Source organism: Eptesicus fuscus, chromosome 19, assembly GCF_027574615.1.
Source record: "Eptesicus fuscus isolate TK198812 chromosome 19, DD_ASM_mEF_20220401, whole genome shotgun sequence".
Lineage (NCBI taxonomy): Eukaryota > Metazoa > Chordata > Mammalia > Chiroptera > Vespertilionidae > Eptesicus > Eptesicus fuscus.
In genome coordinates this window covers 1,315,521-1,381,750 of record NC_072491.1, presented here as the reverse complement: position 1 = coordinate 1,381,750, position 66,230 = coordinate 1,315,521, and the positions used below count along the sequence as shown (strand labels likewise).

Below are 66,230 nucleotides of genomic sequence, written 5' to 3'. Positions count from 1 at the left end.
CTGCTCACTGGCCTCGGTGTCCCTACCTGTGAAATGGGCGGAGAGGAGCTGCCCCGCTGGTGTGGTGACAGGCTGGCTGGTGGTGAAAGGGGCGTCTGGCGAGCAGATAGGAGAGCCTGGTGGGAAACTGTGCCTCAGTTTACCCCTCCGTCAGTGAGCGTGTGGAGTCCTTTTCTGGGGATGTTAGGAGGCCTGGACGCATGGGAGGGGCTCTGCGGATGGATGGGGGCTGCAGCCTCCCCCGCCCCCGACCTCCCCGCTCCCCGCCCCCCCCCCCCCCCCCCCCGCTGTGGGTGGGGCTGTTCCCACGCGGCCCGCAGGGCAGGGAGGGAAGCCATCTGGAGGCCTTGCTCACCCCTCCCCCGGCCTCCTGGCAGGAAGTGACCGGAAGGGCTGTCCCCAGGGGCCTCAGGCCTGTGAGGACAGAGGACAGCCAGCGGCGGGGGGTCCCTGGGTGGAGTGTTGGGGGCAGGGAATGAGGACAGAGTGGGCAGAGCTGGGCGCTCCGGCCCACGTGGCTGGAGCATAGATTGACCTGCTCAGACAGTGTGTCCATCTGCCCGTCCACCCGTCAGCTACCCTGTCCACACACGAGCCCCAGGTGAGGTCCAGCGGGGGCCTGGCCACGGAGTCACAGTCTCTGGCCGCGGACGAGGCCCTGCAGCCTGAGCCCCGGGCAGTGAGTGATGTTAGGGGAGCGGGGTGTGTGTGTGTGTGTGTGTGTGTGTGTGTGTGTGTGTGTGTCTGCCCATGGATGGGTTCAGTCCGCCCTGCCTCACACCCCCTCCCCCATCACCCTGCGGGTCAGGGCCTGGGCCTCCACCTCGGCGGTGCCCAGCTGCCCCGATGCCCACGAACCGCCCTGAGTGTGGCCGCTGGGCCTGCGGACGTTCCCACAGACACTGCCAGCTGGGCCTGCGGCCTAGGAAGGACGCTGACCCCGTGGGCCCTGTGTCCTGCGTCCTTGGCTGCCTCATGCCCGCCCAGGCCTCTGCCCTTCCGACGGACCCGCTGGGCTTGGGGGCCAGACAGCGCTGCCCGGCGGCACGGGGAGGCCAAGGAGCAGCCCCCGCCGCCCCCCCCCCCCCCCCACTTCCTCGGAAGCCTCTGGCTCAGGGGCCTGGTGGGCAGAGCCCTCCCTGAGAGCTGCTGGGGTTTCGGGGCCAGGCCAGTCTCCCCACCCCCAGGAGGAAGTGAGCGTGAGAACCAGGGCTTGGGGCAGAGCTGGGCTCCCAGAGCGAGCTGCCGGGAGGCGTGTCCCTCGGCCGGGCCTGGGCCCGGTTTGTGTTCGGGGAGAGCGGTGGGCCCAGGGCAGGCGACCGCGGGCGTGTCCTGGGTGGGTCGCTGGCCATTCCCAAGCATAGACGGTGTGTCAGTCACGACCCCGCCTCACAGCTGCCCTCGGGGTGTGGGGGTCCCATTTGCAGGGGACTGGCCACCTCCCAAGGCAGAGCCAGGTGGGCCGCAGGTCTGAGCGGAGCCGGCCTCGCCCCGCTGCCCGGTCGGTGAGGAGGTACCAGGTGGACCAGGGCAGGCAAGAGAGGGAGGGGGCATTTTTTTTTGTGTGTTTTTTTTTCCCAAATATATATTTTTTTCAATTTTTTTAATTAAGGTATTATATGTGCCAAATATATTTGTATTGATTTCAGAGAGGAAGGAAGAGGGAGAGAGAGACAGAAACATCCATGACGAGAGAGAATCATTGATCAGCTGCCTCCTGCACGCCCCACACTGGGGATCGAATCCAAAACCCGGCGTGTGCCCTGACCGTGACCTCCTGGTTTACTGGTTGACGCTCAAGCACTGAGCCACGCCAGCCGGGTGGGGCAGTTCTTTGGCCACAAACGAGATGCCCTCAGTCCCCGAGGGTGGCAGGCAGGCAGGCCTGAGCGACTCAAGTGCCCATCAGCCAGCGAGCAGGCAGCGGAAGGCGGTCCCTCACACCGGGGAGCGCTACGCGGCCACGAAAAGGAGCATCGCCCGCACGCTGCCACCGGCGGACGGCCGGGAAGGCACGGTGCTGCGTGGCGGGAGCAGCCACGAGAGGCCACGTCACGTGTGGTTACACGGATGTGAAGTGTCCAGAAGAGCGGGTCCTCAGGGGCGGGAAGTGGCTGCGTGGTTGACGGATTGGAGGAGGGGGAGGGGAGCGGACTGCTGACGGATACGGGGTTTCCTTTTCAGGGTGCTGGAATGTTCTGGAATTAGATGGTGGTGCCAGTGACAAAACCCTGAATATACTAAAAACACACCGAAGCGTACACTTTAAAATAGTTAAAATGGCGAGTGTCACGTGCTGGGAATTTTAACTCCATTTGCAGGCGTGAGGAGCCCTCCCCGGCCCGCACAATCTGGCTCGAGCAGGCTCTGGGTTAAAGTCTGCAAAATAGGATTACCGCCCTGCCCGGGGCTCCCGACGCGGGGACCTTCTTAGAGCGCGGAGGGCGCGGCTGGCGCCGCCTTCTGCCCCAGCAGGTGCCTCATCGCAGGTGAGTGCTGCCCAGTGAATGAGGGGGAGGCTCAGGGCCTGGCCTCGCCTCCCCCCTCCTGTGTGGCCGTTTCCCTCTTTGCGGGGATCTGTCCTTGGTTCCTCCCCTACGGGTGGGGTGGCGGGGTGAGGGCTGCACGGCGGGGCTGGGCCTGGCTCCGAGCCTCAGGTCCTTGCCCCTGAGGGGCTCACGGAGTCGCCGAGGGGTCAGAGGGGGTGATGTGGGCACATGCTTGGCCACCACTGAAGTGAGACCCCGCCTGTCCCGGCCCCACACCCTTCTTCCAAGGAGGTGGGCCAGAGAGCAAAGGGCAGCCAGGAGGGTCCCCCTGCGGGTCCTGGGCCTCTGGGGGTGCTGCGGGCCCCTGTGCTGTGTGTGCCTCAGCGGCCTCCTTGGCACTGGCTCTTTGGGGGCACTGGGCGGGGGGGGGGGCTGCATCTCGCTGCCAGGCCAACCCAGAAATAGCCGTGCCCTTCCGCGCCCGCCGGGCAGCCTGGCGGAGGCGCTGGCCGGCGGTCCCCGCAGGGCGGCGGGCGGTTATTTTGGACGTGGCCTCCGCGGCCAGGTCAGAGCGCTTTCCCGCGCCTCCCGCAGGCTCCTCTGACGTGCGTCCACCGGGCCCTCGGCCAGCGGCCCTGGCCCCCGCCACGTCCTGCTCCCCCTCCCTGCTGTCTGCCCCCCGCCGCCTCGTGCTCCAGGCGGGGCGGGGGGCGGGATTTCGGGGAATAGAGCAGGTGAGGGCCGTCTGGAGCCCCGACATCTGGGGGTGTTCCTGGGCCCTCCAGGGCTGTCTGAAGGAGGAAAACGCAGAGAGAGTGGCCCCCGGGCGGGGCCGCAATCCTGGCCCCGCCCCCAGCTGTGTGGCCTGTGGCAAGTCACGACCACGTAGCCCCAGCCTCAAAAACGGGGCGACTGTGCCTTCCCGGACTGTGTTGGAGATGGATGTGGGGTCCTCGCGCCCCCCTTCACAGGACAGGACACGGGCCCGCGGAAGGGACGTTCGTGGGCCGCACGAGGCCGCGTGGGCCGGGCGGGGGCTGAGCGTGGACTCAGAGCCGTGGGCTGAGCGTGGACTCAGAGCCGTGGGCTGAGCGTGGACTCAGAGCCGTGGGCGCGCGTGCTCCCGCCGGGCCGCAGGCGCCGCTCCTGCGATGGGCCGAGCGCGCCGGACTCCGGCTCCCCAGCCACGGGGCGCCCACCAGGTCCCGGGCGCCCTGCGGACAGGGCACCAAGTCGGAGGACCGGCCAGCTTGCTCCTCTCCCGAGTGGGCACAGGGTGGCTGGGTGGGCACGGGGATCGGCTGCCTGTCTGGGGTGCTGGGTGAGGTCCCACCCTGCTGCCCGGGTCGGGGTGGCAGGAGGGGCTGCAAGGCCTGCGTGCTGGCTGCAAGCAAACAGCCCTTCTCCCGCTCAGGGCCCTGTCCCTGCGCCGTCCCGGGGTCCCAAGGAGCCACCGCCCTCTCGGTAGAGAGGGGCTGGGTCCAAGGCCTGGGTCCATGCAGGCGGGAGCATCGAGTCCAGTCAATTCCCGGGCCTCGCCGCAGAGCGGGCTTCACTGGGGACCACCCCTCGCGTGTGCGCCCAGCCCCCGCCCTGCAGACCATGCACCGTCCGTGGGCACCCGAGGGCTGGCACCCGAGGGCTGGCACCTGAGGGCTGGGCACCTGAGGGCTGGCACCTGTGGGCTGGGCACCTGAGGGTGCAGTTCCTGTTTTCTCGCCTTGTGGGCAAGGACTGGGTGGGCAGCCTCCGCCCGGCCAGCGAGAGGGACTGTCAGGCCACAGGGACCTCTGGGGGGCCGGCACCCCCCAGGCGCTGAAGCCCAGCCTGGGGCCCGGTGTGTGCCCGGGGGCCCCTTTGCCTGAGGAGGGTCCTGTCTGAGCCTCACGGGGGAGGGGAGGGGATGCCTGGGGAGCCAGAGAGGCCCTGAGCTTTCGGGGGGCCAGGATGGGGGCCTCCTGGGGCCTCCTCATTCTTGGACGGCTGAGTAGAGGGGGGCCGGGGCCGGGGGAGGGGCCTTCGAGTGCCTCTGAGGAGCCAGTAGCTCCAAGTGGGTCCCGAAACTCCACGTCCCGCTGGCACGCCACGCCCGTTCCGGGCACGGCCTTCGGGGCCTTGGAGAAGGGGTGCGGGTGCCAGGAGCCGGTGCCAGCCGCCGAGGCCCAGGAGGAGAGCCGGGACTGTGGGCACAGGGTCAACGCCAAACCGGGGCGGCCTCCGGGAGCTCAGTTCCTCCGTCTAGAATCCTGGGGACACGGCACTCCCGCTCCGACGCCCGTATTCCAGAATGAGGGGTGACAGCCCGGCCTGGGACTGGGGGCTCCGCAGCAGGGCTGCTGGGGACGGGGCACTGGGGGCCCACAGAACAGTGCCCCCCGCCGCCCGGGGTCAGCCCGGGGTGTGCGAGTGCAGATGCGGGCTGTGGGTGGTGAGTCTAGGACCCCGCGGGGACCACGGACCCGTGCAGCCACTCCAGGCTGGGCTGGGCCAGGAGGGGCCGCGACCGGCCCAGGGACGTGGGAGGCTCTGCCGGACGGCCCAACCCTCTGGGCACCCCGCAGGGCCCCGGGCCTCAGGAAGGTGGGCAGCCCGTCTCAGAGGCCAACATCGGGGGCTGGGCGGGGCCCATCCTGTCCAGTCCGACGTCCGGCCCGGTGGTGGCTCCTGGGTGCAGGAGGGCACGGACCCAGGGCATGGGGGGTGCGGCCTGGTGGCGCCAGGCTGTGGTGGGCGTCTCCGTGTACGCATGTTGGGCCGTGTCCACGTGGGCTCCCGGGTGCGCTGGGAGGTGGCTGTGAGCACTGGGGGTCCTGTCGAGCTGCTGACGCGGCCGCCGTCATGGACTGTCCTGTCCGCTGAGGACGGTGACCCTCAGGGTTTGTCTCCACCTGGGGGTGCTCACAGGGGGCTGGACGTGGCCCCGCCCTCAGGGGCTCCCACGGGTGGGAGGCCTGGGTGCACGAGGTGCGCCCTCCTCCCGCTATTGCCCCCCATCGCTCCCCTGGGTGCAGGCACAAGCAGGGACTTCTTGGTGGCCCTCCTCTGCCCCCCCCCAATGTCACTTCAGGGGGCTGGACTGGCCTGGGATCCCCCACACCCCATCCAGGGTCAGGGGAGAGGGCCTCACCCTCCCTGATGTCACCGTGACCTGGCGGCATCCTGGGGGGAGGGGCCGCTGACCTTGGCCTGGAGCAGGAACAGCGCCTCCCCCACGGAGGGGTTCCCACTTCCTCAGAGCCCAGCCCAGGCCCGGGCGGGATGGGCGAAGTCCCCCCGGCTGACCTCACCCCTCCTTCCTCCGGGAGGAAGTGGCCGCTACAGGATGGGTCGAATGCCTTTGGGCTCCGGGCGCTTGGGAAACGGGGCTGCTACCTGGACCCAGAGACCCTTCGGCCCCAGGGGCAGGCGGGGCGGGGCGGGGGCTTAGGTTGAAGGAGGCTGTTTCTGGGTGGGCAGGTGGGTGTGCTGGCGTGAGCAAGGAGAGGACCCAGGACCCCCTTCCCAGCCCACAGCAGGTGGGCAGACAGGACAGAGCCCTGGAAGCACTTAGACTGCCCCCTCCCCGCCTGGCCCCTCCCTCTCCCCCTCCCCTCCCCCTCCTCCCTACCCCCAGCTGCAAGCCTGGGCCTTGGTGCCTGGACTCCCCTCCCTCCTGGCTCCGTGCCGGCACCTCCTGCCCCTCCTGCCCCTCCAGCTCTGGCTCCTGCAGTTACAGGGCCCTGGGGACTGCCCTGCCCCCTGAGGGCCCCAGAGCCCAGCCCCGTGGGGGAGGGGGCTCTCCTCCCTCCTCCTGGGACCGGGGTGCTCCCTGCGACCTCAGACCTGTGTCCCAGCCCCCGTGTCCAGCTGATGGCCGCCCTCGGGGGCGGGAGCCACAGGCTGGGCCACGGGAACCTCCCCGGGCTGCCCCTGCCAGCGCCCCAGCCTCCCTGCAGATTCGGGGCGGGCGGGGGTCTGGGCCTTGACGCGGGAGGGCGGGCAGTTGGGCAGGGATAAAGCCAGGCTGGGGGCGCGGCCACGGAGGGACTCCAGGACCTGGGACTCGGGTGAGTGGCCGAGGGCTTCCGGCAGGCTCGGGGGGCCCTGGGTGTGGAAGGGGGGTGGCCGGAGGCCCGGCTGTCGCCACCCCGGGGCGGACCTCGCGAGCAGCAGGGCCGGGACCCAGGCCTTCCTGCTGTGGTGCAGGGGGCTGGGAGCCTGGGTGGGTCCCTCAGGCAGACGGGGTGAAGGGTCACCTGGGGAGGGAGCCGCCTCCTCGCAGACCTCAGGCTGGCCACGTGGCGGGTACCCTCTGGTTCCAGGCCCGACACTGCCACGTGCCCCAGCCTCCCCGCGGTGGTCCCGGCCTCGTGGGACAGGAGGGGGGTCACAGGGCAGTGGGGACCGGCCTGGTAGTGTGGCCCTGGGGCCCGTGTCCTCCTTGCTGAATGCGGGCGGTCGCGGTGAAGGGACGGCGGGTCACGGATCGCCACGTCGGGAGTGGAATCAGGGCTTGTGAACGAGGCTCCAGGACAGCGGCCTGCGCGGGGCTGGCCCAGGTCACCCCGTTATCCTGCGTCCTCGGCGGTGCCGGGGGGCGGTGGTCCACGCTGGCATGGCCACTAGTCCGGGTGGAGTCGGCCACACCCTCTCCTGCCCCAGCATAAACCTTTGACCCATTCAGCACCCTGTGGGGCCATGTTACCTCCCCCCCCCATACAGAACCAATCACGGAGCCTCAGGGACACAGACACCGCCCCCCCCCCCCCCCCCTCCCCCCGCCCATAAATGAAGGAGCTTCTAATCCGTTTGACCCAACAACCTTCAGGCTCCACCAAAAAGCAGGTCCCGCGCTCAGGGGGCTGTGAGCCGCAGCTCAGATGGGCACTAGCTGTCAGCGGGCTCACTCCCCCCGAGGGTCCCCCAGTATCCAAGCCAGAGGCCAGCGCCTGCTCCTGCCGGGGTTCTGGCCGTGGGTGGGGGGAGCCTGGACCCCCTCCCTCCTGCCCAGCAGTGCTGGTGGCTGACGCACGTGAGGGTGGCTGCGGCGTGCAGGCGTGTGGCGGGCCGGTCAACACCACGGCCCTCGGGCACCACGGAAGCCCTGAGGGGCTGTGGGTCGGCTGCAAACTCCGGGAGCGTCTTCTCCACCTGGAGATCCCGGCGGGTAGAACGGGTGCCAGGCCCCGTGGAAACGGAAGCCGGCTTCTTACCGCTCGGCCTCCAGGCCGCAGCGCGGTGCCGGGACCGGCGGGGAGCTGCCTCCACCTCGGGAGGTGGCCGTCCTCACTGTCAGTGTCTCCGTGCGTAGAGGAGGCCACGGGCCCCAGCGCTGGCCCCGGGTCAGAGCAGGCGGGCAAGCCCCGATGGTGCCGTTCTGGGCCTCAGGAGCAGCCTGTCTCTCCCCTGGCCACCTCCTCCAGGAAGCCTCTCCTGATTGCCTGATCCTCCGACTCGGCCTCTGCAGCGCCTGCCTGCTGAGCTGATTCTGCTGGGAAGCCCCCTCCTGCGGGTCCCTCTCCGGGCAGGGAGCTCTGGGGAGGCACTGGAGGGAGGGGCTGATAACTTGGGGAGCTGCCCGAAGGCGGAAGGCGCTGCCAAGGAGTAGCCAGTGAGCTGGGGGGTGCGCGCGGGGGATTAGACGGCGTAGGTGACCTTTGAGGTTCCTCTGGACCTTGGGGCTGAGATCCCGTGATGGGCTTGGACATCTCCCAGACCTGGACCTCTGCCCGGGACGCTGGGTCATTTGTCCACAACAAGTGGGGGGCCCTCCCGGTGCCAGCTCTGCGCGGTGGGGGCGGGGGGGGGTTAAGCTGACAGCCTCTAGGTCCGGCCTTCCCTGGGGCAGGGACTCTGCACTCTGAAGGGCAGTGGCGGGAGGAGAGGGGACGGACGGGCGTGGGAGGGAAGGAGGCAGCAGCCAGTGGTCAGGGAGGTGGGATGGGCCCTGGGTGCCGCAGTGGGAGGGCTCTGGGAAGGTTTCCTGGGGGGCGGGGGGTGGGGGGGGGTGAGGGCTCGGGCGGCCCAGGTCTCCCCTTCAGGCCCCCTAGCAGCGTGCGGACTGGGCTGGCTCTGGGAGGGTGCCAGGAACGGCTCCTGCCCGATAAAAATAGATTTCTCTGAAGGGCTTGGGGCCCTGCCAGGAGAGCAGGTGCCCCCCAGGCTGGCCAGGGTGGGTGCCCCTGCGAGGGGGGATAGGGCTGTGGGGGCCCAGGTTTGCAGCCCGCGCAGCAGGGTGGGTTCCGAGTCCTGGGTGCAGGATCCCTGAGCTCGAGGGGTCGGTCACCCGGACGAGGGAGGAAGAGGCTGGGTGGGGGGAGCCGTTTGCCCGGAGGCCCTGCCGCCCAGAGGCCACGGCCGGCCCGGATGAGCCAACCCCAGCCCCGCTGCGGTCCTGCTTCCGGCCGTGCGACCGGGCAAGTGCCTCCGCTCCCTGAGCTGCTGTTCTAGCCACAATGTGGCCACAGCCCCGGTCATGGCGTGGGGCGACTGGCACCGCGTCTGGGGACCCTCAGTGAGCAGCGCCGTGGGAGCCTGGTGGGACGCCGGGTGTCCAGCGCTGTCTCAGGGGGTGGCCGCTGGAGGCCGGGCGAGGAGCACTGAGGGTGCGGGCCAGGGGCCCCTGGGAGTTGACTGCTGATTGAGGGGCCAGGCGGGCTGTCTGGGCGCTGGGCTCGGAGCAGGCTTCCCAGCGAGGCCCGGCCTCCTGGGACCCCCTCCCTTTCTGAGGGCCTCTGGGCTGGCAGGGCAGGTAGGGCGCGGACCATCACCTCAGTCCGCTCTTGGGGCTCCTGGTCCCAGGAGCACTTGCGTGTGGGAGCCACGCCAGGACCCCGGGGACGGTTTCGCCTGGGAAAATCCTGGAGGGCCTCCGGGGGAGGGGCGTCTCCACTGAGCCCTGGAGAAGGAGCTGATGTGCTGACCGCACCCAGCTCGCGCCTTCCTGGGGGGGCCCTGTGCGTGGCTCCCCGCACCTCCCTTCCTCCGCTGGGGGCAGGGAGGAGAGCCAGTCCCCACCACTCCACGCAGAGGCTCAGAGGGACAGCCGTGTGGAGCACACAGTAGGTGCGCAGGGCGGCGGGGTCCTCAGCCTGAGCAGGAGCCTGAGCAGGTGGACCTCAGGGCCAGGCAGGCGGTGCCTCGTCCTGGGGGGTCAGCCTGGTGACCCCCTGGGGCCAGGGGCGGCCTCCTTTGCATGTTCCACGTTGGCCTGTGCAGCCCGGCGGGCGTGGCTCCGGGGTTGGGCATCGACCTAGGGGCCAGGAGGCCACGGCTGGATTCCCCGTCCGGGCACAGGCCCGGGGGGCGGGCTCCAGCCCCGGGGCGGGGTCTGCGGGAGGCAGCCGGGCCATGGTGCTCTCATCATGGGTGTTTCTCTCTCTCCCTTCCTCTCTGCCATCAATCAAAACATATTTAAAACAACAACAAACAGGAAAACGCTGGCCTGTGCCGAGGGCCCCCAGGAGCCTGCGCCCCGCCACGCTTACCGCCCCCCCATTCCCTCGGGCCCCGGGGTGGGACTCCGCTCTGGCTCTGCGCGGGGAGCCCCGGGGTCGCAGGGCGCGGGCGGAGGAGAGGAGCGGCGGGGGCCCCGCCCCGCGGCCGGCGGCCCTCCCTCTGCCCTTGCGCTTCCCCTTCCTCCGCGCGCTTCCTCCGCTCGGCCTCCGCCGCCCCTTTGTTTGCCGGCGCGGCGCGCGGTTATATTTAGGCGGCAGGTGCGGGAGCCACAACACGCCAGGTCGCCCGCCGGTCACGGCCGCCCCGCCCACGTGACGCCCGGGCGCTATAAATAGCCGGGCCGCGCGGGCCGGGGGAGTCTCCGGGGAGCCCGCGCCCGGCGTTCTCTGTGTCGGCGCCCGGCCTGGCCCCCTGGTCCGGTCCGGCCCGTGCGGATGGAGGCGGCGGCGGGACGCCTGCGCGCTCGGGTGAGCGGGGCCGCGCGGGGCCTGGCGGGGGGCGTGCCGGGAGGACCCCAGCCCCGCCCCGGGGAGGTGGCCGCACCCCTCGGAACCAGCCTCCACGCGCCCCGCCCAGGGAGCGCGCACCGCGGGGCCGGGCAGCCCCCACGCGAGCCCCCCGGGCCCAGCCCTGCCCACGGCCCAGCCCTGCCCACGGCCCTCTCCTGTTCTCGCCTTTCCTCCCCGGGACGCCCTGTGCCCTGGTCCTCAGCCTCCCCGGTATCCTAGGGCTCTGGGTCCGGAGGGGCTGGCCTCTCTGCTGCTCCGGGGTGCTCACTCCTCCTCGGCTGAGACCAGGGAGGACGGAGCCCCGGCCCTCGGGCCCCCCCTCCGTGAACTGGGCTGAGAGTTGCGCTTGTCGCCTAGACTTGAGCTTGAGAAAACGGCTGGGAACTTCTGGTCCTCTGTCCCTCCCCGGCCTGTCCGCTCTGCAGGCGGGACGCCGATGGGCCTCCCCAACAGGTCTCCAGAGACCGTCCTTCTAGATGGGGGGGGGGGGGGGCATCTCAGGAGGGCCTGGGGGCGGTGGCTGGTGGACTTGGTCTGCCCGGGGGGGTCCTGCTGTGACCTCAGGGGGAGGTGTGGTTGGAGGGAGGCCCCCCCTGGGGGTGGCCACAGGCCTTTTGAGCCCTGGGGCATCTCTGTTGGCTCCCACGTGGGGCTGGGAGCCCCAGACCCTGCAGAGACAAATGGGGGGTGTGGCGAGAACCCAAGCTGGGTGGTGGCCTTGGTCCAACCTCTGCCCAGACCCCGTGGCCCTGGCCAGTCTAACCTCTGACCCCACTGACAAGTGGCAACTTGAGGCTCAAGTGGGCAGAAATGTGGGCGGCTCTAGGCCCCTCCACGCCCAGCGGCCCTTGGCCCTGAGGACTTGCCCGGGGTCCTGGGCAGCAGAGCCGGGCCAGCCGCCGTCACCCACAGGCCCTCCCGGTGCCCGGCCGCGGTGGGCAGGAGGTGGCGGTCGGCCCCTCAGAGAAAGGCCTGGAGGCCTGTGGCTTCCCTGGGCCCGTCTCCATTCTGGTAAACACACATGCACTCGCGCACACACATGCACATGCACACAGACACACGCAGGCACACGGGACCTCCGCTGCCCCAGGAGGCACAGGTGTTTGTTCGCTGGTGTTCGGGCATCCACAGCTGTCTCTTCCCGGCTCTGGGATGCAGGCGGGACGGCCGAGCCAGGATTCCTCTCTCTGCCTCTCTCCCCCTCCTGGGGCACCGCACCCCTGCTTAGCCCTCCTGGGGTCCCCACGGGGGGGCAGCGTGCGGTGAGGTGTGGCATCCGGCCTGAGCCCAGGAGCCCAGCAGAGCGGGCCCAGAACATCCCGGGTCTCAGGCTGTGGGCCCTCCCTGCACCCGGCCGAGGCTCCAGGGGCCCTGCCTGCCGAGCGGGCAGCCGGAGAAGGGGGTGCAGGGGCGAGGGCAGAGGTAAGAGGTGGTGAGTTGGGGCACGGAGACCAATGAGCTGGGCGAGCGGCTAGGAGTGCGGGCATGGCCCCCGGGTCACAGCTGGAGGGACCTTAGGGCCATCCTGTTTGGCCTCTCATTGTGCAGGTGGGGAAACCGAGGCAGGGACATGCCCAAGGCCCTTGGCTCGCATGTGGGGTGTGAGTGGGGCTGCTGCTGTGGGTGGGGCCCGGGCCTGGGAAAGACCGGGGTGCAGGGCCCGATGGTGCCTGCCGTCCGTCAGCGTTCCTCCGGCTCCTGGCCGCCTGCGCTGTCACCACCTGGGCATGTGCCCGAGGGCGGCCCCGGCTCTCTGAGCTCCCAGAGGGCAGAGCCCGCTTGTTTACCCTGTGCCCGGCCAGCCCTGTGGGCACAGCAGCTGGGGCGGAGACGTTTACGTGGTTGGTGCCGAGCGGGGCCTCCTTCCCCTCCCTCAAGGGGCCCCAGTGCTCCTCAGCCTGAGCACCTTTCCCTGAGGACCGGCCACCCAGAATCCTCTGGCTCAGGAGTGCCACAGCGGGCAGGGCCTGTCCTGGGGTGTGGGAGGGACCCTGAACCCTCCCTCCCTTCCCCCCTCCCTCCTTCCCCCCCTCCCTCCCTCCTCCGTCCAGGGGGCTTCCTGACAGGGGCTGTCCTTCCTGTGCTCTCACCTGGGGAAACAGGCCTGGAGAAGCCTCGCCGGGATGCGGGGGGGGGAGGGTGGAGCGGGCTGACACCCCCTCAGGAGGCAGGGGGCCCCGTGACCTCTGTTCTCATTTCCTCCTTCCCTCTGTCCCCAGATGTCGCCTGCTGACCGGCCTGGGATCCATGGCGAGGACCGGGAGGGGCAGCTCTGAGCACTGCCGTGCCCAGCACCGCGGCGCCCGCTGCTGAGGGGGCCCCGCGCCTCTGGCCCCCACCATTGCCCTCGCCCGCCGATGGCCTCCGCCTGGCCCAGGGCCCCCTGAGCCGCCCGCGCCCTGCCAGGACTCGCCGTGCCCCCATGGGGTAACGTGACAGAGGGCTGAGCATCGGAGCCGCCGCCCCCCGCCCCAAGCAGGCCCTGTTGGTTCCGTTCACGTTTGGCTTCCTCTGGTCCTTGGGCTCGGCCCGCCTTTGAGGGAAGGACATTGGCCACCTGTCCACCGATGCCGGGACCACGTCCCCAGCCACGGGCACCGCGCTGGACACGGACACCGCAGCCAGACTGACTCGGGCTTTTTACCGTTTTCTTGGCTGAGTTTCGGTGGATGTTTTTCTCTCTGCCCTTTTGCAATGACCCGTCTCTGAGAGGCAGGAGCCGGGACGGCCGCCTTCCTTCGGGTGGGGGCCGGGTCTTCTTTTTCTTTTTTAAAGAGTTGCGTTTTGTATTCTAAGTATCCAGCGTCCTGCCCCCTCCCGAGTATTTGCACAATATTTGTGCGGGGTGCGGGGGGCAGGTTTTTTAAAGCATTTCCTCTCTCTTGGACAAGCACAGGGATCCGTTCTCGGGTGTTGGGGGGCTGGGGCCCCTCCCGTCCGTGTCCCACACCGTCATGGCCCGCATGAACCGGCCGGCCCCCGTGGAGGTGAGCTACAAGAACATGCGGTTCCTCATCACGCACAACCCCACCAACGCCACCCTCAGCACCTTCATCGAGGTGAGTGGCCGGCGGGCAAGGCGCCGGCGAGCCTGGCCACGCTGCCCTCAGCCTCCCGGGAGCGATCTGTCGCTGTCAGCCCAGTGGGGGCAAAGCTGTCACCCTGGTTACAGGAGCCCCAAGCGGGGACTCCCCGGAAGCTCGGGGTGGGCTGCCGGCGGATCCGCTGGCTCCTGGGGCCGGCGTGTGGGCAGGTGGACTCCAGCTGCCTGGACCGAGGGAGCAGCCCTGTGCCCTTTGCTGGCCTTTGGCCTCTGTAGAGGCTGAGCTGGAAGGAGGGGGGAGGCCCCAGGTGAGCAGCGGCGCTGACACAGCCTCGAGTCAGACAGGTGGGGGAGCGACGTGGAGGCCAGCGCCACGGCCCGCGCAGGCCGCAGGAAGCCCAGGCTCTGGGGAGGCCTCGGGTGAGGCGGCTGGGCTGGGCCTTCCGGCTCTGCTGTCTGTGTGGGGAGGCTGGGCAGGCGGCGGGTGTTGGAACCCCAGCAGACGTGGCCACGTGTGGCTGCAGAGCCTCCGTCCCTCACGGCCTCCCTGCGAGAAGCCTGGTGTGGGGCCGAGCTCCCTGCTGCGTGCAGGGCCCGGGCTGCGCGGCCTCTTCCCTCTGCAGCGGGCGCTGGTCCTCCTTGCACAGGGACCTGGGCCTGCAGGGAGCGTGAGCATCGAGTGGGGAGGCAGTGGGCGCCCTGGACATGGGCCGGGGGCCCCTCAGAGGGCTGTCCCCTCACAGCGGAGGCCCTTGTGATAATAGGACCCGGGAGGAGACTGGGCACAGCCCTCAGCCTGTGGTCGGGGTCACACTCCACATGTGACCAGGGTCAGGGTTCAGAGTGTGACCAGAGTCAGCACTCAGAGTGTGACCAGGGTCAGGGCTCCGCATCAGGGCTCAGAGTGTGACCAGGGTGAGGGCCAGGCTTGTGACCAGGGTCAGGGTTCAGAGTGTGACCAGAGTCAGCACTCAGAGTGTGACCAGAGTCAGCACTCAGTGTGTGACCAGGGTCAGGGCTCAGAGTGTGACCAGAGTCAGCACTCAGAGTGTGACCAGAGTCAGCACTCAGTGTGTGACCAGGGTCAGGGCTCCGCGTCAGGGCTCAGAGTGTGACCAGGATCAGGGCTCAGAGTGTGACCAGTGTGAGGGCCAGGCCTGTGACCAGGGTCAGGGTTCAGAGTGTGACCGGGATCTGGGCTCAGGGCTCAGTGTGAGGCCAGAGTCAAGGGTCAGTCTGTAATGAGGGTCAAGGGTCAGTGTGAGACTAGGGGTCCAGGCTTTGGCCTGGGTTGGTGGCAGCACCCCCTGCTGCAGGCACAGGGACCCAGGCGCCCCATGGCCTCCGAGCTTCTGAATGCCCAGCCGTGCGGGGTCCTGTCCTCGCTGTGCCCAGTGTCCCTGTCGCATGATGAGCCGGTCCAGCAGCTGATGCCTCACCGTCCCCAAAATAGCTGCTGGGAGCAGGTGGGGCAGAGCTGCCCCCTGCGGCCGGTGGAGGGGATACCCCCCACCCCGGTATAAATATCCGCCGGCTGGGTGTGACCTGCCTTGACCTTTCCCGGGCTTCCCCGCTGGGGTGCAGGCCCAGCTCCTTCGGCCGCCCTCTCAGCCCGCACCCGCTGTGCCCGCTGTGCCCGCCTCGGGTGCCCTGCTCCTGGAGGTCTGCCCCTCCCAGACTCACGGCCCCAGTGTGGGGTCTGGGTGTGCCCCTCGACGGGCCCATTCATGCCCCTGGCCGGGAGGGCTGCCCAGCGAGGGGTCATGCGGGGCCCACGCGTGGCTGGGGGTGTCCCGTCCCTGGTCTTCCTGGGCCCTGCGCCCGATAGGAGGAAGCGACAGGCGGGAGGCTGCGCACGGTGAGCCTGGGCGGGACGCCTCCTGCTGGCGGCCAGGTGCAGTGGCCCGGGGCATCAGGAGAAACTTGCCCCCAGCAAGTCACGAAGCCCAAAAGGCCACCCCTGGGGTGCGCGTGGCACGTGGGCCTTTCTGTCTCGCTGAGCGTGGTGAGGAGGAACTGGGGGGGCAGGCACGGCCCTCCCCCGGGGCTCTGGCCTCTGATGGTGGTGGGGGGTTCCACCCCTGAGCCCTGCAGCCCCGCCCAGCCCTGCCTCCTCCCCTCCCCGCCCCCAGGACCTGAAGAAGTACGGGGCCACCACCGTGGTGCGCGTGTGCGAGGTGACCTACGACAAGGCCCTGCTGGAGAAGGACGGCATCACCGTGGTGGTGAGCTCGCGTGGTGCTGCGGGCGGTGGGCGGGGCTCCCTGTCCAGGGGCGGGGCTCTCGGTCTGGGGGCGGGGCTCCCTGTCCAGGGGCGGGGCTCTCGATCCAGGGGGCGGGGCTCCCTGTCCAGGGGGCGGAGCTCTCGGTCTGGGGGCGGGGCTCCCTGTCCAGGGGGCGGGGCTCTCGGTCTGGGGGCGGGGCTCCCTGTCCAGGGGCGGGGCTCTCGGTCTGGCAGGACAGTGCTGTGAGGCGGGCACCCGGGTCTCCCTGCGTGCCACCTGCCACCCCGTGTGGTTGTGCCCGGGCCACGCGTGTGTTAGGGCACATCTCGGGGAGGCCCAGGCCTCGGGCTGTGTGACCTCAAATGAGTCACCTCCTCTCTGCACCCTCTTCCTCCGCCCCCGCCCCGGCCTCCTCTGCGCTCACCACCTGCGTGCGGGCCTGTCGCTGGGCAGCGGGAGCAGCAGGGAGGCGGGGCGGGCGCACCTGGCGGGGCCCTGGGGAGCCCCCTGGGGAGGCCGTGGGGAGGGAGCCTTGGCCTGTTTCCTTGGTCCCTGGCCCTGGGGACCCGCGTCCCTGCAGAGGATGGTGGCTGTGCCAGGGCTGCCCTGACGTGGCTGGAGGCACCAAGGGTGCCCAGCAGGCCCCGCCCCGCCCAGCTCTGCTCGGGCCCCGCCCCCTCCGCGCCAGGGGACCCTCAGTGGTGCTGGCCATGCGAGAACCGTCTTGGGCGGTGGTCACTTGGGAACCTCTGCTCGGTGTTGGGGGGCAGAAGGATCTGGAGCTTCGGGGTCCCAGAGGCCGGGCTGAGTCCCGCCTCTGCCCCTTCCCAGTGTGCGGCCCCGGGTCCCCCCCATACAGTGTGGGCGCCTGGCAGGATGGAGGCAAGGCGTGCCCGGGCCTCCTGGGACAGGGCGCCATGACTCGGGTTAGACCCCAGGCAGCCAGGCAGGCGGCTTTCACCCGGCGTTGCCAGGTCTGGGGACGGGGGACAGGCTGGCCGGGGCCCGGGCCCCCCTGGGCAGGGTCCTCAGGCTCCTCCCAATGCAGGACTGGCCCTTTGACGACGGGGCACCCCCGCCCGGCAAGGTGGTGGAGGACTGGCTGAGCCTGCTGAAGGCCAAGTTCTGCGACGACCCTGGCAGCTGCGTGGCCGTGCACTGCGTGGCCGGCCTGGGACGGTGAGCGGCGGCAGGAGGGGGCTCGCGTGGACGTGGGGGTCTCGTGGTCTGACTCGCTCTCGGGTGTGGGTGCTGAGCCCACATCACAGATGACCTTTCCAGAGGGTTCCCAAGTCTGACCCCACTCCCTCCTGCTGTGGCGGCAGCTTCGTCCCTGGGCCTGAGCTGCCAGCCCCACCCCTCCCCAGACACAGAGAATCTCTGCAGAGGGAAGACGGGCCGAGCAAGGTGGAGAGCTGAGTGTCAAGCTCTTGTCCTCAGCCCCACACAGAGAGGTTGCCTGGCCCTCCCGAGGTCACACAGCAGGGCTGGGAGGAAATAGGGTTTGGGCCCAGGTGGTCGCCCTGAGCTTCGAGCCCGGGCAGCCGTCAGCGGAGGGCAGCGGTGAGCCTGCGTCGGCAGCAGGTGGCCTGTGGGGGCGGGGAGCAGAGGCCTGGGTGACCGGCCTGTCTGCCCCCAGGGCCCCGGTCCTCGTGGCACTGGCGCTCATCGAGAGCGGGATGAAGTACGAAGATGCCATCCAGTTCATCCGGCAGTGAGTGCGGCTGCTGGGTGGGGTGGTTGGTGACAGCTCAGGGGTCCAGGTTTAAGGGGCTCCCCAGCCTCATATTGTGGTTCCAGTACACCCTCCTGGCAGGGAGGGCCCAGGGCCACGTCCCTTCTCCCTCCTCCTCCCCCTCCCTTCTCCCCCTCTCCCCTCCCCCTGGGGCAGGAGTCTGGTGAGGGGAGGGGGAGGGGAGGGCCTGGCTGCTCCCCACTCTGGGGCTGTGGCCCTCAGCCCCTGTGAGTCCGGACAGGCTGGGCTGAGCTGCAGTAACGAGCAGGCCCCGGCCCCGGCCCCTGGGAACCACACAGTGTCCCCGCTCATGGGACCTTCTGGCTGCCAGTCGCTGGGTCACAGGGAAAAGCATGGCGGAGCCTCGCCTGGCACATGCGTGTCTCTTCCACTCACATGTCATTGGCCAGAGCCAGTCCACGGCCATGTGTGGGGTCCTGCGCGGTGGGGACGGGGGACCTCCAGAGGCGCGGGGGGGCACAGCCCTTGGCGCCTGCCACACCCTGTCACTTGGGGTCCCTCCCTCCCGCCCGATAGCAGATTTGAGCTCTGTCCACACTTCACCCCTGGGTCCTAGGTGCCCGTGGCCTGGAGGTGGGCTGCTGCCTGGGTAGACATGGGGGCCGTGGGAGTGGGGGGGCCGTGGAGGCAGTGCGGTCCGGGGCCGGCGGGAGGAGGCGGTGGCCAGATGAGGTAAGGCAGTGGGGGTGGCAGCAGGTGACAGAGGGTGATCTGGGCGGTGGCCCTGGACTCCCGGGCCTGGCGCTGCCTGGGACAGGGCAGGGGGCCGAGCGGGTCCCACCTGATCCCCACCCCGGCCGTCTCCCCAGGAAGCGGCGTGGCGCCATCAACAGCAAGCAGCTCACCTACCTGGAGAAGTACCGGCCCAAGCAGCGGCTGCGGTTCCGGGAGCCGCACGCGCCCAGGACCAAATGCTGCGTCATGTAGCCAGGCCTCGGCGCCCGGCCGGGGGCCCCCCGCCCTGCCCCCCTCTTTCTGGGCCTCCGTCTCCACACCCCCGGCGGGGCCAGCCTGGTCCTGGGACCCCACGTGGTGACCTGTCCCCCACCCCCGAGGGCATCGCCCTCACGGTGGGCTGAGACGGTCAGCCACCTGGACCTCGTGTGGGCCGCCCCGGGGGCCCCCGCGCCTCCATCCGGCCTTTCTCCCCATGTCCACCTGGGCGCGCCTGCCTGCCGGGTCCGCCCGCCCGCGCCTGCCTGCTGTCTGTCTCTGTCTGTCTCCCCGTGTCCACCTGCCCGGCCGCCACTTTCCCATCCATCCCCCCGTCTCCCGTCTCCCTGCTCTGCGTCCCTCTGTGCCGTGTCTCTGTCTCCGTGTCCCGTGTCTGTCTCTGAGGCTGGTCCAGGGCCCTGTCCCTGGCCTTCCTGCCATCACCCTCCCTGCGCCCCCGCCCCGCCCCTCCCCCTTCTGTGGGGGCAGGTGTACCTTTAACCACTGGGCTGACCCCGCCTCCACAGCCCCTTGTCCTGAGCTGTTCTCGGCCCCTGGATTCGTGGGTCTGAGGGCGGTCAGCTGCTCTGGACACTTGAAGGCAATAAAACAGGACCCTGTGCTGTGTGTGTGTGTGTGTGTGTGTGTGTGTGTGTGCAGAGTGGGGGCAGGGCCGCCAGTGGTGGGCTGCCCCAGGGAGGCCAGTGCCCAGGCTGCACTGGGGCGCCCTCTGGTGGCCATGATGGGTCCCTGCGCTCCCTAGCTTTCGGCCAGAGGCTCATGGTTGCCATGGCGATGTTTTGGGGGCTGGAGTTTAGAAGGCGGGGCCAGGGCCTGGTGTCCAGTGAGTGACTGCCCGGCCCTGCCCACCATTAGCCTTAGAGGACCAGAGGGTGCGGGTGATGGTGGCCGGTGGCAGGTGGAGGGGCCCCAGGGCAGGGGGTGACCGGGCACCGTGGGGGAGCGGGTCTGAGTGTGCCTGCTCAGCACTCCTGCGGGTGGGTCTTGCAGACGTGGGGCCAGTCCTCCCTGGCTGGGGACGAGGGGCCTGGAGGTCACGGACACAGCGGGGGGAGGGGGGGAGGGCTGGGCTGGCGGGCTGGGGGTGGTCTGCCCCAGGGACCCTGCTCCCCGGGGACTGCCACTCACCTTCAGACACCCCCAGAGGTCTTTGCTGACCTTCTCTCCCCGTCGCTGGGACCTGCTGGCTGGTGTAGGAGCCCGGGGCCCGGCGTCCAGGCTGCCTCCCACCTGCATGCACCTCCCGGGCCTCCCCTCGGGGCCCGCCTGGCCTGGGCCTCCCTCCGCCGCACCTGCACCGGCTCTGCACCCGGCACCCATTCCCAGCTCCCAGGTCCTCACTTCTTCCCCTGGGAGGCGGTGGGCCCAGGAAGGTGGGCCCTGGGAGAGACACAGGCCCCCGGGGACAGGGGCCCCCTACCTGGGCCCATTCTGCTTGTACTCGAAGGGGGGGCCCTGGGGCTGCACCTGCTGGGGGCCCTGGGTGGGTGGCCGACAGGGCTCAGGCCTGGCCTCTCCACCCCTGGCTTGCTGTGTGCGGCCTGGGCCAGCTCCCCGTGCCCGGCTGTGCAGAGCCCGCCAGCCTGCTAGGCGGGAACAGGGCTCCTCCCCACTGCCAGACTCAGCCTCTCTAGCCTCAGTTTCCCCGAGGGGCTTGTCCAATCACCAGTGGCTCCAGGGACCCCATCGGGGGCAGGCCCACCAGCTCCCGCCAGGGGCCCCGGCTTCCTGGAGGGACAGTGACGAGGCAGCGAGGAGGCCTGCCTGCCCCGCCCAGAGGCCAGCAGAGGGCGGCTGAAGGGCCAGACCAGGGAACCCCTAGAGGGAGATGGCACCCCCACCCAGACCACACCCACCAGGCTGGACCCCCCTCCCCAGCCCCTCGGTCCCGCAGGAGTGCCCCCGCAGCCCCACCAGGGCCGGAGAGGGCGGCGGGCAAGGCAGGCGGTGAAAGGTCAGAGCCGCCGCCCGGCCCTCCTCGGGGCTCCACGCGGAGACGGACGGACGGTGAGACGGCGGAAGGGTTCCCTCCGGCCCCCAAACGCGTCTGAGGACACCGTCGATGCGTGGCTCCGGGAAGGTGGCTGTGCTTTTTCCGTTTAAGGGTCATTTTTATTTTTCAGTGACAGTTGACGTACAACATGGTATTAGTTCTGGTTGTGCGTCCCAGGGACCAGGCGTCCGTAACTTACTGCCGTCATCCCGGGGACCCCCCCCCCCCCCACCTGAGCCACAGGCACCGGAACGTTCCTGCCTGGGCTCCTGCGAGGGGAGGAGGGGAGGGATGAAGAAGCACCGATGGATGGTTACAGACTAGCCCTGGGAAGAAGCCACCGTATTTAACCCGCCATCCGACTCGGGGGGCCTGCCCTGGGCCAGCCCCGCGTGGCCACACCCCTGCCCCGAGTGCCTCCCCTCCGCCTCAGCGACGGGGAGAGAAGGTCGGTGGGGGTGGGGGTGGCAGGCGAGGAGTTTGTCTAGTGCAGTGGTCGGCAAACTCATTAGTCAACAGAGCCAAATGTCAACAGCACAACGATTGAAATTTCTTTTGAGAGCCCAATTTTTTAAACGTAAACTTCTTCTAACGCCACTTCTTCAAAATAGACTCGCCCAGGCCGTGGTGTTTTGTGGAAGAGCCACACTCTAGGGGCCAAAGAGCCGCATGTGGCTCGCGAGACGCAGTTTGCCGACCACTGGCCTAGGACATGGTGGGGGCGCCCCGCCATAGGAGGAGCTGAGGAGGGTGGGAGGTGCTCCCGGTGGAAGGTGAGGAGGGGCAGAGCGGGAAAGCCCAGGCCCCGAGGTCAGGTGGGTCTCCAGGGAGTCGGGGCCCTGTCGGGAAGGGACCCCCTCTGGACTCAGCCTCTGAGTGGGGAGCCGGGCCCCACCGGGCAGGTCCGCCTCTGGGCCCAGGCTGCTCGGCTGCCGCCCCGGGGCCAGTCTGCCTGGCACCCTCATCTCAGGATGGGGTTGAGGGTAGAGGGGGCCATCGGCCCAGGGACCCCTTCCTCATCGCCATCCCCGCCTTGGTGACTACGGGGTCCAAGCTGGAGGCCCTCTGAGGACTGTGCGGCCGGAGCCCAGGGCCCCTGGTGGCCGTGGTGTGGGCTGGCGGGGAGGGGCTGTCCTTTGCAGGGCCCCACACAGACTTCAGCTTGTCCATGGAGGACCCGGCCTGCCCTGCCCACACCGCAGGCCTGGCCTGTCCCCTGGCCCTGTCCCCTGGTCCTGTCAGCGTCTCCCGGGCTGGCTTGGGTCCCCTGGGGGCCAGGGAGGGTGGGCAGGGAGCTGACAGGCGGGACGCGTCTTTGTTGAATCTAGATCTTTCTTTCAAATGAAAAAATGTACGCTACCACTCTGTGCTGGCGGGGCGGGGCTGACCAGTGGTGGCATGGGGAGGGGTGGGGAGGGGGGTGGCGGCGGTCACTGCCGTCTGGCTGCTAACTCTCGGAGGAAGCGGCACTGGCTGGTGGCGAATCCTCGGATGCCGGGCTCCCGCTCCTTTTTGAGATTTTCGAAAGCTCGGGAGAGGAGGGCGCAGTCAGAGGTGACCCCAGCCCTGTGCAGGGGGAGGGGCCCTGCTCCCTGGGTGGGGGGCAGGATGGGCCCAGGCCCCACCTCCTCTGCCTTCCAGGCCTGCGGGGCTTCCGTCCCCAACCCCACCCACTTCTGGCCCCATAGTCGCCCACGGGAGCCTCGGATGGAGTGGGCGAGGCCCCGTCCCAGGGGCGGCAGGGGGCTGCTTACTGCACAGCAGCAGCTTCAGTTCCGCGTCGCTCACCAGCTGGGACACGGCCCGGGTGTGGTAGCAGGTGGTGTAACCTGTGCGGACAGAGGAGGGCATGCTGGCGGGGAAGGGCTCCCAGGTGGGCGGGGCTCCCTGTCTCCCGTGGGGGGCTCAGACCCACTCCTGCCCTTCCAAGGCCCCACCCCCTTTTCCTGCTAGTGGGCCCTGGCGTCCAGGGGCCGTGGTGTGGCCAGTGCTGGGGGGGAGGGCCAGGGTGCTCAGGCGGGGCAGGCCTGCGGGTCCCCAAGCGCGGGCGCCGGGCACCTAGGAAGAGCGCTGCCCAGGTCCGCATGCGGTGGCTGCAGCTGTGCAGGTAGCTGAGGGCCTGTGACAGGTGGATGCTCAGCTCCTCCTGGCTCTGGGTCATCTGGCCCAGGACAGCGAGCCTGTCACTCGTGGGGACCAGCTCTCTGCCCCGCCTCCCTACCCTCGCCCCGCCCCCGGCCCCGCCCCAGACCCCCCAATCCCCACCCCGGCCCCTCAACCCCGCTCTGCCCCCGGCCCCGCGCCGTCCCCCTCATTCCCGCCCCGGCCCCGCCCCAGGCCCCCAATCTCCACCCCGGCCCAACCGCTGGCCCCTCAACCCTGGCCCAGACCCCCAAGCCCCGCCCCAGACCCCAAGACCCGCCCTCTCATTCCCGCCCTGGCTCCCAATCCCCGCCCCAGACCTCAAGCCCCGCCCTCTCATTCCCGCCCTGGCCCCGCCCCCGCCCCAGACCCCAAGCCCCGCCCTCTCATTCCCGCCCTGGCCCCGCCCCCGCCCCAAGCCCCGCCCCGCCCTCACCAGGCGGGACCAGAGGAAGTGGCGCGCGCTGAGGCCGCGCTCCCAGGCCAGCGCGCAGAAGAGGGTGTGCGGCAGCCGCCAGCGCAGCAGCGCCGCGCAGCGGTAGAAGGCGAACCGGGCCCGCTGCAGGGACGGCAGGGAGCGCTCAGCCGCCCCGGGGTCTGGCCAGAGGGCCGGGCTGAGGCGGGGTCTGAGGGGGCCGCAGGGTGCGCTGTCCCTCCTGGGCTCCCGGCTCCTTCCCACGGCCCGCCGGGGTGCCCCCTCCTCCCAGCCGCACCCAGCCGGGCCCCTGGGGAAACCAAGGCAGGAGCCACCCTGCTGCCCCAGCGGACCCACCGCTCCGCAGACCCCGCCCCGCTGGGTCCCCAGCCCCGCAGGGCCAAGGCCCACCCACAGGCACTGACCGTGGCGACGGCGGGGCAGCGGTCCCGCAGGTGCAGGAGCAGCGGCACGAGGCCCTGGTGCACCTGGGTCCGCAGGCTGCTGGGCTCCCTGCCCGCCATCACTGCCACCAGGTCCCCGAACAGCGCGATGGCCGCCGCCCGGACCGCGTCCCGCTCCTGCCGGCCAGCGGCGCAGCGTCACGGCCAAACCTGCCTGGGGCCCCGCCAGCACCCGGCCTGGGGCTCCCCCCCGCCCCCATGGTGGCTTGGGGCTCCGCTCCCCAGCAGGACCCGTCACCCGGCTGGCTGGGGCTCCCAGGGCAGGGCAGAGCCTCCCCCCAGACGGGGCCCGGGCGCTCCGGGCACGCGAAGTCATTGCTGTCTCTCGGCCACATCCTGACCGCCCACGTGCCACGCGGCCTACGGGCGGGCGCACCTGCTAAGCCCAGGGAAGGGGACGCGGTCCTCGGACGGGGCGACCTCGGGAGGGGGCGGCGGGGTGGAGGCGGGCCCTGGCTCTGGCGCCCCCTGGCGGCCACCGGGGAGCTCCGTCTCCCCGCCCTGGAGGAAGGGGGCCCCGGAGGAGCGTGCGTGGGGGTGTCCCGCCCGCACACTCACGTCGTCAAAGAAGGAGCGGGCGTTGAGGGCGAGCGGGAGGCTGTGGGCGCCGGCGCCGTGCGCCCCCAGGCGGTGCAGCGCGTCGGCCACGGTGCCCATGACGCGCACCACCACCGGCTCGCTGCTCCGGAAGAAGCCCTTGAGGAAGAGCGGCAGCTGGCCGCGCAGCAGGCTTCCCTGCGGGGCGGGAGGAGGCGGGGTGCCACTGACTGCCTGTGCCCCACCCCTGCCCGGCCCGTCCGACCCAGAACAAACTCGGGTTCTCCTTGCGATGTCCCTCCCCAGACCCCAAGCCCGACCCATCTGGGCGCCTGCGCTGCCCTGCACCCCTCGGGGTGGAGGAGACAAAGATGGGGTCGTCAGGCTCCCACCGCCCTGCCGAGGCCACCCCGCCCGCCCGTTCTACAGACGAGGGAGCGGAGGCCGGAGGGGGACGCCACGGGCCCTAACTACCCGCGGAAAGGGCCTCGCCTACACCTGGTGCCCGGGCGCCCCCCCCCCCCCCTTACCTTCTCGGGGTGAAAGAGGATGTTCCCCAGGCCCTGCAGGCTCAGCACCCGGACGGCGGGGCTGGGGTCCCTGATGCTCTGGGCCAGCACCATCAGGGCGTCCCGTGCGGGGAGCACCTCCAGCAGGGCGGGGCTGTAGAGGAACTGGGGGGCCCCAAGGGCAGGCAGCTGGGGCCTGGCCCCCTTGCCCCTCCAGGGGTGGGCTCTAGGACCAGGGGTCGGTAGGGGTTTTTGGGGTGGCGGTTGGCCAGCACCCTCTGGGTATCCTGGTTAACAAGTATTTGAAACTGGCCTCCAGGCGGGTTCGACCTTTCAGTGTGCGGCTGGAGAAACTGAGGCTCAGCGGGGAAAAGGGCTTTGCCCGAGGCCTCAGGAGTAAGGCCGGGCCAACATCCCTCGCTGCCTGGCTCCTGGGGCCCCGGGACAGAGCCCCCCAGAGGGTGACCCGTGCGTTCCTGCCCGCGGGGCGGGGTGGGGGGCGGCACCAGGCTCGGATCTGGGGTTCCCCCTCCCGATGTCCTTATAGAAATGACACGCCCCACTGTGCACTGGGCCCAGCTCACAGCGGCAACGCCGCCACCCCGGGCCTGTCTGCTCCTACCTACCCCCTCCCAGCGTCACAGTCGAGGGGGGAACTGGGTCCCAGAGGGAGGACAGGCAGAATTCCCGGCCAGGGGTCCCCGACCTCCACGCAGCGACCTCAGCCCTGCAGGGCGCCTGGGAGGGGGCACCCAGCCAGGAGCCCAGAGTGGGAAGGAGGGTGTGAGGGGTCTGTCTGGGTGGGTCTGCCCCTCATCGGGGGCTGGTCCTGGTGTGGGTCCTGACGGGGCGCCGAGGCAGCTGGAGGCGGGGTTCAGGCCTGGCTGAGGGCCCCTGCCCGCCCGCCTACCTCATTGAGGATGAGGATGGCCACCTTCCTGGCCCGCTCCTCCTGGCTCTGCAGGCTGGGCAGCAGCTGGCTGGCCACGGCCTTGATCTGCCGGCAGGGGCTCTGCACCATGGCCCTGGGGGCGGGGCGGGGCCTGGGTCATGGGAAAGCCCCCTGCCCCCCTTCCCGCCACCACCCAACCCAGCCTGGGCCAGGCGGCTGGAGGTGCCACTGAGTGTGGGTGGGCACCATCGCAGAGTGGGCTTCCGGTCCCTCTGCAGCCACTGGGTGCCACGCCCGGGCTGGGCATCGGGGAGAGGGAGGAGCAGGCACGGCCCTGTCCCCTTAAGGGCCTCGGGCTGGGGTGGGGCCTGGGGGAGACGCCTGCACCTCTAGGGTCACAGGGCACAGAGGGTGTGCGTCTTCCATGCCCGGGGGCTGTGTGTGCACCTGCGTGAGCCACGGGCTGTTCTCATAGGCCCCGCCCCCACCTGGCCAGGAGGCCCACGCCCTGCGGGTAGGTGTCCAGGTTGGTGAAGAGGTCCCAGGCGTCCTGCAGCTCCAGGCGGGCGAAGTCCTGGCAGTGCCCCGTGGTGAACAGCAAGCTCTTCAGTGCCTCCAGCGACATGCTGGGGGGGGGGGGGTGTCACGGGGCCAGTCCTGTCCCTGGGGAGGGTGCCTGGCCTCCCAGCTTATTCCCGCCCTTGTTAACAGAAATGGTCCGTTTTCTGAGTCACGGGTTGGAGGGGTTCCAGCTGAGCCTCGAGGGATGGTGCCCTTTAAATGTGGGGCTAAGAGGCCGGCCAGTGTGGCTCAGTGGTTGAGCGTGTACCTATGACCCAGGAGGTCAGGATTCAATTCCTGGTCGGGGCACATGCCCGGGTTGCGGGCGCGATCCCCAGTGTGGGGAGTGCAGAAGGCAGCGAATCAATGATTCTCATTGATGTTTCTATCTCCCTCTCCCTCTCTCCATCTCTCCCTTCCTCTCTGAAATAAATAAAAAACATATTTAAAAATAAATAAGTGTGTGGCTAAGGGTCCAGAGCGGGCACAGGGGGGAGGGGGAGAGACCCCAGGGGTGTGGGGCATCAGGGAAGCCCAGAGAAGGGTCCGTCTGCAGCTCCCGACATCCTCTGCCCACGGGAAGCCAGGCTCCACGGACACGTGCCCGCGTGTGGCAGAGAGAACGCCAGCGTGAAGCACGGTGACCGAGTGCCGGCCAGCGACCCCGTGTCACTCCTGCACGGGCTCGGGGGACCCTGTGCGGCCACACCCCCTACAAAGGAGCAAGTGGTCCCGATGACCGCCGTCCTGGTCACACGGCCTGGCCAGGGGTGGCAGAAGTGGCGTCGAACCAGCCCCCTGGCTCCGCGCGTGCCCTGCGAGGCCGTGGCCATGGGCCCCGGGGAGGGGGCAGGTGCGGTGCAGCGCCCAAGAAGCAGGGCGCCCGTTCTGTGCCCGTCCCCGCCCAGGCCGTCCGCGCCTGTCCCATGTGCCTGGGCGTGTGAGGCGCCCGGGACCGGCCCGTCTCTCCTGCCACGCACATTCTGAGCAGATTGGCAAAACCAAGTGCCAGAGGCCGACACGCCGCTGCCCGGGGTCCCGGTGGCACCAACCCCAATGCCAGGCGCTTGGCGTCTTGTCCGAGCCACGCCACTACCGCGCGGCGGCTTCCAGGCCTCTGGTCTCAGCCAGGGAGGGGGCGGCTCCCGCAGAAGGGGACCTCTGGTGTGAACTCTCGCTTGGAAGCTTCTGGTTTCGCGATCTCTGTCCCCGCGGCCAGCAGGGCTCCGGGGTGACGGCGTGGTCTGCTGTGGGCTAGGCGAGTCCACGCCTGGCCCCAGGGTGGGGGCAGCGGCGGCCCCGGGCTGTGCAGGCAGCTTCCTCCTCCCCCCCTCCCCGCGCTCAGAAGGAGGACGTTTATTAGCTTATTAGGGAAGATTCATGCGTTTTGCGCGGCGATCTGACTAAAAAAGGAACTTGACGCATTGGATTCAGAAGCAGTGCGCCGAGCAGCGGCTTCCCCGGTGCCGCGCCTCCGGGAGGGAGAGCCGTTAAAGTGACGGACGGCGGGAGCGCGTGTAACGCAAACAAACGGGAGAGCGGCCGCGGTTTGCAGACGTGCGGATGGGGTTTCTCCAGCGCCGCCCGTGCCGAGGGGAGCCGGGCCCAGCCGCACGGCGGCCGCCCTCCCACGCCGCCCGTCCACGCTGCCCGCAGGGGCGGAGGCAACGCTGTCCCGGGCCCCCTGACCCGGGTGAGGGGACCCAGGAGGCGGCTGCCGGGCTGCGGGCTGCGGCTCAGGACGCCTGGCACTCGGTGGGGCTCAGGGGAAGCCTCTGACCCTCTGAGCCCGTTTCTTCGTCTGTAAAACGGGGACACGTTCATCTTAGAGAATCCCTGCAAGGACCACACTCGGGGGAGACGTGGCAAATCCGGCCCGTGGAGTCCCGTGCACCAGCGGGGCGCCCTGCTGGGGAGCACCCTCGGGTGACAAGTCAGGGGACACGCCACGGCTGCGCCGGCCCAGGCGGGTTTGGAGGGTTGAACTGCGTCCCCCCCAAATGATGCCAGAGCCTGACCCCAGGCCCCGGGAGGGCGGCCTCACTTAGAAACGGGGGCTTTGCAGCCGGGCGCGAGGTGGGGTGAGGTCATTAGGAGGGCCCAGCCCATCAGGAAGAGGGGATGGAGGCAGACACGGGGAGATGCCCAGGGCGAGGGACGGGGAGGGAGCCCCCAGGGCGGGGCCAGGCAGGAGGAGCTCCCCCAGGTTTCACGGGGAGCAGCCCTGTGGCACTCGCCGACGCGCCCTGGGACTGTGAGCGGATGAGTGCCCGTAGCTGCAAGCTGCCCGGCGGAGCCACCTGCAGCCTCAGGGGGCGGGCCCTGCGGCCCTTACCTCAGGGGGCTGGACACGGCGGCCGCCCGGCCGGGGCGCGGCGGCGGCTCCCAGGGCAGGCGCACTTCCAGGACGTAGTGCACCTGCGTGAGGAGGGCCAGCAGCAGCTGCGGGTAGGCCTCCCGCACCGTCTTCCTGAACTCCTGCGCCAGCTGCAGGCTGTGGAGCGTGTTGGTGGCCTGTCGGGCGGCAGCGGGCGCTCACTGGAGCCCGGGCCAGGGCTGCCGACGGACCGTCCATCACACCCGTGGCCACCCCGCCGCCCCTCCCTGCTCACGGGGCCGAGCCCCTCCGGTGCCCTCCCACGGGCCTGGCTCTGCCACTCCCCTGCTGCCTCCTGCACTTGGGGGGAGCGGGCATTCGGTCCAGAATGTTCTCAGGGGGCACTGAGCGGCCATAGCAAGGGCAGGACAGGGACACGGGCTTGCTGGGATGCAGGGAGGGCCATCTGCTGACCCCACGCCGACCCCTTCTCCAGGCCGGCTGGGCAGGGCTGGGCTGGGTGCCCGTCCCCGGGCCTGGCACCCCGAGGGCTCCCAGACACCGCTGGTATCTCCCTGAGTGGCCACAGGATGTCGCCTCAGCCCGTAGCGGTGGGTGACGGCCGGGGGGCGGGGCAGACTCACAGCCAGCAAGCGCAGGTGGGCCTTGTCCGCGGGCGGGAGGCCGCCGTGGCTGGGCCCGCCGGGCAGGGGCCTCTCCTGCAGCCAGGCCAGCAGGGTGGCCAGCACCAGGCGGCTCCCACGCTGCTCGGCCCCCAGGGCCCTCCACAGCTGGAAGGCGTGGCTGTGGGCAGAGGGGCACCGTGAGGGCTCAGCCGGCCGGTGCGCGCCGTGCCCGAGGCCTCAGGTGCCTGGAGAGGCGTGGCCGGGGGGACGTGGGAGATGCCCCGGGCCCCTGTTCCTGAGTCTCCCCACTTTCAGGGTCTCTCCTCCAGCCCTGTCACCCCAGCTGCAGACTCTGACTCTGCCACCTTCCATGGCTCCCACGTCCTGGCAGGGCACGTCCGGCTGGCGCTCAGAGCCACCGCCCTATGACCCCTGCCCTCTGGCCTCCAGCCCCTGCCTGTCCTCCCTCCTCTCCTGACTCTGGGCCTCCACGGATGCTATCATTCCTTGTGCGTGGAGCACCCCTCCGCACTGGCCTACTTCCACGGCCGTTAGGCCTCGCCAGCAGTCGCCTCCGCCTGGAAGCCTGCCTGGCTTCCTCCTCCCAGGCCTGGGCTTGCTGGGGTCCAGCTCCCCCGGGGCCCAACCTGAGTCACGTGCGGGGCGTGACGGGCTGGCAGAGCTTTGCAGTGTCCTTGGGCCCATTCTGCAGATGGGGAGACAGAGGACAAGAGAGGAAGGATGTGCTCTGACCAGGCCTCTCCTTGGAACTGGGAAGCTGGGCTGGAGGCCAGGCCTGATGGTCCTATGACCTTTCCGCCAGGTCCAAGGTCACGGTTCTGTGAGATCTGGGGGAGTCCGGGGGCGTTGGGGCTCCCGAGATGTAGGCGAGACTCTGACGGCCCTGTTTTCTGGGCGAGGTGGTCTTGGGGCCGGAGTGGGAGGGGCTGGAGGGCAGGAGGGACTCTGGAATGGTGGGTGAGGGTGGGAGGGCCACAGCGGGCGGGCTGCGTGAGCTCCTACCCACAGACCCCAGGAAGGCCACCCCTGAGCCCTGGGAGGCACCCTGTCCCCCCCGACCCTGGGCTTGGTGGGCACAACAGCTCAGGGGACTCTGGGAGGTCCCCAGTGTGGTCACTGCCCCGCTGGACAGGTGGGGCCTTTGGAGTGGAGGCCCCGAGCCGGCCGTGACCTCGGGCCGGCCACGTCCTCTCTTTGGGGCCAAAACCTGCCGCCAGGGGGTTAAGTGAGGAGCCAGGTGCCCGGGTCCGGGTTTCTATTCTGCTCCCGGTGGGCGCCCGTCACTCAGGCAGCCTGTGTGTGCGGAGGGGGTCACGCAGGTGACCTCCCGGAGGACTTGGCGGCGGCAGACCCGGGAAATGTCCCTGACGGCGTGGGAGTGACCCGGGCTCTGACATGGCGGGAGACCAGGGTCTGTGAGGCGTGGGGGTGGGGAGGGGACGTGGGGAGGGGGCACCTGGCGCCGCTGATGGTGAGGGGGGCCCGGTGGTGAGGGGGGCAGTCGGGAGGCTTCAGACACAACAGGGAAACATTTAAGGGCCTGAAGGAGAAAAGAGAACCCAGAACTCTGGAGGTCACGTGACCTGCCGCCAAACCAGAAACGGCCTGAGCGGCCGGGTCTGTCCGGACAGAGAGGGTGCCGTTGAACGCGAAGCCTGGGAGAGGCTCCGCAGCGTCGCACGCGGACCGGAGGCGTTAACAGACCGTCTGGCTGCGCGGGAGCCAGAGACAAAATCAGCTCGGAGGGAGGGGGCTCTCCCGACACCTCCAGGCGCAGGAAAAGCTGCAGACGCCCCGCGGCGGGCAAACGCGCTCCGGCGAGCGCTTAAAGGAGCGTCCCCGCGGCCTGTGAGTGCGAAAGGCACACCAGCCTCTGGAAAGACAGGAAGGGAGCCGGCCGCGTGCAGGAGAGGGACGGAGGGAACGACAGAACATTCAGGAAATAAAACCCAGCCTCGCGCCTTTAAGATGCCTGATTGCCCAGCGGGCGGCTCAGTGGTTGAGCTTTGACCTCGGAACCAGGAGGCTGCGTGCTGGATCCCCAGTTGGGGGCGTGCGGGAGGCAGCCGATTGAAGTTTCTATCTCTCTATCCCTCTCCCTTCCTCTCTCCCTAAAATCAATAAAAACATATTTAAAAACAAAAAACAAAAACAAGACAAGATGCCCAAGAGTGATAAGACTCGAGTGACAATGCACTCAGGGGCCTGGAGGAAGAGCAGTGAAGACGGTCAGGAGTGGACGTGAGTGTGAGGAGGGAGTCGGAAGGACCAGAGGGAAGTGCCGGGAGGAGAGACGGTGAGGAGAGAGCAGCTACGAATCCCGACTCTCCGAAGACACAAAACAGCAACGGAACAAACGAGTGTTTAAAACGATAACCAAGAGGACTTTTCAGAAACAACAGCGACAGAAAGACTTAACCTACAGAACCGAGGCCCTGGGAGGACGAACCGCCGCCTCGGAGACGTGTCTTAGTGCGACGATTACGTGTCACAGATAAAGGGGCAAACAGGCCATCGTCGTCAGACTTCAAAGACAAAGCAGGGCTGCCGCTGAGCAGCACGGACAGACACGGGGTAAAGGAAGGCGCCAACCTAGGGTTTTATATCCAGACCGGCGTCCTCCCCGCGGACAGCTTCCCACACGAGGAACCTGGCGGGTCCGACCCAGGCGCCCTCCTGGAGGGACCTGTCAGGAGTGAGTTTCACCAGCGAGGAGTGACCCGCCGACGCCAGCCAAGGGACTGGATGAGGGTGCGGCCACCACCGCCAGTGTGGGCCAGACCCAGGCGGGGGAGGGAGCGAGCGGGTGTCTGTGGCCAGGAACCACGCCTCGAGGCCCCGTGGCAGGAGCGTGGTGGGTGGGAGTGAGAGCTGAGATGCGAGGGAGGAAGAGGCCCCTGGCGGGCAGGTAGGAGGAGGGGGGGTCCTTGGAGGAGCAGAAGGAAGGAGGCTCTGGTGTGGCTGGGGGGTTGCCAGGACCTTGCTCTCCACAGTGACGCGGGGGCGGGGGTGGGGGTGGCGGTCGAGGCCGGGCAGGGTGTGTTAGGTGGAGCACGGATCGAACGAAAGGCGAGCAGGGCCTCCCCGGGGCCCGCCCCAGGAGGTGCACGATCCAGGCGCAGGTCAGTGGACTCTCCCTGGCCTGGGACGGGGTGGGCAAGAGGGCAGAGCTGGGGGTGGAGGCCCTGCCCCCTGGCTGGGGGAGGCCGGAGGGTGGGGCGGGGGGTCGTGAGGGAAGGGGGCCGGGCACCTGTCCAGGGTTATGGAGAAGTCCAGGAAGGCGGCCACCAGCTCGGGGGTGTGGTTCCGGGCCAGCAGGGTGATGGCCTGCAGAGCATCGTCCTTGGCTTGGGGGATGCGGACAGAGCAGAGCTGCAGGTGGATGGCCTGGCCCAGGTTGGCAACCTGCGCAGGAGGGAGTGTGGGGGAGGGGGCCGGTCTGAGGGGGGCCAGGCCTGTCCTGGGGAGCCTACAGGGGCGGGAGCCCTGCCCTGGTGAGCGTGCAACTCTCCTGAGCGGCCGTGAGCTTGAGCCCGCGGGGGAGACAGGCCTGTCCGGGGTGGTCTGAGGGAGGAGGCAGGGCCCTGCCCAGGACACGGGTCAGGGGGGGAGTCCCCCTGAGAGGGAGGAGCCCCACACCTCTCGCAGGTAGTGAGGCCTCTGACTCCGCCTGAGGTGGCCCAGGCCTCGGAGGAGCCAGACTCACCCACCTCGTCACCTCCTGGTCGCCGCCGCTGCGGCCTGGCGGTTCCTGTGCCTGCAATGCCCTCCCGCTCCCGCTGCTGGGGGTCTCCCTCTCCCGTTCATGCCCAGACCCAGGGTCACCCGCCCGAGGCTTTGTCTGCAGGACCTGGCATTCGTCACCCTCTGTCTGGGGCGCCGCCCGCCAGGCACACTTCCTGGCTTTGCATGGCCCGTGCCGTCCTGGCTCATCTGCCCGGGCCGCTCACCGGGGCGCCGAGACGCCGGAGGGTCCTGGCTGTGCCCCCTCTTCCCCAGCCCCACCTACTGCGCACTCAGCGCCTGCCTGCCGCTTGCCCTGCGCACACCACCGCGCCCAGCACACCTCCTGGGCCATTCCCTCCCTCCCTCCCTCCCTCCCTCCAAGCCTACCAGGGTGGGGTCCGTGTCTCGCCCATCAGGCTCAAGCTCAGGGCCACGCCTTGGCCCTGTGGTGTGACTGCTGGCCCCCCCTCTGCCCCCCGCGTCTCCCCAGCCCTCACAGTCTCCAGCTGGGCCCCGTGCTCCTGGACGGCAGTGAGCAGCATGCTGGCGGCCGCCTGCACGCGGAAGGGGCTGGTGGAGCCCAGGCCCTCGACGGCCGTCCAGATGAGGTCGGTCAGCTCCGCCAGGGTGAGATGCTTCATGACCTCCTGTGGCGGCAGGAGTGAGGCAGCGTCACTGCGGGGCGCCTGCCCCGGCGCCCACGTCCCACCTCGGCTCGTACCCCTTCTCCCATGCTCCGGGCGCCTCAAGTCTCTGAGCACCTCCACACTCCTGAGCCCACTCCTCCGGGTCCATAACGGATGTCAGAATATTTACTGGAATCTTATTATTCTAAAATGTTAGTGAGATCTTTGTGAGAATGTCAGGTGATTAGTTGTTAGAATGTTAAAATCATTTCAGTGAAATATTTGTAGTTTCTACTAGCTTTTACAAAGGAATATTAGGCGATTACAGATCTGGTTAGAACATTTGTTAGAAGATTAAATTGTTTTTCTAAAATGTCGAATTTTGGTTAAGGTTCTAGTCTGTAGAATGTTTGGGAAGAAATTCAACTTGGAATGGTGGTTAGATACTCAGAATCCTCGAGTCCTGCTGGCTCAGGAAGGTAAACACCCAGTCTTCCTCTGTAAAATGAGCGTCTGTGCCCAGCTCCTCCCTACACCCCCACCCCCCCTCTTTCCCCCAGTCCTAGGCCAGCTCCCGGGGCTCCCCAAAGCTCTCAGTTAACCACCAGAGACGCAGATGAGATCCTGGCCTAGGTGGTGATGATAATGGTGATGATGGTAATGAGCATGATGGTGATGGTGGTGATAGTGGTGATGATGATGATGGTGGTGGTGGTGATGATGGTGGAGATGGTGATGATGGTAATGAGGATGGTGGTGAGAAGGTGGTGGTGATAGTGGTGATGGTGATGAAGGTGATATAATGGTGATGATGGTAATGTGATGGGGGTGATGGTGGTGATGGTGGAGATGGTGATGAAGGTGGTGATGGTAATGTGATGGGGGTGATGGTGGTGATGGTAGTGGTGATGATGGTGGAGATGGTGATGAAGGTGGTGATGATATTGGTGATGATGGTAATGTGATGGGGGTGATGGGGGTGGTGATGGTGGTGGTGATGATGGTAGAGATGGTGAAGGTGGTGATGATATTGGTGATGATGGTAATGTGATGGTGGTGGTGATGATGGTGGAGATGGTGATGAAGGTGGTGATGATATTGGTGATGATGGTAATGTGATGGGGGTGATGGGGGTGGTGGTGGTGATGATGGTGGAGATGGTGATGAAGGTGGTGATGATATTGGTGATGATGGTAATGTGATGGGGGTGATGGGAGTAATGATGATGGTGAATGTGGTGGTAGTGATGAGGTGAGCGTGTCCAGACCATCTGGGGAATCAGAACTTGGGACTAGAACCAAGACGTGTTCTCCAAACGACCTGCCATCGGGATTAGCAGACCCTCCCATCCGCTCCCTGTGCCCCTGCCTGTCACTGTCACTTGTCCAAGGAAGAGCCAGAGCGAACACCCACTCTGCTCAGGGGCAGACCGCCCCTCCCAGCCCTGGTGACTCAGGCCACGGGAGGGCCTGGATGCTCCGGGCCCTTCCCCACGGCCCTCCCTTCCGGCTCTGCCTCTGCCCCCGGCCCAGGCTTTCTGGCATCAACGGGAGCCAGCCCGGGTGTTTCCGCTCTGGCCTGGCCCGTGGGCTTTAGGTCTTCTGCCCGGAACTTCCGACGGCCTCACCGACAGCTCGCTGCGCTGCAGAGCTGGCTTCTGGGTCAGCCAGGACCAGACTCGGGACCGCGGGGCCCTTCCCACTTCTTCATCACTGGGCTCAACCGCGTGGCTGTGTATTGGGGGCTGGCTCTCCCACCAGGCCCTGCTGAGCCCTGCGTCGGGGTTGGGGTGCACCTGGCCTAACAGGGGCGACTGGCAAGCACACCGAGCACAGGGTCTTCCAGAGCCACGAGCTCAACACCAAGAACGGGTGAGCCGAGGCCACGTGCCAGAGACACCATGGACGGCGCACTCAGAACAGGAGGCTCCACGCAATACCGGTCCGCACCGGCCCAGCCTCGCCACGCCCAGCCTCGCTCATCTTCAGGAGGCAGTGCAACCAAACCAGATGCGAGTGTCACTAAGATACGGTTCCACTGCGGTGAGAGGACGTGGGGGCTCGCTGCCTCCTCCAAGCCCCTGGCCGCGGAGGGCCTGGGAGGGAAAGCGGACGGCAGCGGAGAGGAGACAGGGCTGGCGTCGGAGGCTAAGAAAGGCGCCTGCGCAGACGAGGACGGCAGGCCTGTTTCCGCCGTGTGCGCCTGCAGGACTCCGACGCCACGGGAAGGAGGTCGTCGGGCGCCTCAGAGAGCACCTGCCCTGCCAGCCGCCCGCGGGCACCATTTATTGGGCGCCATGGAGGCTGGGGTGCCACCGACACCACTCCGCCCATTTTACAGAGGAAGACTGAGGCCCAGAGAGCAGGGCCTTGTCCAAGGTCGCAGGTGTGAGAGAAGGAGCTGGGACTCAAGCCTGGGCTGGGCTGCTGACCCCAGCGTCTGTGCCCAGCTCCCCCCACCCCTGCCCTCCCGCCCCCCCCACCCCCATTCCCCTCAGTCCCAGGCCAGCGGCCGGGGCTCCCCAAAGCTCTCAGTTAACCACCAGAGACGCACATGAGATCCTGGCCTAGGCTTTAATACTCATGCCCTGGCCCAGGTGCTGACCCCTGGGTCCCGCCAGGCCACGCCAGCAGCCGGAACCGGAACCTCATCAGAGGGCACGGCGGTGGGGGTGGGGGGAGAGCATGGCCACGGCCCCCCACCCGGACCTGCCCACGATTCTAAGGGCCTTGACCTTGGTGACTTGGTGGCTGCTCAGCTGGAAGATTTGGTCCTTCGGGAACGCTGCCTCCCGGGGCGCGGGGGGCGCGGGGGGCGCGGCCTTCTGGTCTCCGCTGCTCCAGAGCAGGGCCCCGTCCTGGCCGGCCTGGACGAGCTTCTTGGGGACCGGCTCTTTCACCCGCGAAGCCTCTGCTGGCCGGGGAGTGGGCAGGGGTGAGCGCCGGGCAGGGGTGGGCGCCGGGCAGGGGTGGGCGCCGGGCAGGGGTGGGCTTGGGGACGAGGTTGGGACAGGCAGGAGTCAGGGTGGTTGGTAACCGGGTCAGGTCTGGGTCCCAGTTTGGGGATGGGACTCAGAGGTTCTGGGGGCCCCTGTGGGGTTAGAGGCAGGCTGGGGCAGGCTGGGGGGAGTTGGGTTCAGGGGTGCCAGCGTGGGAGGGGGCAGTGGGCCGGTGGGAGCTCACCTCTCTGGCGCAGCAGGAGCTGGTAGAGGTGGCCCAGGCCCTCCAGGCTGGAGTGCTGGGTGGCCTTGTCCGGGTCCTGGCACAGGATGCCCAGCATGCCCATCAGCTGCCCGATCCGTTTGAAGTCCTCTTTCGGCTGTGGGGAGAGTGCAGGGACCGATGGCAGAACCCACCCACGGAGCCCCCGGCCACGCCCTCCCCCCAGCACGAGGGTCGGGGGCCTCCATGCACGTGGCAGCGGGGTCTCTGTGGGTGAGCTTTTTTTTGTTTTGTTTTTTTTACAGAGAGGAAGGGAGAGGGATAGAGAGTTAGAAACATCGATGAGAGAGAAACATCGATCAGCTGCCTCCTGCACACCCCCGACTGGGGATGTGCCCACAACCAAGGTACATGCCCTTGACCGGAATCGAACCTGGGACCCTTGAGTCCGCAGGCCGACGCTCTATCCACTGAGCCAAACCGGTTAGGGCCGTGTGTGGGTGACCTTTAAGGGGTGGCCCAAACACTCAGAAATCAAGAGAAATCATGCTTCATGCGGATTTAGTAAAAATCAGTGACCAGGAAAACCCCACCCGGAAATAAGTCTCAACATTGTAAGCAAAGACAGCGCGGGACTCTCCACTTTCGTGACCCACGGCGCCTCCTGAGCCTCACCCCAACCCCAGACCGGGGGCGCAGGCAGCCCGGCCCCGGGGTGCGGACGCAGTCGGTTTAAACGTCGCCTTTAAATAGTATTGATCCTGATGGCAGTGTTTTGGCGCCCCCATAACTGTTGTGTCCCCGGCGAGCTCGCCTCACCCTAGTCTCAGTTCTGTGCTGTGGAAGCCGATTTCGAGTAAACTGAAGCCCTTTGAACCCATCTGGAGGGTCCTCCTGGGCGTGGGGAGCTCTGCGCAGTGAGCCTCCGGCAGAGCCGCCCCTGCTCCCCACGGCCCGCCCAGCCCCCGCCTTCCTGAGAAAGGCGCGCCCTCCAGGCATCAGGCCCAGGAACCAATTTCCTTATCTCCCCACCAGGCTCCCTAAGGAGTCGGTGCTGATCTTGGCTGATAGACAAAGCACAGCTCACTCCCTGAATTCGGGCTGCTGTCCATTCAACCCAGGGGCCAGCGCCACAGAGGGGGGTTCAGCTGGGACCCAGGAACCGATGGTCGTGATGGGCGGAGGGCGGTGGATGGGGATGCCTGGGGTACACCTTAGGAGTCCTTAGCGGCCCCACTCCATCTGACTCCCCTGTGTCCCTGGGTGGGGGTGGGGTGGGGAGGGGGAGAGAAACAACTCAGGGTGGGGCTTCCAGGGGCTTGGACCAGAGCCCAGCCTCCTGGGTCAAGGGTCAGGGCACCTGGGTTCCGAGCCCAGCCAGGCGGACTTCAGAGTCCTTACCCCCACCCAGCCTGCTTCCTCCTAAGTAAAGAGGGGGACTCCCTGGCCACCGCAGGGCACCCAGGGATCCACCCCGGGTTGGTGGCAGGGGCACAGGGGACCTTGAACCCTGAGAGCTCTGGCAGGCTGTGGGAGGGGCCGGTTTGGCTGGGACGGCAGAGGCGGTGGTGCGTGGGGCATGGGGCCCGGGCGCCGGTACTCACGTCCAGGTAGAGGTTATTGCTCAGGAATTTGAGGAGGCTCATGCAGCTGTTCACAGCCCGCTGCCGCTCGTGCGCCTTCTCAGACGCCAGCCACACATACAGATGCTGAGGTTGGGGGGGGCAGGGAGGGTGCTGCAGCCTGGGACCCGACTCCGGCCAGGCTCCGCCCTGCCGCAGGCCCCGCCCACCCACAGCAAGGCCACGCCCCCATTCCATACCCCGCCCACCGCAGCTCAGACACCCGTCCTCCCCCGCCCAGGAGCTGTTCTATAAGCCAGGCTCAGGCTCCGCCCACCGCGGCTCAGACCCCGCCCCCCGCAAGGAGCTGTTCTATAAACCAGGCTCAGGCTCCGCCCACCGCGGCTCAGACCCCGCCCCCCGCAAGGAGCTGTTCTATAAGCCAGGCTCAGGCTCCGCCCACCGCGGCTCAGACCCCGCCCCCCGCAAGGAGCTGTTCTATAAGCCAGGCTCAGGCTCCGCCCACTGCAGCTCAGACCCCGCCCCCCGCAAGGAGCTGTTCTATAAACCAGGCTCAGGCTCCGCCCACTGCAGCTCAGACCCCGCCCCCCGCAAGGAGCTGTTCTATAAGCCAGGCTCAGGCTCCGCCCACCACGGCTCAGACCCCGCCCCCTGGCAAGGAGCTGTTCTATAAACCAGGCTCAGGCTCCGCCCACTGTGGCTCAGACCCCGCCCCCTGGCAAGGAGCAAGTTTATGAGCGAGGCTCAGGCTCCGCCCACCGGGGCTCAGGCCCCGCCCCCTGGCAAAGAGCTGTTCTATAAGTCAGGCTCAGGCTCCGCCCACCGCGGCTCAGACCCCGCCCCCTGCAAGGAGCAGGTTTAGGAGCGAGGCTCAGACTCCACTCCTCAACCTCCACCGCCTCTACTGGTCCACCTGGTCTCCTCTGGGACATCCTCCTCTGTTCACCCTCTGACCAGCCCTGCCTGTGCCCCGCCCCGCCCCCCGCCCCCACCTCACCGACAGCAGGAAGTGCAGCTCCTCGGCCGTGGGGTTCTGGGTGATGAAGGTCTGCAGCATCTGGTCCAGCGCCTCGGAGGTCTGGCTGTAGAGGTTCTGCGGGACATACACCGCCAGGTGGCACCGCACCCGGGGGTGGCTGGAGGCCGAGGCCTCTGTGAGGCCGCGTGCTTTTGGCCTCTCAGTGCTGGGGTGCCCACTGCCTGCGACCCCCAGGCCAGGCTGCCCACCCTCTTTGGCCGGTGGCGTGGCTGGGCAGGAGGGCGGTCTGGGCCTGCCCGAGGGCACAGGCTTCTCAGCGGCCGAGGCAAGTTCGTTCGGAGCGGGGCTGGCCCGGCACTGCTCTGCCCTCATCATCTGACATTCTTAACGGACTAAACAAGAGCCGGCACTTCCATTTTGTGCTCCTGGCAGAGTCTGCATCTGGTTCCAATTCTTGGGTCCCCCACACAGGCGCCCACTCTTTACCGCTTGGCTCGCCAGGGCGTGCTCAGAGGGAGGGGCCCCAGACATGGCGCAGCCCACCCTCCATCGGGGCACTGGCCGCCACCCCCTGGGTCCCTGGGAGCTCCACAGGCCTGGCCCGGAGCAGGGGCTCAGCTAGCACGAGCGCCCTTCCAGGCATGAGCAGCAGGCAGAGCCACACACCGGCCCAGGCCCCGGAGAGGCGGAGGAGCAGGCGAGCCGCACCCCTGCCCAGGCCCCGGAGAGGCGGAGGAGCAGGCGAGCCGCACCCCTGCCCAGGCCCCGGAGAGGCGGAGGAGCAGGCGAGCCGCACTCCCGCCCAGCCCCCGGAGAGGCGGGGGAGCAGGCGAGCCGCACCCCTGCCCAGGCCCCGGAGAGGCGGAGGAGCAGGCGAGCCGCACCCCTGCCCAGGCCCCGGAGAGGCGGAGGAGCAGGCGAGCCGCACCCCTGCCCAGCCCCCGGAGAGGCGGAGGAGCAGGTGAGCCGCACCCCTGCCCAGGCCCCGGAGAGGCGGAGGAGCAGGCGAGCCGCACCCCTGCCCAGCCCCCGGAGAGGCGGCGGGCCCACCTGGACGTCGGGCGGCTCCAGGAAGAGGCAGGTGTGCTTCTCCAGCACGTCCAGCAGCGGCAGGGCCAGCACGCTGCGCAGGCAGACGGTCAGGAGCCGCGACTTCTTCTCTAGGTTCAGGGGCGGCCTCAGCTTACTGTGCGGAGGACAGGCCGTGGTGAGGAGGGTGCGGGGCTGGGGATGGGAAGGCGCATCTGCCAGCACAGCCAGGAGCCGGCAAGCCCGGAGCAGCGCCTCCCCGCCCCCTCCCCGCCCCCTCAGGCATTCCCTCCCCTCCGGCCCTGGACCAGAGACACGTGTCCACGTCCGCCTCCCAGCCTTCCCCTCTGTGCCCTGTGGCAGCCTCCTGTGCAGGTGACGTCCACAGGGGTGTGAGGGCCTCAGTGGCCTGGCTGGGAGCAGGGACTCGCCATGCCCTGCACCCCGGCCACCTTTCACAGGCCAGCCTGTGTCTCCCCAGCCCTGGTGCACCGCTGGGATCCGAGCCTGGTCTACACTCTGGGAAGGCCGCCCAGCTCCACCTGCCACCTCCACCTGCCACCTCCACCTGCCACCTCCACCTGCCACCTCCACCTGCCACCTCCACCTGCCGGGGTGGGGCTGGGCCCGCAGGAGGCTTGGCTGCTGCCGCTGGGCCCCACTGCAGTCAGAGAGCACCCAGCGCTGAGCGCCCCCAGCCTCCGCTTCCCAGTCAGACACCCTGTCCTGGCCAGGGTCCCCCCTCGTCCTGCCTGCAGGCGGACGGCTAAGTCAGAACCTCTCCCTGTGCTGGGGTCCTGGACCCTCCCTTCCGTCTCAGAGACGTTGGCTGGAGTCTAGACTCGGTTTCCTTGTGTAGTTTCTCCTCCAGCGGCTGGAACCGCTCTAGACGCGGCCGTGGCTGGGATCTTGTGCTGAGTGACAGCTCTGACCTTGAGTGTGTAGGGGTCAGCTTACTCTGTGCCCAGGGCCCAATGCTCTGGTCTCTGTGGGATGCCCATCCTCCAGCCCCCACGGCCACCCTCGCCCTCCCAGCGGGGCTGACCCCGGGCCCTCCCCCGCGTGCGGCGGGGCGCACCAGAGGCTGCAGATGATGTGGATGGTCTGCTGGCGGGTCGGCGTGCACAGCGTGTCCTTGGGCTCCTTCTCCATCAGAACCTGCGAAGGCCCAGGTGCAGGCCGTCACGCACGCCTGGGCCGACCCCGTCCCGACACCAAGTCCGATCTCCTCCTAAGACCTCAGTGCCCGGCACGCGTGTGACCCGGGCGCGTGCTGGCTCCTCACCCCCCGCATGCTGACCTGCCCCCTTAGAGGACAAGAACACGGACTTCACGTCAGACAGGCCCTGCCGAGTGCTGCCTGCCCACGCGCGGCTGCCTGGCCTCGGCGGGTCTCCAAGCTGCTCTGAGCGTGTTCATTCCCAGGTGCCGGGGCTTCGCCGCACACGTGTTATGCGTGACGAAGCCGTGTCTGAGTCACAGAGGCGCTCAGCCAATAGGAAATGCTGCCATTATCCCTCCCGTCATTGTCCACACGCGTGTGTGTCCCCCACAACCTGTGTTCTGTGAGCCCACACTCTCTAGGAATGACTGTTTCTATGTGGGTCACGGTAAGCAGAACGGACGGGTCGGCCTGCTGGACCCCAGCAGTGTCCCCTGTGCGGGGGGCGCACCTGGCCAGCTCAGGGGACCTGGAGGGACCGAGGGAAGGGGGGGCATGGACGAGCGTCCAGGTGGGGAAGCGGAGAGGGGCTGGTGCAGGCCTCAGAGACCCAGCCCCTCCCAGCGGTGCCTCTTAGGAACGAACCCAGCTGGCCAGACGGGGGTGGGGGGGGGGTGGGGGGGAGGAGGTGGGGGATGGGGGTGGGGGGGAGGTACCCTCCCTCCCTTTCGCCACCCAGCCTGGCGCTCACCATCAGACACTCCGAGAGCTCGGGGATCTGGGAGAACTGGTAGCTGTGGGCGGCCTCGCTGCGGCTGACGGCGCCCACCAGCATGAGGATGGCGGTGAGGAAGCTCTGCTTCAGGGTCTCGTCCTGGCGTGCGGGTCAGGCCAGGAGCGGGGGGAGGGGGCGCGGGGAGGGCAGGAGAGAGCCAGAGCCCCGTCAGGCGCGGCAGCAGGCGCTGCGGAGCGGGAGGGGGAGGGGGGGGCGGCCGGGCGCTGGACGTACCCAGGAGCTGTATCGGAAGAAGAAGATCATCCGGGACAAGATGTTGTCCACCCACGGCAGGATGTGGGCCTTGGCCTTGACCGCCATCTGCCCGTAGGCCAGGAGGAGGGTGCTGCTGGCCCACTTCCAGCGCAGGTCCTCCGACGTCTGGGCCTGGGGGTGGGCGGGCGGCGGCGGATGAGGGGGAGCCGAGTCGGGAGGGACCCGGGCCCTAGCAGCGCCCTGGAGCCAGGGTGCTCTGAGGGGGCGGGCCTCAGTTTACCTCGGGAGGAAAATAGAAATGGTTCTGCCCCCGGGGGGTTATCCCCGGTGCAGTGCGGACGGGGCGGGGGTTGGGGGGCGCGGCGGCTCCGGCCGGCTCCCCGGGCACGTGACCTCTGGCCCTGTCTCCTGTTTCAGGCCAGGCCCGGGTCCAAGAGCTACTACTGAACGCTCAGCGTCCACCGCAGCCATGCGGGGGGCCGTCACCCAGCACTCCCCAACAGCTGGCCAGAGAGGCAGGAATTATTCAAGAGGAGAAACTGAGGCACAGGGGTCACACCGCAGGTGGGCTTAGAGGCTGGTTGAACCGGAGGCCAGGACACGCGGTTCAGAGCTCGTGTCCCTAACTGGCCCCGGGGTCCATGGGAGGCTCAGGGCTTTCCGGAGGGCAGGGCCCCGAGGTGCCAGGCCCCCGCGACCCCGAGCCAGCACCTTCGGGGAGAAGCTGTGGAGGCTGCACTTGATGGGCGAGCTCCGGCCGAACTGCTCCAGGGCGGCCCACACGTGGTCCAGGTGGCGAACCGCCGTCAGCCCCACCGTGAGGGCGATGCCCTGGGGGTGGGGACAGGTCACCACGTGGGGTCCCAGGACCAGGGGGCCCCTCATTGGGGTGTGGGAAGTGAGGCCCAGGAAGGGAGGGGCCTGGTCTGAGGTCACAGACATCCCCCTCCCACCCGCCCACTCTAAGGACCTGCATCTCTGAGCCCAGCCCCATGGGGTTCTCTTATGGGCTCTGGAGGCGGGTGGGGGGCAGGAGGCAGAGGCGACTCCCTGGAGACAGGTAATCCCCCTCAGCTGTGAGCCGACATGACCAGAGTGAGAACGAGGGGCCAGGAGCCAGGTGTGAGCGGAGGAGGACCCAAGTGTGATGGGCTCAGTCTGTGAAGGGGCTCAGAGTGACCAGGGTCAGGGCTCAGGGTGTGACCAGGGTCAGGGCCCAGAGTGTGACCAGGGTCAGGGCTCAGGGTGTGACCAGGGTCAGGGCTCAGAGTGTGACCAGGGTCAGGGCTCAGGGTGTGACCAGGGTCAGGGTCAGTGTGACCAGGGTCAGGGCTCAGGGTGTGATCAGGGTCAGGGTCAGTGTGACCAGGGTCAGGGTCAGTGTGACCAGGGTCAGGGTCAGTGTGAACAGGGTCAGGGCTCAGAGTGTGACCATTGTCAGGGTCAGTGTGACCAGGGTCAGGGTCAGTGTGACCAGGGTCAGTGTGACCAGGGTCAGGGTCAGCCTGTGGTCAGGCTGAGAGCTGGGTGCTCACCTCCCTCTGCTTTGGCCACTGGTGGGACGTCCCCAGGAGGGTGCCCAGGTGCGTCCTGACCCTGGCGCTGTCGTCCTCCGCTTGAAGGACCAGCCCGTAGAAGACGAACAGGAAGGCCTGGGGGAGGTTCACCTTCCTGTCCATCCCCGTCCACCTGGCGGCCGCCCGGGCTCCGGCGCCGCCCTCTGTGGACCATCCACCTGCCTGGGGCTTCGGGGTGCGGCCTGCAGTCCCTGCTGCTCAGCCCCGCCCCCCCATATCCCGCCCCCGTCTCTCTGGGGTCCTCCCGTTTCCCTCCAGGGCCGGGGCCTCCCCACGGCCGTGCATCCCACGGACAGGCAGCGGGACTGCGCACGGGGAGACGGGGCGGGGCCCACCTTCTCGGGGGCCTGCTCCTGGACGGTCCGGTCAGGCCTGGTGAGCACCCACAGCAGCTCCCTGGACCACACGTCCACCTTCAGGAACTGGGTCGACTTGAAGGCTATCTGCGAGCAGATGGGTGGCGGGGCTGGGGCCTCCCATGACTGGGCCACCCCGGCCCCTCGGCGCCTGACCCCTCGTCCTCTTGCCCCTTCCCCTCCTGAGAATGTGCGGCATTGGGCCCTGGCCGGTGTGGCTCAGTGGATAGAGCATCGGCCTGTGGACTGAAGGGTCCCGGGTTCGATTCCGGTCAAGGGCACAGGCCTGGGTTGCGGGCTCGATCCCCAGTAGGGGGCGTGCAGGAGGCAGCCGATCCATGATTCTCTCTCAACATTGATGCTTCTATCTCTCCCTCCCTCTCCCCTCCTCTCTGAAATCAATAAAAACGTATTTTTTAAAAAATGTGCAGAATTGGGTTCTTTCTCCCTTAGCCGTGATGGACGAACGAGGAGGCACTGAGTACGTCCTGGGGGCGGGTGTGTGACCATGACTCTGGTCCCTGGACACGGACGGCTCCGACTACGCGTCTCCCTGGGCCGCGGGGCCCCGTGTCCGGGCTCAGTGTCCTTGTTGCGCTTTCTGCGTGGAGGCCGTGGCTCCTCCCGCTGCTTCTGGGGCGCCGGCGTCTTGTGGCTGTAAGTTCTCGGCCGGCCCAGCCAGGCGCTCCCCACCCGCAGGCCTCGGTGAGTCCCTGCCTCGGGCGCGGCGCGCGCTCTCCTGTCTCCGTAGAAACCTTCTTTTTCCTCCTCTCGGGCTTTTTGGTGTGGTTCATCCTCATCTGAGGACATTTCCCCAGTGATGTTTAGAGAGCGCAGGAAGAAGGAGGCGGAGGGAGGGAGGGAGAGGGAGAGACATCGATGTGAGAGAGTCACACCGAGGGGTTGTCTCCTGCACGCTCCCCGACGGGGCTGGGGATCGGACCTGCGACCGGGGTACGTGCCCTTGACCCTTCGATGCACAGTCCGATGCTCCGTCCACTGGGCCACACAGGCCCGGCCCTCCTTCGTTTCCATTGCTTCTCTTCTTCTACTTACTTTGGGTTTAATTTGCTCTTTTCTTGAAACGAAGGCTCCGGCAGCAGAGCCGACGCCTTTCTTCTCCTCCGCCACCGGCTCCAACGAGGTACATCCCTTCCCAGGCGCTGCTTTCGGCCGAACCCCATGTGCCCGGTGCACCCGCCTCCCCGTTCGCTCCCGCATTTCCTTAGCCGGCCTCCGCCCTCCCCGGGGACCGGCCACGTGCGCGGGTGCCGCCCCCCAGGGCCGTCTGTGCCATTGCTCTTTCTGTACGTCCCGCCCCGAGAGCGGCCCTGCTTGATCGCGGTCCTTTCAGGTGAAGGGACAGGACACGTGGGCCCGTGTGCACGGAGGGCGGGGGGGGGGGGGGGAGCCCATGAGGTTGACTCGGTCAGTGAGGTTGCTCGCCTCTCCGCCCGGAGTGAGCTTCCGTCTTGGTTCTCTGTAACGACTGTGTCGCCCCCGCCGCCTGCCTTGTTGCTTCCAGATCCCATTTGATGGTGACCCCTCGCAGGCCGGCGCGTGGACTCTTCCTCCGAGCCCCACAGCGCGCATTTGACCAGGCGCTCGCATCCCCGGTGACAGATGAGAAAGCCAAGGTCAAGTGGGTCAGCCAGGTAGCACAGCCGGGCTGTGATTGGTTGAATTTGACCTTGAACCCAGGTCAGCCGGCGTCCGGAGCTCCTCCGCCCAGCCCCACCGGCCCTCCGGTGGGCGGACACCTGGGCTCTGGCGTCTTCAGTCCACCCAGCTGCTTCCTGCCTGCCCCTCCCGGCCCCTCAGGCACGGGCCCAGCCCCCAGGATGGGCGGGAAGGCCTTCTATGTGCTGGACACCTGAGCCAGGCTCCTAGGGGCCAAGGTTCAAATCCCAGGTCCCCCAGGGACCAGCCCACGACTGTGGTCAAGCCCCCCCCCCCCGTCCCCTGTCCCCGCCCCCCACGGGCTGAGCAGGTGCCGTCCATGCTGGTGCCCTGTCTGCTGCCCCTCCCCCATGGCCCCCAGGAGGCCTGCGGGCCCCTCCCTACCTTGATCAGCCACTCCTCCCAGCACGCCTTCTCCTCCTGGTTCAAGAGCTCCTCTGTGGGAGAGAGGGGTCTCGGGCGCTGAGCCTGAGGCACAGACTCCTTTCCTCCATCCCTCGGACCCGGGGCGGAGTCAGGGTGACGGCGCCTGCCTCGGCTCCGGGTGGAGGAGCTCCGAGGGCTGTGACCGTGCTTGGGCTCGGGGTCCAGAGCGGGGCTGGAGCTGTGGCCCCGCTGGCTCTGCCCTGTGACCCCAGGAGGCCACGTGGGGCTCCCCAATGGCGAAGGAAGGGGCCGCTCCGGCACGGCCCTTTGAAACGGGCGGGGGTCCCGTGAAGGTGAGAGAATAAGGCTTGGAGGGGGGGTGGCATTGTGAGACAGGAAACCCGGCCTCAGAGGGCGGGGCTGCTTCAGGAATGGCCTGGGGGTCTCAGAGGTCACCCTAGGCACAGAGGGACCTCCAGCCAGCCCGCCCACCCCAGGGCAGGGGTGCAGAGCAGAGGCCGTGGAGCAGCCTTCTCCCAGGCCTTGGTGTTTAACCCCATGCATGACCTCTGAGGCCTCACTGTCCTCCCACGGCCTCCAACCCCTCGCCGATGCCGCCGACCAATTCCCTCCTCAAGGCACAGCTTAGACTTGGCCACCTCCTCCAGGAAGCCTTCCCGGATGGCCGCCAGGGCAGCCCAGGACCTCCCCAGCTGGGCAGTCGTGAGCTCAGCTCATGGTGTGAGTGAGTGAGTGAATGAGTGAATGAGTGAATGAGTGAGTGAATGAATGAATGAGTGAGTGAGTGAGTGAGTGAATGAGTGAGTGAGTAAATGAGTGAATGAATGAGTGAGTGAGTGAGTGAATGAGTGAATGAGTGAGTGAGTGAGTGAATGAGTGAGTGAATGAATGAGTGAGTGAGTGAATGAGTGAGTGAGTGAGTAAATGAGTGAGTGAATGAATGAGTGAGTGAATGAGTGAGTGAATGAGTGAGTGAGTGAATGAGTGAGTGAATGAGTGAGTGAGTGCCCGTTGAGAGCTGGCACTTGCCTCCCTGTGAGCTCCTGATGGCAGGGGCTGGCACAGGGCAGGTCCTCCGTCAACAGCTGCTGTCTTGCAGTGGCTGAGCCCTCATCCCAGCGAGACCCCAGCTTAGGGTCGGGGTGGGCAGCACAGCTGGACAGCTCCCCTTCGCAGGGGTCCCGCCCGGCCCGGCTGGCCGAGGGGAGGGCGCTGTGGGTGCTGGGTCCGCCGCCCATTGCCCTCTGCCCCGAACGTGCTTCGCCGCCCCGCCCCCTCCTGGATGTCTCTCTGTGACCTGCCCACCTCACCAGGCCAGGTGGGTGGCAAAGGGTGGCCGGGGGCCTCAGGACCCACGGGCAGGACGTACGTTTAGAGGTCAGGACGCCCATCACGTAGAGGAGGCTGCGGTGCGGGAAGACGCCCGTCAGGACCTCGGCCTCCAGGTGCTGGGCCACGGCCCGCCACGAGTGCCTGCAGATGGCCACCAGCACGTTGCCGGCCGCGTCCTGGTACGCCTCGTCCAGCTCCTGCGGGCGAGGGGCGCGAGCAGTAAGCGTGGGCGCTCGTACAGGGCCCCGGGGCAGCACCCCGCCTCCCACGGCCCTGCACCTGGTGGGGGCGGTAACGTGGCTCAGGACCTGGCCAGGCGCCTCGATGCCCTCCCCACCCCGCAGCCCTGGAGGCTGAAGGCTGGTGTCGGGAGGGGCACCGAGGCTCCTGAGCGGGCAGTGGGCCCGTGCGCGCAGGCAGGTCACCTGGCGGCCAGGCCCTCCGCACCGCCTCCCGGCCTCAGCCCCCAGGCCGGCACCGGTCCAGGAGGGCAGACAGAGCTGTGACATGGGCTGGGGGCAGTGGGCTCACTCCGACTCCACAATGGACCCCAAACCCATCAGCCCGCCTGGGTGTGCAGAGCCCCGATCGACTCCTGACCCCCAGCAGCCAGCGCGCGGAGCAGGCCTCGGACTCGCGAGACAAGAAAAGCCACCACCACAGGCTGACGAAGCCCAGAGACCGGTGGCCGGAGGGCCCAGGCCAGGCAGAGGCGGGACTTCCCCAGAGCCCGCGTTACTGCCCTCGGCCAGGTAAGAGCAGACACGGCCTCCGCGCAGTGCAGAGGACCATGTGGTGGGAGAGGAACACACGGGGGAAGAGGAGCACATGCGGGGGGAGAGGAGCCCACTGAGAGCAAACCAAGGTCCTTGGAAGTTGAAGACGCGGTGCAGTCGCGGGGAGGGGGTTGCGGGGCTGAGGGGAACCTCGATAGGAGGTTGGTGTAACAGCGCATCTCATCTCGGGGCGGAAGGAAGGGCGGAGATGGAGAAGGGAGGCGAGAGGAGAAGCTAGGAGCCTGGGAAAGCGCCGCCTGGGAGGGCCGGGCGTCCCGGAGCCCAGGACAGAGCACCGCAGGACGCGTCGTCACCGCGGATTCACGTGAGCCATTTCCATAAAGAAAGGAGCCAAGCGGCGCTGGCCGGTGTGGCTCAGTGGATAGAGCGTCGGCCTGCGGACCAAAGGGGCCCGGGTTCGATTCCGGTCAAGGGCATGTGCCTCTGTTGTAGGCTCCTCCCCGGACGGCCCTGGTCGGGGCGCGTGCAGGAGGCAACCAGCCGATGTGTTTCTCTCACATCGATGTTTCTCTGTCTCTCCCCCTCTCTCCCACTCTCTCTAAAGATAATGGGAAAGTATCCTCGGGTGAGGATTAACAACAACAAAAAAACCCCAAAAACAAAACCCCAAAACAAAAGAAAGGGCGCAGGACCCGGAGCCGGTGGTAAAAGAGGCCCAGAGCGGGCAGGCCCCGTGGACCCCGGAGGTGAGGGACGAGGAGAAGGTGCCAGGAGCCCGCCAGCAGGAGGGCGGCGGCGGGTAGGGAGCGAGCTGGGGAAGGCTCCCGAGTCTCCACGGCCTCTCAGGGGCGGAGACCATCTCCAACTCAGAGTCCACGGGGCAGAGAACAGATTTACGGAAAGGCGTGGCTCACGCCTCCTCAAGAAGCTGCTGTGGGCGCGTCTCCATTGTGAGAGATGAAGGGGAAAGGAAGGCGTGGAACCGGGGATGGGGTCCCTGACGGGGTGGGCAGGGGAGTCCCTGACCGGCCGGAGGCGGGGGCGGGGCCCACCGTGGACTTGGTCATGTTCTCCAGGGCCAGCTTCATGAAGGCTTGCTCCCAGGTCTCCTCCAGGGCGTCGCTGGCCCCGATGATGGTCTCCAGAATGTGGAACAGCCGGAACTTGTGCCGGTTGGAGATCTGCGGGCGGCAGAGTGGACAGGGGCTCAGGGACAAGTTGGGAGTCGCCAGTGAGAACATGGTGCGGGGAGGGAGAGGGAGGAGGCCTGAAGGGAAAGATCCCAAGTGGATGCCCTTGGCCATTTGTCCAACCTCCACTTAGTGAGCACCTACTGTGTGCAGGCCTTGAACTAGAGACGGAGGAATAAAAATCTGTCCCTACCCTCAGGGAACTGCTAATGGAACTTCATCTCTAAAGCCAGTTTATTTATTTCTTAATTTATTTACCCATTTATTAAAACTCACACACATCTTCCCCAGCAATCATCCACCCAACAATCCATCCATCCATCCACCCATCCATTCATCATCCATTCACCTATTATCCATCTATTCATCCATCCACCCACCCACCCACCCACCCACCATCCATCCATCCACACATCCACCCGCCCATCATCCACCCACCCACCCATCCACCCACCCATAATCCATCCACTCACCCACCCACCCACCATCCATCCATCCACCCACCTACCCACCATCCATCCATCCACCCATCCACCTGCCCATCATCCATCCACCCACCTACCCACCCATCATCCATCCATCCACCCATCCACCCGCCCATCATCCACCCACCCACCCACTCATCATCCACACACCCATCTCTGCCACATAATGGCTCTGTGACTTTAGGCAAATCAGTTCTCTTCCCTAAGCCCCAGTCCCTCATCTGTGGGGATCATAACATTTGTTTCATGAGATTGTTCTCAGGTCAGTCAACGGAGTTGGCCCACTTTTCTCCCTCCCCTCTCAGCCCATTGGACACGAGGAGGTTGACTTGCCCCAAACCATGTCGCTGCTGCACGGAGAAGCCCAGAGGTGAACCTGCCTGGGCTCCAGCCCCCCCTCTGCTCCCCGTGCCTCTCGGGAGGGGCCTGAGCAAGTCCCACCTCAGGGTTGTCGGCAAAGTAGTCGTGGATCGTTTCCAGCACCAGGTTGGGGGCTTTGTACGCCATGCTCTTGATCTTCTTGACGATGTACTTCAGGCGGATGGGGTCGGAGCCGTTCAGGTCTCGGAGCATCTTGAAGCAGATGGCTGCGGCACAGGGCAAGCAGGGTGAGGGGGAGGGGCTGTGGGAAGCCCAGGGTGCCAGCGGGCGGGGTGGGCTGGGAAGGGGAGAAGCGATCTGAGAATGAGGACTGAGCACTGAACACATTCCTGGGCCTCCTGACGGTCCAGCCAGTCCTGGAGTTCAGGACCGAAGGAGCAGGAATTTCCTCCTATTCACCAATTCAACCATCCTTCTGTCCATCCATCTGTGTATTCATCTGTCGTTCACCTGTCCACTGATCCATCTATACATTCATACTACGTTTGTTCATCAAGACATCCATCCATCCACTTGTCTGTCCATCCTTATACTCATCCACCAATCCAGCCAGTAATAAAAATATCCATCTTCCCACCCATTGACCCATCCATCCATCCATCCATCCATCCATCCATCCATCCATCCATCATCCATCCATCCATCTATCCATCCATCCATCTATCCATCCATCCATCCATCCATCCATCCATCTATCCATCCATCATCCATTCATCCATCCATCCATCCATCATCCATCCATCCATCCATCCATCCATCCATCCATCCATCCATCCATCCATCCATCATCCATCATCCATCTATCCATCATCCATCCATCCATCTCCTCATCTATTCATGCCTCCATCCCTACACCTTCCATCCAGTCGTTTCACATTCAACGATGTTCGCTCTGGGTGGTTGTAGGGCTGTGTGTGGGGCTCACAGAGGAGCCAGGGCCCAGCTCTGGGAGCCATGCCCAACACCAGTGGACGTTGGTTTGGTGGGTAGTTGTGCAAAAGGCCCTGGGCACACGGAGGGAAGGGGCAGTACACCCTGACGAAGAAGGAGGGGCAATCAAGACTGGCTTCCCAAAGGAGGTGGCAACTTAACCTTGTTTAGAAGGATTGGGGCACGTCACCCCTTGAACGAAGGGGAGGCATTTCAGGGAGCAGGCCAGGCCTAAGTGGAGGCTCTAAGGCATGAAAGGTGTGGGAGGAGAGGAGGTGAGGTGTGAGGGAGGGCATATGGGGGCTCAGGAGGCATGAAGAGGCCAAGGAGGATAGCAGGGCTCCCTGCCGTGTGTCCACACCCCTGACATGCCCCGTGTCCTGGAGGGAGGACTCCCCTGGCCTCATCCCCGGGACCTCTTGAGGTGAAGGGCCATGATGGAAAGTGCTGGAACCGAGTCCCAGGGCTGGGGACCACCTGCGTTGTAGGCTTTCTCCAAGAACATGTGGTGCGTCTGGGGCCCCAGGGCCGCCTGGCTGCTGTTGGACTTGCGCAGGAGGATGGTGGGGGGGTGTGCTGGCCTGTCCCCGTGGGCAGAGGTCTGAGGTGCCTTTCGGTGGGACAGGTCCTGCGTGGATTCCGAGATGCGGGAGGAGATTCTGAAATGGAAAAGAGCTCCTGGGTGTGTGCACCTGGGTGCCCTGTGTGTGCTCATGGGTGTGAGCGCGGGGGACACGGGTGCCTGGGCCTGGGTCAGGCTGGATCACATCCTTCCAGGCGTCCACCCTTCTGTTCAGTGGACTGACTGAGCCCTGGGAAGAGGGTGCAAGCCTTGCAGCCTCAGGGACACTCTTAAACACACACACACACACACACACACACACACACACACACACACACGAGGCCTGGTGCACAAAATTCGTGCACTCGGGAGGGGGGTCCCTCAGCCCAGTCTGTGCCCTCTTGCAGTCTGGGAGCCCTTGGGGGAATGTCCGACTGCTGGCTTAGGCCTGCTCCCTGCAGAGCCTAAGCCGTCAGTCGGACATCCTTAGGGCTGCCGCGGAGGCAGGAGAGGCTCCCGCCACGGCTGCTGCTGCGCTCGCCAGTCATGAGCCCGGCTTCTGGCTGAGTGGCGCTCCCCCTGTGGGAGCACACTGACCACCAGGGGGCAGCTCCTGCATTGAGTGTCTGCCCCCTGGTGGTCAGTGTGCATCATAGTGACCGGTCGTTCGGCTGTTCAGTCGATTAGCATATTAGCCTTTTATTATATAGAATATCAGAGAGGAAAGGAGAGGGAGAGAGGGCTAGAAACATCAATGATGAGAAAGAATCATGGATCGGCTGCCTTCCGCACGCCCCACGCTGGGGACCGAGCCGACAACCCGGCATGTGCTCTGACCAGGAATCGAACCCGGGCTGACGCTCTATCCTCTGAGTCAAACCAGCTAGGGCCTCAGGGACACCGGAGTTGGCAGCATTGCCTGAGGGCCTGACTTCTCAGCCAGTGTTGGGGAGACAGACATAGTGGGTAGGATGGGGGGGTTCGGGGTATGGCATCCCCGGCTCCAGCTCTCGCACTGACTTAGAGGAGGATCAGGACTTTCCAGGACCACAGGAGACTGCCCTGGCCCCCGCACAGCCCGGGTGGGGTCTTAGGGGGAGGTCAGAGGGCATCAGGAGCAGGCGGGGCAGCGGCATATTAGAAGAGTTTGCTTTGCAATATTTTACCCATCCACTTGTTGCACCTCATGAGAAACAGGTCCGATCATGTCACCCAAAAGCCTCCTGTGGTTCCCATAAAAAAAAGCTACTAAAATTAAAAAGTGAATTCATCGAATTTGCAAATATAAAGCCAGTATGCAAAAACCAGTCATAGTTCTATATGCTAGCAATAAAGAAATGGGAATTGAGATACAAAAGGTACCATATACCACAATAGCACTAAAGATTATGAGAACACTTAGGTGTCCAACTAACCAGTAATTACAAGATCTGCATACTGCAAAGTACCAAATAATGACGAAAGACACCATGAAGACTTCCATAAGAAGAGACATACCATGTTCATGGATCGGAAGACTCGATATTGTGAAGATATCAATTTTCTCCAAATTTATCTAAATATTTAATACAATTCAAATGAAAACCCCAGGAAGATTTTTTTTTTTTGGTAGTAACCAACAATTTGTTTCTAGAGTTTGTATGGAAAGTGAAGGGATTGAGGTGGCCAAAACAATTTTGAGGAATAATATGGGAGAAACAATACGACTAATTTCAAGATTTATTACAAAGCTGAGGTAGAAGAGAAGATCTGGTGTGATGAAACATAACAATATAAATAAATAGAGCAAGACAGAGTCCCCAAAAAGACCCATACATACAGGGCCCACTGACTTTTGATAAAGGTGCAAAAGCCATTCAATTAAGAAAGAACCAACACATGGTGTTGCAATTATTGGATACACACACGTGAAAAAAACACCCTGACACATGTCTCAAACTATGTACACAAATTAAATAAAAATCGCCGAAACCGGTTTGGCTCAGTGGATAGAGCGTCGGTCTGCGGACAGAAAGGTCCCAGGTTCGATTCCGGTCAAGGGCATGTACATTGGTTGCGGGCACATCCCCGGTGGGGGGTGTGCAGGAGGCAGCTGGTCGATGTATCTCTCTCATCGATGTTTCTAGCTCTCTATCCCTCTCCCTTTCTCTCTGTGAAAAATCAATAAAATATATTAAAAAAATAAATAAATAAAAATATATCATAGGTCCTGGCTGGTGTGGCTCAGTGAATAGAGCATCAGCCTGTGAACTGAAGGGTCCCTGGTTCAATTCCAGTCAGGGGTGCATGCCTGGGTGGCAGGCTCCGTCCCCAGGCTGGGGCGTGCAGGAGGCAGCCGATCAGTGATTCTCTCTCGTCATTGATGTTTCTATCTCCCTCTCCCTTCCTCTTTGAAATCAATAAAATATATTTTAAAAAATAGATCATAGACCTACAAGTCAAACCTGACATTCTAAAACGTCTAGAAGAAAATATAGGAGAAAATCTTCATGCTCTTGGTTTAGACAAAAATGTCTTACATGGACACCGAAAGCACTCTCCATAAAAGAAGGAGAAAAAATCATAAAATCGGGTCCCATCCGAGTGAAGAACCTCTGCCTTCGGAAGGACGTCGTTAACAAAACGCGCAGACACGCTGCGGGCTGGGAGGACATTCTTGCCAATCGCATGTCTGATAGAGGACGGACCCGACGCAGAGAGAACGCCACACCAACAGGATCACCAACACCCTGTCCACGGGCACCGGAGGCTGCGGCAGACGCCCCCCACCCGCGGAGACAGACAGTCGGTGAACAACACAAATCGTGCCGACATCTTTTCCCACGAGAGAAACACGGCCACGCCGCGGCCGGGTCTCACGACCCGCCAACGGGAACCACCGAGCCAGCGGAGCGGTGCATGCCGAGCGCTGGGGGGTTGCCGGGTCACCGGGCGCCTGCGCCGCTGGTGGGGATGCGAAGCGGGCCAGCCAGCGTGGAGGGCGGTCAGACAGACAGGCACCACCCGCTCGGCCCCCTCGCACCTCGGCCTCACCCGAGGGCAACGGCAACTTAGGTTCACCCCAATCTGCACGCACACGTTTACAGCGGCGTTGCTAACAACAGCCCCACGGGAAAACACCCCACGTCCGTCAGGTGGCGAGTGCTTATACTGTTCTACCCGCAGAAATTCCGCTCAGCGGCAGCAGGAACGGCAGGACTGATAAATGCGTCAGACAGACAATGGGACACAGACCCACAGCCGCAGACTGGGGGTGCCCCGCCTGAGAAGCACCCCGACACAGAGGGGCGATGGGCTGACACCCCCCGGAGACCAGGGCGGCGGGCCAGGACCACGGAAGTCCCAGGCGCACAGGGAGGGGCCCACAGGCCAGAACTGGCTCCGTCCGGAACCGCCCAGGGTAGGCTGGGCAGCGGGGCCTCCCTGCGTCCCGTGGAGGGCACCCTCCATCCTGGGGCCCAGGGGGCAGGGCAGGAATGCGGGGCTCCCCCTGGGGCCTGCGCAGGACAGGGGGGCCCCAGGGCCGTAGAGGAACGTTCCCCGAGGAAGGTGAAGCTTGCCCGGCCGGCGGGGGCCCGGGGCTGAGCGTCCACCCCTGAACCAGGAGCTCACGGTTCCATTCCCGTCGGGGCACAGGCCCGGGTTGCAGGCTCCACTCCACCCCCAGTGGGGGGTGTGCAGGAGGCGGCCGATCCATGATTCTCTCTCCTCATGGATGTTTCTCTCCCTCCCTCCCCCCCCCTTCCTCCCTGAAACGAACCTATAAACCTGTGCATGTGCGTAAAGAAGCTGGAGCTCGGGAGCACAGGGCAGCCTGCCCGTCTGTCCGTCCCGGAGCCGGCAGCCGTGTGGGCTGGACTGACGCCCGGCTGGCCGCGCCCGGGGTCCTCACGGCAGTCAGCAGCCACGCGGCGGAACTCAGGCTTCCCCCTCCCGCCGCCGCTCCGCCCGCCGAGGGCGGCACCCTCCCAGCTGCCCCGGCTGCAGGCCCGCTCCCCCCTCAGCTCAGGCCGGAGGCTCTTCCCCAAAGAGGCCGAGGCCGGGCACTGCGGGAAGGGGCACCGGGGCCTCCCGGGACCCCCAGGCGGGCCGGGCGCTGGCTGACCTCGGGCCCGGGGACAGGGCTGACGTCCTGTCCGCCGCGGTGTGGCTGCGCTGCTTTCCCGAATGCTGCCCGTCCATCTTGGGGTGCGGCGTGGAGGACCCACAGGCCCTGTCCTCATGCCAGCGGGGCAGCCCTATCTCTGGGCACCCCCTCCCCGGTTCTGCCAGCTCTGACCTCACCCCTGAGGTCACAATGGTCCCAGCGTCCAGGGCACCTTTGCAGGGACAGAGCTGGGGCCCCGGACCTGGTGCTGTGCGCACAGCAGCGTGTGGGTGGCTGGCCTTGTGGCCCCAGCGTGACCTTGGACCCGGCCCTCCCACCTCTGGCTCTCGGCTGCCCCTGGGAGGCCCGCGGAGCAGCCCCGTGCCTGCAGCCGGTGAGCCCTGAGGCTCTGCAGAGCCGGAAGCCAGGGAGGCTGTGCCGGACTCCTGACCCAGGCCTGTGGGAGCGCGTGTGCCGTGTGAGCCCTGAGGCGGGGTCACTGGTCACACGGCAGTCGAGAGCGACGACGTGGTCCACGCCGTTAGGGTTCTGGGCAGACTCAGCCCCCGAGGAAGGGGCCGGGGAGGGACACGCCGTGGACTCTGACCTTGTGCCCTTTGCCCTGCCCCTCGCCATGTCTGAGAATGTGGTGAGACGTTGGGGCCGGAGTGTCTCCCACGAGCCTCTCGGGAGTGAGGGGCACCGTCAGCACGCGGGGCACAGCCTCTGCTGGCTGTGGGCTCCCCGCCCGGGGGCACCTCTCACAGCAGCTGGGGAGCGGGGCGCACTCACCCCCGACCCTGGTGTTGGGGTGACGCTCAGAGCGGGGCAGGAACTGGCTGGAGGTCACACAGCAGTCAGTGGTGGAGCCAGGTTCAAACTGAGGCCCCAACTCCAGGCCAGGGTGAGGATGAGGCCCGAGGAGCACCTCACACCTGCCTCCGCCTGCCCCCCGTGGTGCCAACCCCTCCCCCCGCCCCCCCCCTCGCATGGTGCCAACCCCTCCCCAGGTATAAGCCTAGCTGGGGCCTCCAGGCCTACTCGCCTGAGTCTCTCTGTGCTGCCAGCAGATGGCGCTGTGGGCCCAGGCAGGACTCCTGGCAGGGGTACTGAGGGAGGATAGAGGTGGGGGTGCTGAGGGAGGATAGAGGCTGTGCTCTCAGGGACCGCTCTCCCCGCCCCGCAGCCCCCCTGGACCTGGAAGGGCAGGTCAGAGTGTGGGGGAGGGACCCTGACATCCCACCGCTCAGGGGTGGACCAGCTGTGGGCAGCGCTGCCACTGGGAGTCGGGGGCCTGGGGGAGCTCCAGGGGCCCCCACCTCGCACCTTTGCCCAGGCCGTCCCTCAGGCCCCCCCCAGCTGCAGCCCGGCCCACAGCACAGGCTCTGGTACTGCCCAGGGGAAGAGGCCTGCCCGAGCCCGCACCCCGTCTCTCTGCCCCTCCACTCCGCCCGCTGGGGCTTGGCAGCGGCTCCAGCACCTCTGGCCCCGGGGCCACTCCTCTCCCTGGGCCTCCCCCGCTGGACACTGCATCCCTGAAGGTGGGGACCCGGAGTCCCCTCCCTGCTGGGCTCCAGCGTGTAGTAGGTGCCCTGAAAACGCCTGCTGTGAGAGAGGCAGAGGAGCCCCTGGGAGGGGCTGCCCCGGGGGGGGGGTGTCCTGCTGGTGGGTCTGCGCCCGAGGGAGGGGCCAGTGTCAGCAGAAGCCTCGCGCCCCCAGCAGGCGCACTGCCCGGGACGCCTCGTCTTCCAGGGCTCCGCCTCCCGTCACCCCTCCTAATGCTCGCAGAGAGGAGGGGGAGAGGCACAGGAAGAGGTTTTCTCTCCCACTTTCTGGAAATGAGATTTTAAAAATAACCGCAAGACGGCGGCACCAGGAGGGATTATCCCGCAGCGTGGGCAGCGCCGGGCCCTCCTCGCTGCCGCCCTCCGCTCCCAGGGCTGCGCCCACAGGCCTTGCCCTCCTTGCTCTCTGCCTGGACCCCTCTCTGCCCCGCAGGGAGGCAGGGAGGGGAACCGTGCAGTGGGAGCTGCTGAGACCGGAGGGGACGTGACGGGGGGGTAGGGGGAGGCATTGTGGGCTGTGACCAGGCTGGGAAGGGCCTGCCCGCACTCTTGCTCCTTCTCCGGCTCACTGCTCCCACCGAGCCGCAGCCTCCCGGGCTGCCTCCCGTCCCGCCCAATGCCGGGCACCTGCTGCCCAGGGTGGGCCACCTTCCCAGCCTCCCTTGCAGCTAAGAGGGGCTGCCTGACTACCTTCTCACGGCTGGCCCGTTGGACAACTGAAGGGCACCCTTTTCCTTGGTGGTTTTTTATTTTTTAAACATATTTTTATTGATTTCAGAGAGGAAGGGAGCGGGAGAGAGAGAGATGGAAACATCACTGATGAGAGAGAATCGTGGATCGGCTGCCTCCTGTACGCCCCACACTGGGGCTCGAGCCCACAACCCGGGCACATGCCCTGACCGGGAATCGAACCGTGACCTCCTGGGTCACAGGTCCACGCTCCACCACTGAGCCACGCCGGCCGGGCTCCCCTGGCGCTGGAACCCTCTTCCTGGGGTTGGTGTGCAAAGTGGCGCGACTCCATTCAACCAGCAAATAAACACAATGACCTCCCGAGCCTCAGTTTCCCCATCTGTAAAACGGCTGAACCCACTTTACCCGAGATTAGATGAGGAAAGTATTTACCTTAGAGAAGCATGACATGGTGATGCATTGTAACAAAATGGAAATGCATCCAGTTCATAAAGGATCTTCACCTTCTACCCCTCCCCCCCCCCCCCTGTCCCCCCCCCCCGTCCCCCCGTCCCCCCAAGCTGGCTCCCTAGTGCCAGGCACAGAGCTTGCTGGCTGCAGGGGTGTGGGGGGGAGGCCTGCGCCAGCTTCCCCTTTCCACCCAGCCCACGGCCAGGTGGGGCCCCTTTAAATGCAAGGTTCTTTCCTCCCAGGAGGCCCCGCCCCCAGTCTCCGGGGCAGCCAGGTAAACAAGTCTGAGGGGCTGCTGACATGGCCTCCCCCTATTCCGGGGACCCCAGCAAAGCCGGTCTGCCGCCGCCTCCGGTACCTGCTCCAGGTGAGGCCCAGGCAGGGGCGGGGTGGAGGAGGGGGGTGCTGGTGGCATGTGGGGGTGGGGGGCTCTGCCAAGGCCACACAGCAGGACAGGGCTGGGGGGCCTGGACCCCACCCCATAGCCAGCAGCCCCTCCCCCCTTGCTCCCCAGGTGGGCGGGGCCTCTGCACTCCTCAGGGCTCCTTGGGGTCACTCTCTGGCCCCTCCCACCACATCCCTACCCCCCCCCCTGCGTGCTGGTCCTCAGAGTCCCCTCCCACTGTCCCTACTCGGGGGGGGGGGCAGTCACCCCCCGACCGAGTCTACCTCCCTCCCGCCTCCTCCTTGGATTCGGATCCTGGTCTCTGCTGTCATCGCATTGATGACCCCCCTCACACTGGCCCCTCGGTCCCCAGCGTCCTCTTAAAGGCCCTCATCCTCCCCCAGCCCCCGCATCCTGGCCCCCACCCCACTCTCAGGAGTTCCCACCAGGGCAGGCCCTCTGCGTGGGGCTCCAGCATTCCCCGGGAGCCAGGGTTTCTAGCAAGTTCCCACCCCCTCCCCATCCTGCCTGCCCCCCCTCCCGCTCTGTGTGGTCATCACACCCTCACCCTCCCCCCTCCTGACCCCCCCTCCCGCTCTGTGTGGTCATCACACCCACACCCTCCCCCCTCCTGCCCCCCCTTTCCCGCTCTGTGTGGTCATCACACCCACACCCTCCCCCCTCCTGACCCCCCCCCTTTCCCGCTCTGTGTGGTCATCACACCCACACCCTCCCCCCTCCTGCCCCCCCTCCCTCTCTGTGTGGTCATCACACCCGCACACCCTCCCCCCTCCTGACCCCCCCTTTCCCGCTCTGTGTGGTCATCACACCCACACCCTCCCCCCTCCTGACCCCCCCTTTCCCGCTCTGTGTGGTCATCACACCCGCACACCCTCCCCCCTCCTGGCCCCCCCTTTCCCGCTCTGTGTGGTCATCACACCCACACCCTCCCCCCTCCTGACCCCCCCTTTCCCGCTCTGTGTGGTCATCACACCCACACCCTCCCCCCTCCTGACCCCCCCCTTTCCCGCTCTGTGTGGTCATCACACCCACACCCTCCCCCCTCCTGACCCCCCCCCTCCCGCTCTGTGTGGTCATCACACCCACACCCTCCCCCCTCCTGACCCCCCCTCCCGCTCTGTGTGGTCATCACACCCGCACACCCTCCCCCCTCCTGACCCCCCCCTCCCGCTCTGTGTGGTCATCACACCCGCACACCCTCCCCCCTCCTGACCCCCCCCCTCCCGCTCTGTGTGGTCATCACACCCGCACACCCTCCCCCCTCCTGACCCCCCCTTTCCCGCTCTGTGTGGTCATCACACCCACACCCTCCCCCCTCCTGACCCCCCCTTTCCCGCTCTGTGTGGTCATCACACCCACACCCTCCCCCCTCCTGACCCCCCCCTCCCGCTCTGTGTGGTCATCACACCCACACCCTCCCCCCTCCTGACCCCCCCTCCCTCTCTGTGTGGTCATCACACCCGCACACCCTCCCCCCTCCTGACCCCCCCTTTCCCGCTCTGTGTGGTCATCACACCCGCACACCCTCCCCCCTCCTGACCCCCCCCCTCCCGCTCTGTGTGGTCATCACACCCGCACACCCTCCCCCCTCCTGGCCCCCCCTCCCGCTCTGTGTGGTCATCACACCCGCACACCCTCCCCCCTCCTGACCCCCCCTTTCCCGCTCTGTGTGGTCATCACACCCGCACACCCTCCCCCCTCCTGACCCCCCCCCTCCCGCTCTGTGTGGTCATCACACCCGCACACCCTCCCCCCTCCTGACCCCCCCTTTCCCGCTCTGTGTGGTCATCACACCCGCACACCCTCCCCCCTCCTGACCCCCCCCCTCCCGCTCTGTGTGGTCATCACACCCGCACACCCTCCCCCCTCCTGACCCCCCCTTTCCCGCTCTGTGTGGTCATCACACCCGCACACCCTCCCCCCTCCTGACCCCCCCCTCCCGCTCTGTGTGGTCATCACACCCGCACACCCTCCCCCCTCCTGACCCCCCCTTTCCCGCTCTGTGTGGTCATCACACCCGCACACCCTCCCCCCGCCTGGCCCTCGCTTTTTCTGTTGTGTCAGCCTGGCAGCCCCCCAACTTTCCGCCTCCTCCTCGCCTGGGCCGTACCGCTGAGCAGAGCGGGAGGACCTCCCCTCCCTAAAGCCTGCGGGGCCGGCCTGAGCCCGGGCCCCTGCGTTCCTCCTCTGTCCAGCCTTCTCTCTCCCAGCTCCCGCCCCTCCTCTCCCTCCTCACCCCCCAGCGGGTGGCCTGGCTCCCTCTTCCATTGAGGAGGTAAAGCCACGGGAAGAGGACTCCTGTGGGTGCCTGCCACCGTGGGCACCGCCCACCTGCCCTGTGCCCGCCTGCAGCTCCGTCCTCACGACCCACCCCTGCTCCCGCCAACGCCAGCTTCCCGCTGGTCCGGGCCTTCCCTCCTGGCCACGCCTCCCTCAGGCCCTGCGACCTTGGCCTCACGGTGTCCGTGTCCAGACATCTTATTCCTCCCAGCACACAGAGCAGCTGCTCTGCACCCCGTCCCTTCACCCCTCTTCCCGTCAGCCTCCTGATCTCTCTCCCCGCTGGTCACCACGCTCCCCGGAAAGGTTGTGACCCTCTGCCTCCCACTCCCGCCCTCCCATGTGCTCCTGAGCCCACGCGGACCAGCCCTGCCTTCCTGGCCCTTCGCCAACGCAGCTAAACCTGAGCCGGGTCTCGGCCTCCGTGCAGGGACCTGCGGGCTCCTGGCCCAGGCCCCTCCTCGCGGCTCCTGGCTCTTCCCCTGCAGCCCCTCCTCCCGCCGACCCCCTGCAGGGATGGGGCCTTTCCTTCTTCCTCGGGCCCTCGGTGATTTCACCTGGTTCCGTGGCTTCAAATAGCACCTTCCGCCGGCCGGCCTGGCTCAGTGGCTGAGCGTCGACCTAGGAACCAGGAGGTCACGGTTTGACTCCCGCTCAGGGCACAGGCCCAGGGTGCAGGCCCGATCCCCAGTAGGGGGCGAGCAGGAGGCAGCCGATCCATGATTCTCTCTCATCACTGATGTTTCTCTCTCTCCCCCTCTCCCTTCCTCTCTGAAATCAGTAATTTTTTTTTTTAAATAGCACCTTCTGGGTCCTCCCCAGCCGGAGCCCCACCCCAGCTGCAGGCTCCCAGCCAGCTGGCCTCTGTGCCTCCCCCGGCCTGTCAGAAGGCACCCACCTCCCCAAGTTAGACCCCTGGCCCCCATCCCAGCCTGCAGCGGGTCGGCAGGAGGAGGGGCTGCAGGGGAAGCCGAGACCCAACCCCCACCTCAGTAAGCGGGCCTCGGCTCTGCCGGGCGCTCAGGCCAAAACCACAGTGTCTTCTCTCCCCTCCCACCCACCCCTGCACCAGGAGAGCCTGCCCCTTCCATCTTCAAGGCACAGTCAGCATCTGAGAGTCTCTCACCCCACCCCCGCGTGCCAGCACCCCTCGGCCCTGGATCCCTGCCCTGGCTGCCTCAGGGTGTCCCTCTTCCCATGCACCGGCGGTCTCTCCTCTCCTCTCATGGGGGCCCCATCCACCAACTCCCCTCCTCCCCACAAATGTCTCCCACCCCCCACCCACAGCAACGCTCACAGCCCCTCCCCTGCCTGCCTCCCCCCCGTGCTGGTGCTGAGGGTGAAGCCAGGCCGGGGGGCCGGGACGGAGGCAGCCCTGCACCTCCCGCTGCTCACCTGGAGGCCTGCATGGAGGAGGCCTCCCAATGGGCAGGATGGGCTGCTTCCCATGGACAGCCTTCAGCCCCCGGGGTCCCAGGCTCCTGCGGGGCCGCGGAGCTGTCCGCGGTGCTGAACGCGACGTCCCCGCCCACCCGCCTGGGCCCCGTCTGGGGGCTGAGCTAGGAGAGTACCCTCATCCCCCAGGCAGGGTGGCCCTGTCTTCTCTTGGGGAGGGGGCAGAGCACCTTCGATGGCTCCCGTTCCGGCAGGAGGGACTGGGGTGCAGGCAGTTAAACCAGCCCCGGCTCGCACACTCCTTGCCCGAGCGCCCGAGGACCTGGCCAGGGCCTGCCTGGCACACACAGGTGCCCACGCACACTGAGGAGATGAGGACGATCGCCCAGAGGCGCTTGGCCACGTGGGAAGGGATCACCCATCCAGAGTCCGGGTCAGGGCTGGGCCCGGGGCCGCAGCCTGGGCTGCCGCCTGGGGCCGTGGAAGGGCTGGGAGGGCGCAGGGACCCAGACCAGGGGCAGTTTGTACCCAGGCGATTTTCGGAGACCCACACGACTCACTCACAGACATCAGACCAAGAGACTCACATTCCTCCTTCAGCCTGCCCCAGGGAGGCATCCAATGGAGAGCCACTCCCCTGGCCCCCGGGCCCCCCCCTGTGCCCCAGGCTGGGAGCCCGCCTCTCCCCCGGGCTCCTCCCCACGTCCAGCTGCCAGGCCTGGCGTCGGCCCCTCGGCCTCCCTCCTCCCAGCCAGTGCTTCCCCGTCCTTGTCCTGGCTTCCTCTTCCCCGGATCCCGCCTGACCCCGAGGTCCCCACAGCCCGTTCCCTGCGCAGCCCAGGACCCGCTTTCCCCGGGAGCGGCTGGTCCCCCGTCCGGGTCCACGGTCTGCGGGTGAGCCCGCATCCTGAGCTGGTTGGGAGGCCCCGCGCAGCCAGCCTGGGCAGCCGCCCAGACTTCTCCACCCAAACAATACACATGTTCCACATACATCTTTATCGACTTCGGAGAGGAAGGGGGCGAGAGATGGAAACATCCGTGATGGGAGAGCATCATGGACGGGCTGCCTCCTGCACGCCCCCCACTGGGGATGGAGCCTGCAACCCGGGCCGGTGCCCTGACCTCCCGGTTCCTAGGTCGGACAGGGCCCAGGTAAGGTTAGCGGGGTGTCCTCTCACCGTCCAGGGCTGTCTGCCCTCCGTGGGGTGGGGCTGCTGCCCCATCAGGTGCGCTCCCCTCCGCGGGCCACGCTCAGCCGGGGGCCCCCGCCTCCCTCCTCTCTCCCCGCCGCCCTGTGTCTGGCGGCTCTGCCAGCGGCACGGCGGTCCCTGGCTGTCCCGCAGGTGCCGTCCTGCCCCCGGAGTTCCCGTTCCCGGACATCTACGGCGGGGACGCGCAGCTCTGGGAGGCGCACTTCCGCGGCATCGGGCGCGCCTACCGCGCGCTGGGCAAGGAGGACGACTTCGCCATCCGCGTGCTCACCGAGGACTTCACGCTGCCCTTCCCGTACGCCTGGCCGCCCGGGCCCGACCCCGCCCACGGGCCGCTCTTCTACGACCCGCGGGACCGCGCGGGCTTCGACTTCCTGCTGCGGGGCCCGGGCGCCGCGCCCCCCGCCCTGCTGAGGCCCCTGCACCACGCGGCCCAGGCGGCCCTGCGCAAGCAGCACCTGGAGCGCCTGGCCTTCAGCTACGCGCAGGCGGGCGCCGGCCCGCGGCCCGGCCTGGTGCTCCTGGCGCCCGGGCCTGCCGCCGGCCCTGCCTTCCAGGGGCCGCCCGGGCCTGAGCCCGCCCCCTCCGGTGGGGGTGCCCCCAGGCTGGGCTAGCCCTGGTGGCCCCAGAACGGAAATAAAGGCTGTTTCTGCTTCTCCTGCCCCCCAAGCTCTTTGCTGGACACCCCTGCACGGGCATCTGGACCCGGCTGGGCCCCGACCCTGCTCGGCCCCCAGGCCCGGCCTGGTCAGCGGTGGGCGGAGAGCCGCTTGGCCTCACGTGGACGGGAGCGCAGGGACAACGTGAAAAGGCAGGGCGGCCAGGCCCAGTGGCTGCCGAGGGCCGAGGACCTGGGACAGGGAGGGTGGGGCCCGCTCCCCCAGTGCCTACCCTCTGGGCCCTCGCCACAGCCCTGGGGTGGGGGTGGGTGGCCCCGTCCTGCGGGTCAGGACGCCGAAGCCCTGGGTCCTCCAAGGGGCAGCTGGGCGCTGGTTCCTGTGGGTCTGACTCCAAGGGCCGCCGGTTCCCCATTTTCCAGGACAGAGACCTTGGGATGGGGAGGGAGGGAGAGGCAGAGGGGAGGGCAGACAGGAGGGCACAGGGGACAGGACCCCAGGGAACAGAGTGGGTGGGTGGGAGAGGGAGTGAGAGCGCACGGAATGGACCTCAGATGCCGTATCCCGGGCCCCACCAGAATCAGTTCACTTCATCGCACGTTGCTGTGTGGCCATCCTCCTGTAGAAGATCAGAGCCAACAGTTCGCTGAAATTCAGTCGTGTCCATTCTCAGGATTGGTAACGGCGTTTCGTTGTTCCATCACAAGAAGTCCTTTGTATGAAGCACTTCTCTGGAGAGATGGCTGTCTGGTCAGAATATTAATATTGCCTGCTAATTGTACTTTTGCCAAAGGGAAAAAAAGATTTTTTTTTTTACAATTTCTATGAATCCTGTGACTCGATTTTCCTTTGTGCATAGGCTGTTCAGAACCAGAGCCCTGGCCAGCGTGGTCACTGGTTGGGCGCTGCCCCATGCACGAAGGGGTGCCGGTTCCATCCCGGTCAGGGCACATGCTGGGTTGTGGGCTCGATCCCTGGTAGGGCCGTGCAGGAGGCAGCCGACCATTGTTTCACTCCCACATCGATGTTTCTCTCTCTCCGTCTCCCTTCCTCTCTCCCTAAAAAATCAATAAAAATCTTGAAAAATAATAATAATTCCAAGATATTTGGGTTATATACAAAATACTTAAGCAGGTAATTACAGTCTGTGGGTTGACATTTTTTCCTGATTATATATATATATATACACACACACTAGAGGCCCAGTGTATGAAATTTGTGCACGGGGGTGTGTGTCCCTCAGCCCAGCCTGCACCCTCTTCAATCTGGGACCCCTCGAGGGATGTCGACTGCCCGTTTAGGCCCGATCCTACTGGGAGGGGAGGGCAGTTGGGAGGGACCAGGCCTTCAGGGGAGGGCAGTTAGGGGTGACTAGGCCTGCAAGGGAGGGCAGTTGGGGGAGACCAGGCCTGCAGGGGAGGGCAGTTAGGGGCAATCAGACTGGCAGGGGAGCAGTTAGGCATCAATCAGGCTGGCAGGGGAGTGGTTAGGGGGTGATCAGGATGGCCTAAACGGGCAGTCGGACATCCCTCTCACAATCCAGGACTGCTGGCTCCCAACTGCTCACCTGCCTGCCTTCCTGATTGCCCCTAACCGCTTCTGCCTGCCATCCTGATCACCCCCTAACCACTCCCCTGCCAGCCTGATTGATGCCTAACTGCTCCCCTGCCAGTCTGATTGCCCCTAACTGCCCTCCCCTGCAGGCCTGGTCTCCCCCAACTGCCCTCCCTTGCAGGCCTGGTAACCCCTAACTGCCCTCCCC

The 66,230-nt window shown here is 66.8% G+C and overlaps 3 protein-coding genes across 7 annotated transcripts; 2 read left to right on the top strand and 1 right to left on the bottom strand.

Moving 5' to 3' along the window:
• The first annotated feature begins 10,164 nt into the window (after positions 1-10,164).
• PTP4A3 (protein tyrosine phosphatase 4A3) lies at positions 10,165-19,005 on the top strand. Of its 2 annotated transcripts, XM_054708396.1 has the most exons (7): positions 10,165-10,393; positions 12,655-13,100; positions 13,327-13,494; positions 15,611-15,703; positions 16,752-16,882; positions 17,343-17,417; positions 18,269-19,005. In XM_054708396.1, exons 3-7 carry the CDS (start codon positions 13,390-13,392, stop codon positions 18,384-18,386), a joined length of 522 nt encoding a protein of 173 aa, XP_054564371.1. In that variant the 5' UTR covers positions 10,165-10,393; positions 12,655-13,100; positions 13,327-13,389; the 3' UTR covers positions 18,387-19,005. The 2 variants fall into 2 exon arrangements, with proteins under 2 accessions (XP_054564371.1, XP_008154844.1); XM_008156622.3 differs by having other exon boundaries at positions 12,655-13,494.
• A 2,154-nt stretch (positions 19,006-21,159) lies between these two features.
• LOC103299770 (maestro heat-like repeat family member 5) lies at positions 21,160-56,030 on the bottom strand. 4 transcript variants are annotated; one of them, XM_054708678.1, is made up of 30 exons: positions 55,870-56,030; positions 51,680-51,861; positions 50,333-50,478; positions 49,269-49,397; positions 47,517-47,676; positions 46,145-46,197; positions 44,060-44,167; positions 43,683-43,799; positions 42,859-42,978; positions 42,166-42,318; positions 41,908-42,030; positions 41,073-41,152; positions 40,016-40,151; positions 38,984-39,079; positions 38,008-38,112; positions 36,425-36,560; positions 35,977-36,155; positions 33,114-33,263; positions 32,141-32,295; positions 28,888-29,047; positions 28,262-28,440; positions 25,854-25,991; positions 25,384-25,498; positions 24,495-24,638; positions 23,986-24,162; positions 23,389-23,544; positions 22,985-23,107; positions 22,465-22,525; positions 22,161-22,235; positions 21,160-21,934 (listed from the first exon to the last, which is right to left on the bottom strand). In XM_054708678.1, the coding sequence occupies exons 1-30, from the start codon at positions 55,944-55,946 to the stop codon at positions 21,837-21,839; spliced, it is 3,831 nt and encodes a 1,276-aa protein (XP_054564653.1). In that variant the 5' UTR covers positions 55,947-56,030; the 3' UTR covers positions 21,160-21,836. The 4 variants fall into 4 exon arrangements, with proteins under 4 accessions (XP_054564653.1, XP_027988630.2, XP_027988631.2 ...); XM_028132829.2 differs by having other exon boundaries at positions 21,161-21,934; positions 22,465-22,567; XM_028132830.2 differs by having other exon boundaries at positions 21,162-21,934; positions 22,465-22,567; positions 35,977-36,152.
• A 68-nt stretch (positions 56,031-56,098) lies between these two features.
• On the top strand, positions 56,099-64,465 carry C19H8orf90 (chromosome 19 C8orf90 homolog). The gene is made up of 3 exons (XM_054708735.1): positions 56,099-56,245; positions 58,802-58,926; positions 63,984-64,465. The coding sequence occupies exons 2-3, from the start codon at positions 58,860-58,862 to the stop codon at positions 64,463-64,465; spliced, it is 549 nt and encodes a 182-aa protein (XP_054564710.1). The 5' UTR covers positions 56,099-56,245; positions 58,802-58,859.
• Positions 64,466-66,230: the final 1,765 nt, after the last annotated feature.

Excerpts from the sequence above, each read along its gene's own strand:
- LOC103299770 (XM_028132829.2), bottom strand. The coding sequence starts at position 55,946 with ATGGACGGGCAGCATTCGGGAAAGCAGCGCAGCCACACCGCGGCGGAC. Across the intron at positions 42,031-42,165 it reads TCTTCCGATACAGCTCCTGG|GACGAGACCCTGAAGCAGAG; the intron begins GTACGTCCAGCG and ends CCCGCACGCCAG. Across the intron at positions 24,639-25,383 it reads CCATCCTCATCCTCAATGAG|TTCCTCTACAGCCCCGCCCT; the intron begins GTAGGCGGGCGG and ends GGGGCCCCCCAG.
- PTP4A3 (XM_054708396.1), top strand. The coding sequence starts at position 13,390 with ATGGCCCGCATGAACCGGCCGGCCCCCGTGGAGGTGAGCTACAAGAAC. Across the intron at positions 16,883-17,342 it reads TGCGTGGCCGGCCTGGGACG|GGCCCCGGTCCTCGTGGCAC; the intron begins GTGAGCGGCGGC and ends GTCTGCCCCCAG. Across the intron at positions 17,418-18,268 it reads GCCATCCAGTTCATCCGGCA|GAAGCGGCGTGGCGCCATCA; the intron begins GTGAGTGCGGCT and ends CCGTCTCCCCAG.
- C19H8orf90 (XM_054708735.1), top strand. The coding sequence starts at position 58,860 with ATGGCCTCCCCCTATTCCGGGGACCCCAGCAAAGCCGGTCTGCCGCCG. Across the intron at positions 58,927-63,983 it reads GCCTCCGGTACCTGCTCCAG|GTGCCGTCCTGCCCCCGGAG; the intron begins GTGAGGCCCAGG and ends GCTGTCCCGCAG.